Source organism: Rutidosis leptorrhynchoides, chromosome 4 (genome assembly GCF_046630445.1).
Source record: "Rutidosis leptorrhynchoides isolate AG116_Rl617_1_P2 chromosome 4, CSIRO_AGI_Rlap_v1, whole genome shotgun sequence".
Lineage (NCBI taxonomy): Eukaryota > Viridiplantae > Streptophyta > Magnoliopsida > Asterales > Asteraceae > Rutidosis > Rutidosis leptorrhynchoides.
In genome coordinates this window covers 410,109,037-410,181,125 of record NC_092336.1, presented here as the reverse complement: position 1 = coordinate 410,181,125, position 72,089 = coordinate 410,109,037, and the positions used below count along the sequence as shown (strand labels likewise).

At 34.1% G+C, this 72,089-nt stretch overlaps 1 non-coding gene across 1 annotated transcript; it reads right to left on the bottom strand.

Moving 5' to 3' along the window:
- Positions 1-35,417: 35,417 nt before the first annotated feature.
- LOC139845757 (small nucleolar RNA R71) lies at positions 35,418-35,524 on the bottom strand. The gene has a single exon (XR_011758515.1). It is a non-coding gene; the product is annotated as a small nucleolar RNA R71 (small nucleolar RNA).
- Between the last annotated feature and the right edge of the window lie 36,565 nt (positions 35,525-72,089).

Here is a 72,089-nt window from a genome sequence, read left to right as displayed (position 1 = left end):
TTCAGCATGCCAACGTAATAATTTTAGATCTTTCTCATTTGCAAATAATCTCTTTAATCTTGGTATGATAGGCAAGTACCACAATAATTTTGCAGGAGGTCCATTTTCCGACACATCACTATCAACATTATCAGTTGGTTTTCCACATTTATACCTAGATGTACCACATACCTTATATTGATGAAGGTCTTTGTCTTCATTCCTGTATAACATACAATCATTTGGACAAGCATGTATTCTCCGTATTTCCAATCCCATTGAGCACATTAATTTCTTTGCTTGGTATGTTGAAACCGGCAACTCATTACCTTCTAGTAGCATTTTATTCAACAACTCTAATAGGCTAGTGAAACTTGTGTCGCTCCAACCATTGTTTGATTTTAAGTTAACCAGTTTTATCACGGCAGAAATGTGACACCCCGTACAAAATTAACGTGTACAGATCATCAACAACAGGATCATTACAAGGTCAAACACTATATGCTGTTTGAAAACCAGTTTTGCATTCATGAAAAGATAACGTTTTACAAAAGATCACGTGCTTCCTATGAATTGAAGCATTAACATAAGTATGTGACTCAAAGGTCGTTACAAAACCATTGTTTGAAAATAACGTAAGTTACGAATGAAAAGTAAAAGTTCCATGATTGAGACATCTCTAAGTAATGCAGCGGAAGTCTAACACAGCAATTCTGTAACACCAAGATAGCAAGTCTAACAGCAGAAGCAACAACGTCTAAGCACCTGAGAAATACATGCTTAAAAAGTCAACACGAATGTTGGTGAGCTATAGTTTGGTTGTAATCAGTAATGTAATGTAGGGCACGAGATTTCATTGCTTCAACCAGCAGTTTAAATCAGTAATTTAAATCAGTATGATAAAGTATATGTTCAACCATGGGCACTTGGTAACTAACTTAACGTAAATAACACCCCCTAAAAGTACACTTGGCGAGTGCGTAAGTTTACGAAGTATTAAACACCCATTAAATGCTAGCGCTACTAGCCCATGTGGGGATGTCAAACCCTATGGATCCATATCTAATATTCGCGTTCACCGGTTCAAAGACCAATGACTAAACGTTACCGAGCTAAGGGGAAAGTTTATGCTGTTGTATAACCCAAACATATATAAAGTTTAAGTACTCGTGCCTAGTATGTAAAATGTAAAACGCGCATGTATTCTCAGTTCCCAAAATAGTTAAAGTAAAAAGGGATGCTATAACTCACAGTGAAAAGTAGTTAAGTTGATTCGGGATAAGTAAGCAAGTAGTTTGTCCGAAAGGTCCTCAACCTAAGTCAAAAGTTACTAAGTTAGTAAATCGTTCCCAAAGGTTTAAAAGTATGTAAATTAGGTCTTAAGTATCATCATCATTCATCATAAGTCAAAAAGGGTAAAGTAAGTTTCATTCAAGAATAGAGACCGAAGCAAAGGCTGAATTTGATCAGCTGTTACGACCTCTATGTAAATTGAAAAGATACTTAATCAGTGGCAATGGCTCCATATGTGAGTCCCATAGTTTCTGACCAAAATTCAGAACCAAACTCGTCTTCGTTTGACCGTGGCGACGATTTAAGTGCGAGTAGGTCAGAAATTTCAACACAACGTTAAAAGGGTGTAGTGACTTTCGGAAGGCTATAAATCCTAAACCGTAAATTGGATTAAGATGAGTCTTAAACGAAAAGTCATCTACTTGAACCCAACTATCTGGAAATTAACTTTTCCAGTAGCCCAGGTTACTGATAAGTTCCAGAAAACAGAAGGTAATGTGTTTCGGTGGGTTCTTGGTGCTTGATGCTCATCACGGTTCTCATCCTTGATGCTTGTAGCTTCAAGTGTACAACTCGTTGATGCTTTTGCATCATCTTAACCAAGGTTTGACCATCATAATACTAGTGTATGTCTAAGATAAGTAGCACAACTCATTTAAGGGTTGTAAGTAGGTTGATGAACCAAAGTTACATCAAGATCTTAGATCCGACACATACATGAGTTCTAATAATAATATTAAGCTATGAACTTGAATGTAAACTAAGAAAACAGGGTCTTAAGTTGTAGAACTTTAGATCTTAAATAGATCTTAAAGATCCTAGACTAGAAAGTCAAGATCTAGTGTTTTTAAGTTATATCCTAAGTTATAGAACTTGGATCTTCACTTTAATAAAACCATAAGTTATGAAACTTAGATTTTTATCTTGTAAAATGTATATAAGCTCATAAGCTCTTGTTTTAAACAAATTTGGAAGACCATAAGTTATAGAAACTTAGATCCAACATAAGTTAATGAAGTTATAACTAGAAAGTTAAACTTCCATGTTCTTGAACTTACAATGTTTCAAGAATAATGAGATCAAGTTTAACTAATAATACTTGACCAACAATACATTAAAAATCATGAATTGTAATATATACAAACGAAAGAAATAAACTAGATCTACAAGTAATAAGTTCATGTTTGTTCATACTTAAGAAGATTCAAGTTAAAGATTGGATCTTTAAGAAAGTAAACCTTAAGTTTACAAAACATGAACACAAGTATGATTATAAAGCTTATGAACTTTAGATCTATATAATATTTCAAGTGTAGAACCATAAACTAACAAGTTTAGATTCTTGTTCTTGACTTCTCATCCATCAAAGGATGGAAGTAACAAGGTTTCATGAAGATCAAGCTAGGTAACTTGATCTTTAACAACAACAAATAACAAGTAACAAATAAAATGATGATGAACTTGATGATTTTTAAAGGAAAAAGAAGAAAGAAAAGTAATGTTAGGAAAAAGAAGAAAGAAAAGTAATGTTTCTTACTTATAAAGTAGAGAGAAAAGATGAGAGAAAAGAGTAGTGCAAGTATATGTGTGTGGAAAATGAAATGATACTTGCAAAAAGTAACAAAATTGAAAAAAAAAGAACTCCTCCCCATGCTTGAAAGCCTACGGTTTTAGGGGTTTAAAGAGGGAAGTCAAAAGCCAACTTTCAAGTATTGGGAGATGGTGTAAGCTTAAAATGGATTAAAGTTAAATGTATGGGAAAAAGGTCTTGCATGCTTGAAACATTTTTGTTTCCAACTTAGCTTAATTAATCTAGTTTAGTCTTAATGAATTACTAGCATAAAAGTGGGCTCCTAATAGTCCATTAAGAAAAGTAGGGTGGGCTTCCAAGTCCAAAAATAATAAGGGCCCAAGTAAGTAAGCAACAAATTAATAAAAGCCCAAGTAATTAACTACTTACATTAGTTAATTAAAAATAATTAATAATAATTAATCATGAACGTAAATAATATTCTAAATATTATTCGTGAAAAGCGTGTGTCACAAAGACAAGTCGGGCCATGGAAAGTCAATTACGGTGTTAAGTCCATTAAGGTAACTAGTAAGCATTAGTAAACACTAAGCTTAATTAGATAAGCCCTCAAGCCAAGTAAATGTTATAATAAATAACAATCAAGTTTACGCAGTCATAATATTCAAATTACGACAAAAGTTTAACGTGTACCAAGTACGTATCTCGTTTAAAACGATACGTAACACCAACGGTAGTAAAAGCATTTGGGGATCAAGTTAAGTGATTACACACTAATAGCACGTTGTAAGATATTAACGAGAGTAATTAATCATGATTAAAGATCCCAGAGCATAAGTTAGCTCAGTACGCACAAATACGCCATTTCGTGAAAGCACAAAGCACAAAAGCAAGTCGAAAAATTCGGGTTGTTACATTACCCTCCTGTTAAAGAAAATTTCGTCCCGAAATTTTTAGGAGTGACCAACAATATTACCGTGTTTGAATAAGAAGGAGCGTATCAAAGTTCTGTGAGTCTCGTGGGCTCAGAAGTGAGTTATTTACCTTGAAAGGTACTTCGGCGTATGAAAGTAAGAATAGGTATATGCCATTAATTAAGTCTCTCAACAAATTGGTTTCGTTTCTGATTAACATGAGTATGCCATCTGAATATATATCCACAAAAGGAAAGATGGTGTTTTTAGCCTTACAGGCATCTTCAGTAAGCTGGATGCGTGAAATGAATCATGAATGTTTCTAAACTCAACTAAAACATAGAGCGCTTACGTTGCAATACAAAGCTGACAGGTAGATTGGAAAACATGGTGATCACAACCGTGCGATTTGATGTCTGGATAGTGTTAGCCACGGATTTTACTAACCCCTTGATTTCGGAAGGAGGCCATGGGCATGAAGAACCCGATATTTAAGAACGTTTCATTGAATAAATGAATTGAAATTTTAGCCGAAAGTGACCAATCGGACTTGCAAGCCATAGTTATTTATAGTATCTTCAAGACGGTCTGAACGAAAAATGAAGGGTATCACCCAGTTTACCATACTGCAGGTGAACTTATCCTCGGATGAAATGAAAGCACAGTTCTGTAATGTAACTTCATCCTTTCAGTTACATGTTGAAGTTAGGGTTAACGTTAACTAGAGCAACATATAGTTGCAACTAACGAAGGAAGGAATGTGTAGAGTAACCACATCAGTGTTATAGACGTTTTAAGCAGTCCCTTCCAAGATTCATAGGTTCTCAAGGTATCCTATATTGCATTTCCGAAAGAAAGTCGCACGAAAGGTGTGATCTTTGAACGAGGGTGAACTCTTCAAGCGGTTCGTTCTGAATTTATCCGTGTACTTAAGGGGATGTGCGGATGAGAAGATACGTGAACTCCTAGGTCATAAAGAACGGTTTACTCCAAGTGAAAAGAACTTCCAAAAAATTGATTTCTTGTACCTCAACCTACTGTTTCATAGAGATGATGTTTACGAGGGTGTTGCGATTAGCTGTGTAACATTGAGAGTAGAAACTCACCTAGTGCCTTTCCTACAATGGGGTAACCACTGAGTGTACTCAGAAAACTGATTTATCGGTCTGCGTTTTTGCCATGTCTAAGCTTAAAAGGAACATTTTATGGGTGCGAAGATTTTCTAACAAATTTTATAAAACTGCCATCCAAAGTGGCTCAAGAGTTTTTAACAAAGATCTTAATGGTAAGCCTCATCCCCAACGGAGGGCGAGAAGAAGTGTGATCCATACATAGTGTAGTATAATACGAAAACCTTTAATAAAATCAACCAAGGAAGTTTTGAAAAACCTTTAAACGTTTGATGCGACAACATAAATGGAACGAAGTTCCTGGTAAGTTTAGAAGTAGGTACAACGTGTACCATTTTGCACAAAACTATTTGACTTAAGTTAAATAACTTGATAAAGGAGCGATTTTTAACTAATTTGAAGATATAACTTAGTATGTACTAACCAAAATAAGTAAAGGTAATTTTATTAACTTAATTATATACATACATATATGATTTTATAAATCGCATAAGTGATGGAAAAATTTTTATTACTTTCATTTGTCCGTAAATCCCGTGAGGACCGCACGAATAATTAACGTGTAAAAATCATCGTGTAAAAATTTTGATAAACGTAGCTTTCGTATTCCAGAGGTTGCGATTTGAAAAAGATTGAGTGGAAAATCTTTAAATCATCTGGTTGTCACTAGGTAATGAAAACTAATGAATTAAATGTAGTTTTGATAATTATTAGGACATAAGTCTTTGGGCAAAAAATGTTCACGTGCGAAGCCGTTGCTAAAAAGTGAGGTATGAAGGGTAGAGCATGAGGACGAGAAGTTAATCGCTTCTTAACTTTGCAAAATGCCAAACAGGTTATGACTAATATCAAAGTCGGAATACTGATGGTGCTAATATCACTAAAAGAGAATCTCTTGAAATAATTCAGGCCTTAGAGTTATGTAAGAAAGAGAATCATTCCAACAGGTGCGAAAAATAAGATCCTTGAGGGTAACGCATTAATTTTGAATGGTTTAAGTGTTAGTGGACGCCCGAAGGCTATGCATTACGTGGTAGTAAGTGCCTTCATCACATACACACACACACACATTTGAATTTCTCAATTTCGACGATTGTAAAGTGTTGACGATGACTTGGATACGAATAGCAACGAAAAATTTTATATAACAAGCAACGAAACTTTTATAGAAATCGTTTAAAGTGACAATGTAAGAAAAGAAATGAAGTTCTTAGTAAACTAGAGTTATGTACAACATGTACTATTCTAAGTAAAAATATCTTTTGAATAAAAGAATTGATTTGTAAAAGTGAAAGTAAAATTTCACATGTATTTGTCAAAAATAAGTAATCATTTACTTTATTTTATATAACATATGTGGTTTCAAAATTTGCACGAATGGCAAACAAAATAAATTTTACCTTTATAAAACCTCGAGAGGATCGCACAGTAAAATAGTGTGTGAAAAATTTTGGCAAACAATTTTTTTTTTTTCATATTTCTGAGGTCACAATTTGGAAAAATATTGATGAGGGTTGAGTAAAAGATCTTTGAAAATTTTCGGGTGATATTTGAGCAAAAATGTCACGAGGTAATGAAAACTGTTGAATTCAAATGTGGTTGATGACTATTAGTAGTGCATAAGTTCTTCGACCAAAAAATGCTTAAGTGTGGAGCTGCTGCTTATAAGTGAGGTATGAATGGGAGAGTATGAGGATGAGAATTAACCACCCTTTGATTTTTGGAAAATTTTGAACTGGTATTACCAATATCGAAGTAAGAAGGATGATGGTGTAATTATCGTCAAACAATAAATCTCTCGGAATAAGTTAGGATTTAGAGTCGCGTAAGAATGAGTATCAAATAAGATTCTTGGGTAGTCTTTAATATAGAATTTGAATCACTGAAGTGACGGGATACAATTTCCTTTATGTATTGTTGTGCAAGTTTGTCCATTGTATCGGTTTCTCTTGTGGGTAGAAAGTGAGCAGATTTGGTGAAGCGGTCAACAATAACCCAGGTGGATTTTAGCTTACCATTCTCGCGAGGTATACGAAAAATTTTCTCACTATAAATATCCTTCGCTTTCATCCTTGAAAGTCAGTCCGTTCCAACTATTTCATCAAAGGTTCCCAACCTGATGAGTATTAGGTTAATCCTAAAGTCCATTCCAACTACTACATTAAAACTTCCAAGTTTTGTCGACATGAGGTTATCTCCAAATGACCCACCTATTAATTGTAAGGTACTACCTTAAATCATTCCTCTATCTCTGCCAGTTTACCATTAGCTTATCCTATAGAATACTAAACTCTCATGGTTGTTAATGGCTTATTAGTCATAACACTAAGATTCTTAGATATAAGGTTTCTATCGCTCCAGTATTAAACAACCTTGAGACAATAAAACGTTGTGATGAAATGTACCCTAACTAAAATCAGGATCCATGCGAGTTTCCATAAGTGAGATAACGATTGCTCTACCGCAAGTCAGTACAAAGTTTTTCCTATTTGAGAACTTTTTCCTTAAATGTCAGGGTATCGATATCTATAACAAATTTTCAGGTTATCAATTCTGCAATCAAGGCCCTTCTTGTATGGTATCTGGGCTACGTGATTATTCCTTCCCTACCTTTAACAGACTATAATGCATATGCTCAAGTGATCCCTGCCAAAATTTTCCCCTGGATCACCTCATATTCCTCATGTAGTAACATTGGAACTTCTGCATGATTTACTTCAATATAATCACGCTGGCCTGGCATCATTATACTGTACTAAATCGTATGTTCATTCCAATATCACTTCATATGGTCAATGTAATGTGATCACTTCAAGTTCTACTCAATTTCATCTAACGGTGCTTTATCTATGCTATCTCAAAACAGAATCTACATAATTAATCTCACGGTTTCTTGGTGTGGGTGCGTAAGTTCCATAGGTCATGCATCAATGCCTAAATGTCCCGAAATTTTCTTCAAAATGTTTGGGTTCAGGTAATGTCGTTAGGTTCCCTTCTAGAAGTTCAATCTGGGTCTCGCGTCGAGTTGTACGTGTAGCAAGTAGTAATATGATATGTTTTGGGGCGACTCCCAAGTCTTTGGGTATGGCTGAGCATTAGTGGAAGACACTATGACCTTGTGAAAGGAGATGCCTTCCCGACCTCTCCAATGTCTAAGAGTGTTAGGGACCTAAGTCCAGAAGTGTCGTTAGATCGTCAAGTAGTGGTGAAGAATGAAAGAGGTAAGGGACGGTCATGAAAACGTACAGAATACGGGTCAACTTGCGGAAACTGAACAACCTTCTAATGTTCATACGTTGTACGTGGCTAATTAGGGTGAGCTCGGGGTGCGGTTACACCGACATGTCCTCACATATCTCCTCCTTAGAGGATCAACTTTAGCGGGCGTGTAATCCGAGGGGTACTCCTCCTAGATTGCGTGAAGTAATGTTTCGATCTCTAGAACAGTGGAACAGTTGTAATAGGTGGATTACTATACTAGTCCTTAGGGTTAGACGAGTGGGAAAGTAGTTCAGAAAAACATCTGAACTGGGAAGGATACGTTCTCGAAGTCGGTATAGCGAATAGTAGACATGCAGCAAGCACGCAGTCAGGCATAGTAACTACAGCAGCCTAGATCGTCTACATCAGTACGTAGCATGACAATAGTGATAGTATCATACCGAGGTAACATGCTAAAAGCAGACAGTAGCATGCAGTAGTGAAAACAAGTAGCAGTATATGACATGTAGCAGTAAAAGTAAGCAGTAGCATGCAGCAAGTTCGTATAACAGTAAAAGTAAGCAGTAGCATGCAGTAAGTTCCGCAGAAACAAGTAAACAAGCACGTTGTAGTTTAGTCCTATTAGTGAATCCTACTCGGTCCGGTCTAGACTCACTAATGCAACCTAATTCCCTACAACCAATGCTCTGATACCAAATGTGACGCCCCGTACAAAATTAACGTGTACAGATCATCAACAACAGGATCATTACAAGGTCAAACAATATATGCTATTTGAAAACCAGTTTTGCATTCATGAAAAGATAATGTTTTACAAAAGATCACGTGCTTCCTATGAATTGAATCATTAACATAAGTATGTGACCCAAAGGTCGTTACAAAACCATTGTTTGAAAATAACGTAAGTTACGAATGCAAAGTAAAAGTTCCATGATTGAGACATCTCTAAGTAATGCAGCGGAAATCTAACACAGCAAGTCTGTAACACCAAGACAGCAAGTCTAACAGCAGAAGCAACAACGTCTAAGCACCTGAGAAATACGTGCTTAAAAAGTCAACACGAATGTTGGTGAGCTATATGTGACGACCCAGAAATTTCCGACCAAATTTAAACTTAATCTTTGTATGATTTTGACACGATAAGAAAATTCTGTTAGGTTGAGTCTCAAAATTTTGAACTGTTCGTATATACAATTAGCCTTCGACTATTCCCGACGGTTCACGATCAGCTATTTGTAAATAGATACATATATATATATATATATATATATATATATATATATATATATATATATATATATATATATATATATATATATATATATATATATATATATATATATATATATATATATATATATATTTAAATATATATATAATTTAAAATAATAATAAAAAATAATAATAATAATAATGTACGACTTAATTGTTAGAAATTTATATGAAAAATATTATGAGTAATAATAAAATTGATTATTAAAATAAAATATATATATAAAGTATATCGAATATATATATATATATATATATATATATATATATATATATATATTTAGTTTTGAATTCATTTAGTAAATGATATAGCACTATGTGGAAAACTCTCGGCTTATAATTTCAAAATGGTGGCTGTATAACTGTTTCTTCCTTTCATTTCACATGTGAAATTGGTAATAATATATTATAATATTATATATTATATAATTTTGTTTCTACTACTTTATGAAATAAACAAAACAACTTTTAACTAAATTACTACAACTATTTAAGTTAATAAATATTACTAATCCCTTTGAATTTAATTACATTAGTAATTCACTTTGAATGTTAATACGCGATTTACATATATTATCTTTACCCTCTTGTTCGACAACAAAGGTAAGGGGCAATTAACTTGCCAAATGAAATGGGTAAAAGCTTAGTTATGACAATGATCTTTCTCAATCATTAACTTGTCATCATTCTTGCTATTCAATCATCTTTATTATACTGTTCTTAATTGATGAATTATAGATATGTATAGACAAGTTGGCAGCTACATTTGTTATATTATTCCTAAATAATGACATCTAAATTCTAAACATATATATATGTCGTCAAATTGGATCATAATGCACTACACAAACCAATCACCTTTAACTATATTTAATTGAGCTTTTTATTTTCTACTACCTATTTCTAATTGGTTCTAATACCCACCAATTTGTCTGCACTATCTACTTATTTCCATTATACTGTTTTCCTTTTTGATTTCAATTATCCACTACAACTTATATTTACATATAATATGCATATACTTAATTAGTTAGATAACAAACACTATCATACCACCTTCATTGTCTTCCCATCCCTCTCTCTAATTTCACTGATTATGTGACAATCCCCATCACCATAATCAAACGCCAACTTCCTGTCAAGAACAAACCCACAACATCTCCTTGATTTGATATTCATTGAACCATTAGTATCTACTATTGCTCCCTTCTGTTTTTCGGTGATTTGATCGAACTATACCATCAAACATAACTCGCTTGATACCCATTCCTGTCTGTTTTTGTTTCATTCGAAATTCACCAAGACACCTCCACCACTAGACACCACCTTCGTTTACTATCACCACCATTTACATCGCCACCACCACTTCATTACCATCCTCGCACCACCATCTCCACGAACACCAATCAACCACCGTGAGCACCAAACATCACCCTCGTTCACCATCATCAAAAACCCACGTCAAACCTCTGACTGAATCTACTGCGTAATCTTTTCTGTTTTGATTATAACCAACACCACCACACACTTATGAATTCCTACTATTTATTCTTGTTTTTAATTAGGACAAAACACCACAACCATCAACCAAATGTGCTACTAGTCTAAGGCTACTCATGTTTTCCATTCGTCGAACAACAAAACCAAACAAACCACTTAAAATTCTGCTGCCGAGTCTGTATAATTTCCTGTTTGAACAGCCACAAAACAGATTTATGGTAAGTCACAATAGGGGTAATAATATAGTAAAGACGATAATATTGTTTTAAATAACTAAAGTGTACTTTTCCTTATCATGGCCGACAACTTTAAATAGACAAAACCCACTTGAAGATTCTTTTGAGCTGTATCATTTTTTTTATTGGAAATTTTTTTTTTGTCAGGTAATAAGAAAATAGAAGTCGAATATGTTAGACTGATTTGTTTATGGGCCGTATAAGTGGTTATATAAATGGACTTTCGGTTGGGCCAATATAAGAATGGGTCAGACTATTAGTGTTGGATATAATACATGTTAATACCCATTAACTTATTAACTGCTACATTTATTGTTAATATTTCTGCTTAACGCGAAGAAGATGAAATAGGAAGGTAATTACTTGATTGAGGTTGAGGATGATAAATAAGTGTTAGCGAATAAAGTTAATGTTAATTGATGATGAACATTCAAGATGATACGAAAATGATGAACAAGTGGTAAGGACGATGATAAACACGATAATGATAGATGAGGATTAGAAAATGATTAGATGATTTTGTTAATGAGAACTATGAATATTATGATAATCACGAGATGATTTGGTAACAGTTCATAAATGAATGAATCATGATGAGTTGTTGATGTTAATAAGAGCATGATGATAATGATGATAACTTCATGATTTTATGGTGATGATGATGATGCTTACAGTAGCGGGTATGATGATGATAATGAAGAGATGTTAGATGATGATAAGAGTCGATTAATTTAGAGGAAGAAGAAGGAAAAATGTAAACGGGTTATATAGATTTAAGTTAGGCATAATATCAGAAAAACATGAGTAGAGCAATGGTTTAGGGTATTGTCTATTAAGCGAGAGTTCTTGGGTTCAAGCCCGGGCTAAGACAGTTTGTATTTTTGGAGCTTTTCTTCAAAGGTAGTATTACTAATACTTATTATTATTATTATTATTATTATTATTATTATTATTATTATTATTATTATTATTATTATTATTATTATTATTATTATTATTATTATTATTATTATTATTATTATTATACTATCAATATTATAACTATTATTATCATTAATATTATTTTTATTATTAACATTAATTATTATCAAGTATGATTATTAAGCATTATTAATATTAAGGGTTATTATCAAAATTATAATTTTTATTGTAAAAACAATACAAACTTTTTATTTTAGTATCATTATTGTTAAAATTATCATTTTTACTAAAACTATATTTTTATTAAAAATAACATTTTTTAATAAAACTATTTTTATTATTATTATTTTGAATTGACCATATTGATATCATTATTATTAACATTATAAAGAGATTACAACTTTTTAGTTACGAGTATTAATATTATTTTACCAACTAACAATTAGTACATAACACTAAATTTAAAACATATAACATATAAGTTATTAAAATAACAAGTATATCACTAATAATATAAATTCGTTCGATTACCATATTATGTGTTAATATATATATAAATGATATAGGTTCGTGAATCTGAGGCCAACCCTACACTTGTTAAATGTCGTCATATGTATTTTTACTACAAAATACAGTATGGTGAGTTTCATTTGCCTTTTTACCCTTTATATTTTTGGGCTGAGAATACATGCGCAATATTTATAAATGTGTTACAAAATAGACACAAGTACGTGAAACTACATTCTATGGTTGAATTATCAAAATCGAATATGCCCCTTTTTATTAAGTCTGGTAATCTAAGAATTAGGGAACAGACACCCTAATTGACGTGAATCCTAAAGATAGATCTATCGGGCCCAACAAGCCCCATCCAAAGTACCGGATGCTTTAGTACTTCGAAATTTATATCATGTCCGAAGGAGGATCCCGGAATGATGGGGATATTCTTATATGCATATTGTGAATGTCGGTTACCAGGTGTTCAATCCATATGAATGATATTTTTGTCTCTATGCATGGGACGTATGTTTATGAGAAATGTAAATATGAAATCTTGTGGTCTATCAAAATGATGAATTTTATTGTTTTATGATAAACTTATGAACTCACCAACCTTTTGGTTGACACTTTAAAGCATGTTTATTCTCAGGTTTGAAAGAAGTCTTCCGCTGTGCGTTTGCTCATTTTAAAGATATTACATGGAGTCGTTCATGGCATATAGAGGTCTATTCATCGCAATGGTACCAAATGTTATTGTATTCGTTCAGGAAGATTTTGGACGGGGTATGACACTATACTTTGGTTGTAATTAGTAATGTAATGTAGGCCACGAGATTTTAGTGCTTCAACCAACAGTTTAAATTAGTAATTCAAATCAGTATGATAAATTATATGTTCAAACGTGGGCACTTGGTAACTAACTTAACGTAAATAACACCCCCTAAAAGTACACTTGGCGAGTGCGTAAGTTTACGAAGTATTAAACACCCGTTAAATACTATTGCTACTAGCCCGAGTGGGGATGTCAAACCCTATGGATCCATATCTAAGATTCGTGTTCACCGGTTCAAAGACCAATGACTAAACGTTACCGAGCTAAGGGGAAAGTTTATGCCGTTGTATAACCCACACATATATAAAGTTTAAGTACTCGTGCCTAGTATGTAAAACGTAAAATGCGCATGTATTCTCAGTTCCCAAAATAGTTAAAGTAAAAAAGGGATGCTATAACTCACAGTGAAAAGTAGTTAAGTTGATTCAGGATAAGTAAGCAAGTAGTTTGTCCGAAAGGTCCTCAACCTAAGTCAAAAGTTACTAAGTCAGTAAATCGTTCCCAAAGGTTTAAAAGTATGTAAATTAGGTCTTAAGTATCATCATCATTCATCATAAGTCAAAAAGGGTAAAGTAGGTTTCATTTAAGAATAGAGACCGAAGCAAAGGCTGAATTTGATCAGCTGCTAGGACCTCTACGTAAATCGAAAAGATGTGTAATTAGTGGCTATGGCTCCACATGTGAGTCCCATAGTTTCTGACCAAAATTCAAACCAAACTCGTCTTCGTTTGACCGTGGCGACGGTTTAAGTGCGAGTAGGTCAGAAATTTCAGCACAACGTTAAAAGGGTGTAGTGACTTTCGGAAGGCTATAAATCCTAAACTGTAAATCGGATTAAGACGAGTCTTAAATGAAAAGTCATCTAATCGAACCTAAATATCTGGAAATTAACTTTTCCAGTAGCCCAGGTTAGTGATCAGTTCCATAAAACAGTAGGTAAAGTGTTCCGGTGGGTTCTTGGTGCTTGATGCTCATCACGGTTCTCATCCTTGATGCTTGTAGCTTCAAGTGTACAACTCGTTGATGTTTTTGCATCATCTTAACCAAGGTTTGACCATCATAACACTAGTGTATATCTAAGATAAGTAGCACAACTTATTTAAGGGTTGTAAGTAGGTTGATGAACTAAAGTTACATCAAGATCTTAGATTCGACACATACAAGAGTTCTAATAATAATATTAAGCTATGAACTTGAAAGTAAACTAAATAAACAAGGTCTTAAGTTGTAGAACTTTAGATCTTAACTAGATCTTAAAGATCCTAGACTAGAAAGTCTAGATCTAGTGTTCTTAAGTTAGATCCTAAGTTATAGAACTTGGATCTTAACTTTAATAAAACCATAAGTTATGAAACTTAGATTTTTATCTTGTAAAATGTATATAAGCTCATAAGCTGTTGTTTTAAACAAATTTGGAAGACCATAAGTTATAGAAACTTAGATCCAACATAAGTTAATGAAGTTATAACTAGAAAGTTAAACTTCCATGTTCTTGAACTTACAATATTTCAAGAATAATGAGATCAAGTTTAACTAGTAATACTTGACCAACAATACTTAAAAATCACGAATTGTAATATATACAAAAGAAAGAAATAAACTAGATCTACAAGTAATAAGTTCATGTTTGTTCATACTTAAGAAGATTCAAGCTAAAGCTTGGATCTTTAAGAAAGTAAACCTTAAGTTTACAAAACATGAACACAAGTATGATTATAAAGCTTATGAACTTCAGATCTATATAATATTTCAAGTGTAGAACCATAAACTAACAAGTTTAGATTCTTTTTCTTAACTTCTCATCCATCAAAGGATGGAAGTAACAAGATTTCATGAAGATACAACAACAAACAACAAGTAACAAATAAAATGATGATGAACTTGATGATTTTTAAAGGAAAAAGAAGAAAGAAAAGTAATGTTTCTTACTTACAAAGTAGAGAGAAAATAGTAGTGCAAGTATGTGTGTGTGGAAAATGAAATGATACTTGCAAATAAGTAACAAAATTGAAAAAAAAGGACTCACTCCCATGCTTGAAAGCCTACGGTTTTGGGGGTTTAAAGAGGGAAGTCAAAAGCCAACTTTCAACTATTGGGAGATGGTGTAAGCTTAAAATGGATTAAAGTTAAATGTATGGGAAAGAGGTCTTGCATGCTTGAAACATTTTTGTCTCCAACTTAGCTTAATTAATCTAGTTTAGTCTTAATGAATTACTAGCATAAAAGTGGGCTCCTAATAGTCCATTAAGAAAAGTAGGGTGGGCTTCCAAGTCCAAAAATAATAAGGGTCTAAGTAAGTAAGCAACAAATTAATAAAAGCCCAAGTAATTAACTACTTACATTAGTTAATTAAAAATGATTAATAATAATTAATCATGAACGTAAATAATATTATAAATATTATTCGTGAAAAGCGTGTTTCACAAAGACATGTCGGGCCATGGAAAGTCAATTACGGTGTTAAGTCCATTAAGGTAACTAGTAAGCATTAGTAAACACTAAGCTTAATTAAATAAGCCCTCAAGCCAAGTAATTGTTATAATAAATAAGAATAAAGTTTACGCAGTCATAATATTCAAATTACGACAAAATTTTAACGTGTACCAAGTACGTATCTCGTTTAAAACGATAAGTGACACCAACGGTCGTAAAAGCATTCGGGGATCAAGTTAAGTGATTACACACTTAATAGCATGTTGTAAGACATTAACGAGAGTAATTAATCATGATTAAAGATCCCAGAGCATAAGTTAGCTCAGTACGCACAAATACGCAGTTTCGTGAAAGCACAAAGCACAAAAGCAAGTCGAAAAAGTCGGGTCGTTACAAAGTTTTGTAAAATTCATACAACCGGTATATAAAGGTTTTTCAGCATCAACAAATAGTTGTTGTAATCTATCATGATACTTATCAGCAACATTATCCTCCATATCCAAATCGTCAAACATGTCATCAAAATTAACATTATTGTCACTATTGTATGAATCTTCTTCATTATCAGTATCGTTATCCGAAACAGACGGGTTAAGGTCAGCTAATGACTCACCATGAAAATACCAACATGTGTACCCTCTCATAAATCCGTGTGCAATTAAATGATTTTTGATATCGGTTGAATCAACATACCACCGTGCATTTTTGCATTTCTTACAAGGACAACTAATTGTGGTGTTTCCTTTTTCTAGTTGATCAGTCTCAGCAACTGTAATAAATTCATCAACATTATCCATAAACTCAGAGGTAGCGCGACCTATCTCGTACATCCAAGTATTCCGATCCATCTACAAGCAACATTGAAAAAGTTAATACATTATTAAAATAATAAAGAATGTAAAAAGTTGGAAAAGGGACTAGAACCCACAACCTCCTCTCTACCAAGCATCATCCTAACCATCTAAGCAATTGTGTTAACCTGAAAACTTTACATTTATTTTCTAAAAAAACTTCACGTATGGCCTACTGTTAAAAAAAACCCCAAATCAAAATCAATTGAGTTATCGATCATAATCACATTACCTCATTATCATTTTTGTGTTCTAAAAAAAACCGCGAAGTAACCCAAATCGCTTGAATCTGTAAACCCTAATTGTTCGATACTCAATTCAATTCCTGTTCTATTTTAGATTCGGTCTCTGCACGATTCTACTTTGCTACCATGGCTTACACAAAGCATCTTATTTCAAGAGAGTTTATTTCTAAGGTTAGTTCCTATCAGTAATTATAATTAATAATTAATTTTGTATATTTGATAATCTAAATTTATTCCTTTTTTTTTGTTCAGACTTTGAAATGGGCTTGGTTATGAGTTCGGTCAATTTCCTTGTTATTGTATATTGCGTATGTGTGATATGTTTGATGTATTATTCATAACACAATAATAAGACTGCATGTGTTTGAAATGATATTAAGGTCTATAAGCCTGTGCTTGCTGTACTATGATCTTAATTTATATATGCATGTGCTTAGATGTGTATCTTTTCTATTGCATTTGATGTGTATCTTTTCTATTGTATTTTGTGTACAGATGCAACAAAAAAATAAAAAAAGAAGTGTAAACAAACTGAAAAAGAAGTCAGCTGTTGTTTAGTTGAAGATTGAATTTGAAGAGTTTGGCCAAGCTATTGGAAAAAACCAAGCTATTTTTTTGAGCAACATTGGCGTTTTAACTAGGAGCATTTGTGATTTCCTTGTAAAGGATTGGAAGCATGTGTCTCCTGATCAGAAACAAACTTTATGGAGCAAAATAAAGGTATTTAAAATCTAAGATTTTATTTAATTACTTTTTATTTATATATGTTACAACATTCAACACTTACATTAGTTTAAGTTATACAGGAACTTCATAATATTGAAGACGATTTTGCACGAAAAACAACACTGCAAAAATGCAACACATCGTTTACGAGATTCAAGCGCAAGTTAAGAACGTATATGGATGAAGGCAAGCTTCCTTATATGGAAGTAAAAGATTACGATTTCATAACTCCAGAAAAATAGAAATTGTTTTTGTGAAATCGAAGATACGCCTGCTAGACGAGTAAGTGCTATTCATTTGATTTGTATCAGGTTTGGAGGTACATTGTGATATTGTAACGCTTTGAAAAAGGCATTTAATTGCATTAAAACTGTGTAGGAACTAAGAGAAAAAGGAAGGCAAAATGCTTTCAAAAAAGGAAAAGAAAAGTATGCTCGAGTTGGTCGTTCGGGATATCGTGGGAAAAAAGCACAATGGGATACAGAAGCAAATGATCCTCATAAACGTACACCATACCACAATATCAAAGATCCTGCTGCGAGGTATTACGTGCTGGTTAGGATGAAGCAGGATGACAAAGGGAAGACGGCAGTATGCCCAGAAACATTTGCGCCGCTTATAGAGAAAATTGTAATATATTTATATTTGAATTGTTAGACTAACCAACTCATAATTTTTCTATAGTTGATTACTGATAATGCTAAAAACGAACATATATTTCATAGCATTATCCCTCAAGAAAGATAAGATTTTAGTTGCAACTGTTCTATATACAAGTGATATTCGTTTAAATAATAAAAGGTGAAGACAAAAGACAGATTCGACGAATTGAAGACGCAAACGACCAAAAAGCTCAAAAGTACAAAGTACAATCAAAATGGTTCAAATTATTGATAAGAAACGTCTCAATATTACAAGAGTACAAAATGCGAAACGCAAAGTACAAGATATTAAATTATACGCAAGGACGTTCGAAAATCCAGAACCGGGACCAAAGTCAACTCTCAACGCTCGACGCAACGGACTAAAAATTACGAGTCAACTATGCACATAAATATAATATAATATTTAAATAATTATTAAAATTATTTATATATTATATATATATTATTATAAACCGTCGGCAAAGAAAGAAACAAAGACATGTGAACTCATACAGCTGGCCATGCGATCGCATGGCCAGGAAGAAGGAAAAGCATGCGATCGCATGGCCCTGAAAAGTTGGCCACATGCCTATAAATTCACAGTTTGGTGAACACAATACACATCTTTTTCCTTTCATCTATCAACGTATATATATTTATATTTATATTATAATTTTAATTTTAATTTTAAATTCTAATAATAAGGGTATGTTAGCGAATGTTGTAAGGGTGTAAGTCGAAATTCTGTCCGTGTAACGCTACGCTATTTTTAATCACTGTAAGTTATGGTTAATGTTATTTTTAATTTAATGTCTCGTAAGTAAGTTAGTATTATGCTTATTTAATGCCGAAATAATCGTGATGTTGGGCTAAATATTAAAATTAGGTAATTGGGCTTTGTACCATAATTGGGGTTTGGATAAAAGAACGACACTTGTGGAAATTAGACTATGGGCTATTAATGGGCTTTATATTAACTAAATGATACCTCGTTGATTTAATATATAGACTTATAATTTGACGTATTTATGTATAACCACATACGCTTAACTGGGCACGGTGGGCGGGATATCTATAAATACCAATAATTGTTCATTTTACCGGACACGGAACTGGATTAATAGTTAATAGACTTGTTGAAATAGGGGTGGATTACATTCAAGGGTAATTGGTGTAATTGTTAACAAAGTAGTAAAACCTTGGACTACACGCAGTCGATAACCTGGTATATTCATTAAACAAAGTATTAAGACCTTGTTACAATTCGAATCCCCAATTAGTTGGAATATTTAACTTCGGGAATAAGAATAATTTGACGAAGACTTTCGCACTTTATGATTATGACTGATGGACTATTATGGATAAATCCGTATGGACATATCGAATAATTCAGGACAAATGACAATTAACCCTTGGGAATAAATTAAAAATCAACACGTCAAACATCATGATTATGGAAATTTAAATAAGCATAATTTATATATTTCATATTTAATTGCACTTTTAATTATCACACTTTTATTTATTGTCATTTTATTTAATTGCACTTTTATTTATCGTACTCTTTAATTATCGCAATTTTATTTTATCGCACTTTTATTTATCGCAATTTCATTAACGTTATTTACTTTACATTTTAAATTAAGTCTTTTATATATTTAATATTTTACATTAGATTTTAACTGCGACTAAAGTTTTAAAAATCGACAAACCGGTCATTAAACGGTAAAAACCCCCTTTTATAATAATAATACTACTCTTATATATTTTTGTATTTTTACAATTATAAGTTAAAAATATAGCGTTAAGCTTGTTTAAAAGATCCCTGTAGAACGAACCGGACTTAAAAAAAACTACACTACTGTACGATTAGGTACACTGCCTATAAGTGTTGTAGCAAGGTTTAGGTATATCCATTCTATAAATAAATAAATATCTTGTGTAAAATTGTATCATATTTAATAGTATTTCCTTGTAAAAATTAATACTATTTCATAGCACACCTCGCACACATCAAGTATTTTTGGCGCCGCTGCCGGGGACACTAAAACGCCGGAAGCGAAACGCTATATATAAGGGAAAAAAAGATTTTTATTAATTTTTAGTTTACTTTTATAAAAATACGCGTTTATAAAAATACGTTTTAAGTATACGAAAATATAAAAAGAAAAGAAAAACAAAATATTTATATATTTTTAATAGTTTGTTATATATATATAAAATTATAAAGTTTCTTTATTTTTATTTTAGTTTTTAAAATTAAATTTTTATTTAAGTTATATAAATATTATATATATATATTTAAAACTGAAAACTGAAAAAAAATATATAAAAACCACGAGGCCCGGTACTGTAGCAGCCCAACTCTGGCCCGAAACCCTAGCTCATGCGATCGCATGAGCCCGAAAGCAAAACTTCATGCGATCGCATGATCGTACCTGACACGCCACAGTTTGACCTAATCCAGCATTAATTACGGAGTATATTATTATTATTATTATTTAATTAAACCCTAATTAGGTTTTTATTTATTTATTATTTAGCTTAGTTTTATTAATTACTTTGTATTTTTAGTTTATTTAGTTTTATTAATATATATAAATTAATAGTTTTATAAAGTAAATAATATAAAAATAATATTTTTATAAAATTGTACTTTTTACAACTTTAAGTTTTATTTTTATATTTTGTATCTTTTTATTTATTTTAGCGTAATTTTTGTATTTTTCGCTCGTAATTAGTTTTAAGATATAGTTTTTGCCATAGTTATTTTTTATTTCTAGATTTCTAGGCTTTGGGGGAAAAATCCCTTAAGTGCTTTTTCTTTAGACTAAGATTTAGGTGCTTTAGAATTTTGCGACGCCGTTTTTATATTTTAGTACCTTTCTAAGTTATTGCCATTTGGGATATAGTTTTTTTTAAGCTTTAATATTTTTAGACGCAAATTTTAATTCTTAAATTTTAGTTCCTTTTTAAGTATCGACGCGCTACTTTCTTATTTTTATTTTTCGACACCTACTATTTTTTTTTCGACCTTTTATTTTTCAACGTTTTTCGATGCGCTCTTTTTCTTTCTTATTTTTCGCCACTCTAGTTTATAGGACATAGATTTTTTTTTCTATTTCTTATCTATAATTTCTTTAAATTTCAACGAAAAATTATTTTAAGTGGTTAAATTGATAGACATCCAAATTTTCTGCTTCGTAGTAATAGTTGGATTTGTTAGTGGCTGAGTTGTGAGCTTCCGATTTAAAGGGTTCTGGCTCCCTGCTACATCTATTGGCTATTCGAAACGTGGGCAAAAACAGAAAAGTCTATTAATTTGATAACTTATATAATTTTTATTTTTATAACTAATAGGATATTCAGTGAATGCAACGAGCAAAACGTTCACCACCTTTTGTACGTTCACCACCTATAACTAGATCAAGACATCTAGCAAATATTGTCGCCATTGATTTTTCTTTAGAATCGTCATCCAGTCGACCAAGTACTCCAATTCAAATTTCCGATAATCCATTTTTTGAACCCGACCTCACAATTGAGAATCCGGAGAATATTCAGGGACCATTCATAGATCCTGAACCATTAATCTTTCCTCCGGAACCACCAATCATTCAAACAGAGATTGTCGAGGAACCAACCATTAAATCAGAATCCTATAGTGATTCAGATTCAACAAATTCAATCATGGAAAATCTGGAACCTCTAAGTATGGAAGACCGAATGCGAGCTAAACGCACTGGCCAAGGTCATGCAATTACTCAACCAGAAATTAATGCGCCAGATTATGAAATCAAAGGACAAATCCTACACATGGTATGTAGTGACCCGAACTTTTCCATGTTTATATATATTAATTGAGATTGATATTTACATGATTAAATGTTTCCAACATGTTAAGCAATCAAACTTGTTAAGACTTGATTAATTGAAATATGTTTCATATAGACAATTGACCACCCAAGTTGACCGGTGATTCACGAACGTTAAAACTTGTAAAAACTATATGATGACATATATATGGATATATATATATAGTTAACATCATACTATGATAATTAAACATATCATTAAGTATATTAACAATGAACTACATATGTAAAAACAAGACTATTAACTTAATGATTTTTAAACGAGACATATATGTAACGATTATCGTTGTAAAGACATTTAATGTATATATATCATATTAAGAGATATTCATACATGATAATATCATGATAATATAATAATTTAAAATCTCATTTGATATTATAAACATTGGGTTAACAACATTTAACAAGATCGTTAACCTAAAGGTTTCAAAACAACACTTACATGTAACGACTAACGATGACTTAACGACTCAGTTAAAATGTATATACATGTAGTGTTTTAATATGTATTTATACACTTTTGAAAGACTTCAATACACTTATAAAAAAACTTCTACTTAACAAAAATGCTTACAATTACATCCTCGTTCAGTTTCATCAACAATTCTACTCGTATGCACCCGTATTCGTACTCGTACAATACACAGGTTTTAGATGTATGTACTATTGGTATATACACTCCAATGATCAGCTCTTAGCAGCCCATGTGAGTCACCTAACACATGTGGGAACCATCATTTGGCAACTAGCATGAAATATCTCATAAAATTACAAAAATATGAGTAATCATTCATGACTTATTTACATGAAAACAAAATTACATATCCTTTATATCTAATCCATACACCAACGACCAAAAACACCTAAAAACACTTTCATTCTTCAATTTTCTTCATCTAATTGATCTCTCTCAAGTTCTATCTTCAAGTTCTAAGTGTTCTTCATATATTCTACAAGTTCTAGTTACATAAAATCAAGAATACTTTCAAGTTTGCTAGCTCACTTCCAATCTTGTAAGGTGATCATCCAACCTCAAGAAATCTTTGTTTTTTACAGTAGGTTATCATTCTAATACAAGGTAATAATCATATTCAAACTTTGGTTCAATTTCTAAAACTATAACAATCTTATTTCACGTGATGATCTTACTTGAACTTGTTTTCGTGTCATGATTCTGCTTCAAGAACTTCGAGCCATCCAAGGATCCGTTGAAGCTAGATCCATTTTTCTATTTTCCAGTAGGTTTATCCAAGGAACTTAAGGTAGTAATGATGTTCATAACATCATTCGATTCATACATATAAAGCTATCTTATTCGAAGGTTTAAACTTGTAATCACTAGAACATAGTTTAGTTAATTCTAAACTTGTTCGCAAACAAAAGTTAATCCTTCTAACTTGACTTTTAAAATCAACTAAACACATGTTCTATATCTATATGATATGCTAACTTAATGATTTAAAACCTGAAAACACAAAAAACACCGTAAAACCGGATTTACGCCATCGTAGTAACACCGCGGGCTGTTTTGGGTTAGTTAATTAAAAACTATGATCAACTTTGATTTAAAAGTTGTTATTCTGAGAAAATGATTTTTATTATGAACATGAAACTATATCCAAAAAATTATGGTTAAACTCAAAGTGGAAGTATGTTTGCTAAAATGGTCATGTAGACGTCGTTCTTTCGACTGAAATGACTACCTTTACAAAAATGACTTGTAACTTATTTTTCTTACTATAAACTTATACGTTTTCTGTTTAGATTAATAAAATAGAGTTCAATATGAAACCATAGCAATTTGATTCACTCAAAACGGATTTAAAATGAAGAAGTTATGGGTAAAACAAGATTGGATAATTTTTCTCATTTTAGCTACGTGAAAATTGATAACAAATCTATTCCAACCATAACTTAATCAACTTGTATTGTATATTATGTAATCTTGAGATACCATAGACACGTATACAATGTTTCGACCTATCATGTCGACACATCTATATATATTTCGGAACAACCATAGACACTCTATATGTGAATGTTGGAGTTAGCTATACAGGGTTGAGGTTGATTCCAAAATATATATAGTTTGAGTTGTGATCAATACTGAGATACGTATACACTGGGTCGTGGATTGATTCAAGATAATATTTATCGATTTATTTCTGTACATCTAACTGTGGACAACTAGTTGTAGGTTACTAACGAGGACAGCTGACTTAATAAACTTAAAACATCAAAATATATTAAAAGTGTTGTAAATATATTTTGAACATACTTTGACATATATGTATATATTGTTATAGATTCGTGAATCAACCAGTGGCCAAGTCTTACTTCCCGACGAAGTAAAAATCTGTGAAAGTGAGTTATAGTCCCACTTTTAAAATCTAATATTTTTGAGATGAGAATACATGCAGGTTTTATAAATGATTTACAAAATAGACACAAGTACGTGAAACTACATTCTATGGTTGAATTATCGAAATCGAATATGCCCCTTTTTATTAAGTCTGGTAATCTAAGAATTAGGGAACAGACACCCTAATTGACGCGAATCCTAAAGATAGATCTATTGGGCCTAACAAACCCCATCCAAAGTACCGGATGCTTTAGTACTTCGAAATTTATATCATATCCGAAGGGTGTCCCGGAATGATGGGGATATTCTTATATATGCATCTTGTTAATGTCGGTTACCAGGTGTTCACCATATGAATGAATTTTATCTCTATGTATGGGATGTGTATTGAAATATGAAATCTTGTGGTCTATTATTATGATTTGATATATATAGGTTAAACCTATAACTCACCAACATTTTTGTTGACGTTTTAAGCATGTTTATTCTCAGGTGATTATTAAGAGCTTCCACTATCGCATACTTAAATAAGGACGAGATTTGGAGTCCATGCTTGTATGATATTGTGTAAAAACTGCATTCAAGAAACTTATTTTGTTGTAACATATTTGTATTGTAAACCATTATGTAATGGTCGTGTGTAAACAGGATATTTTAGATTATCATTATTTGATAATCTACGTAAAGCTTTTTAAACCTTTATTGATGAAATAAAGGTTATGGTTTGTTTTAAAATGAATGCAGTCTTTGAAAAACGTCTCATATAGAGGTCAAAACCTCGCAACAAAATCAATTAATATGGAACGTTTTTAATCAATAAGAACGGGACATTTCAGTTGGTATCCGAGCGTTGGTCTTAGAGAACCAGAATTTTGCATTAGTGTGTCTTATCGAGTTTGTTAGGATGCATTAGTGAGTCTGGACTTCGACCGTGTTTACTTGAAAAATGATTGCTTAACAAATTTTGTTGGAAAGTATATATTTTTAACATGTGAATATTATGTGATATATTAATCTCTTAACGCGTTTGATATTATGTGATAGATGTCTACCTCTAGAAAAAGTCCCATTGACTCACCTAATAATAATGAAGAGTCAAATGTAAATTGGAATGATTCGTGGACTGATTCACAAGTTCCCGAAGAGGAACCGGAAGAAGAGTCGGAACCGGAAGAAGAATCGGAACCGGAAGAAGAATCGGAACCGGATGAAGAAATAGAACCGGTGGGGGAAATAATAAAACGGTTAAGTAAAAGAAAATCCTCAACCAACCAACCAAGGTTAATTATGGTCAATGGTGTTTCCGCCAAGGAAGCAAAATATTGGGAGGATTACCAATTCTCCGATGAATCGGATTCCGACGAGAATTCCGATGATGTTATAGAAATTACCCCAACTGAATTTAAAAAGGCAAAAGAAAATAATAAGAGAAAGGGCATAAAAATAGAGAAATCTAATTCCAACCCCGATGAACTTTATATGTATCGTCAACCCCCGAAGTCCTTAAGTTGTAACAATGACCCGGGAACCTCTAAACCACCAGGTTTTTCTAAACCAATGTGGAAAACGACGGCTCGTATTAGGGGAACATCATGTATCCCTAGAAACTTGGCAAAACGAACCAAAACCGAAGAAGAAGAAACAAGCGAGTCGGAATAAGATAGTTGTATTCGTGTGGTGTAATATATGTAATATAGTGTGCTTATGCTTTATGATATATGTAAAAATTGCTTGTATTAATAAGTATTTTTTTTATGAATCTAACTCTTGTCTATTTTACAGTATAAAAACACAAAATGGATAGACAACCCAATATTTTAAGAGACCTACCCGGAGACATGATTGATGAAATCTTGTCTAGAGTCGGTCAGAATTCTTCAGCACAACTATTTAAGGCGAGATCAGTTTGTAAGACATTCGAAGAACGTTCCAAGAATGTCTTGGTTTATAAGAGACTTTCGTTCGAAAGATGGGGGATATCACATTGGGAAATCCATAAGTTACGATGTGTTTACTTTGACGCATATATTGCGGGGAACCCAAATGCTATTTTACGCAATGGGTTAAGAAATTATTTTGACTCAATATATCCGAATATTGGACTTCGTGATTTATAAAAAGCGGCTAACATGCAACATAAAGAAGCATGTTATGCTTACGGATTAGTAATGTTCGCTTCTCACCAAAGTGAGAACAAGAACATCGGGCTACAACTATTAAACAAAACGTTCCCACAAGTGACGGAGTCGGTAATTGGGGTAAGAAATGAGGTTTTTAGATTGTTACGGGACTGTTGGACATTACGTAACCCTCGTCCCTTTGACGACGTTACAACACACTGTCTTATCAACGGCCATAACGGTTATGTTCCACAAGACCAAGGATGGGAAGTAATCCTAGTAAAACCAGAATGCATGACTTGTTTCTGGACGTATGAATTACGTGTCTTTATGGCCTTTGCTGAACGACTTGTGTACCAGCTAGAATTATCTTCACAACCATCTTGTATCAAATTTATTGTGTGCTATATTTCATGCTATATGTAAAATAAGCGGTATTGTAAGTTTGTAAAATATTGTGTAAAAGTTTGAACGCGAAATATTATTATAATTAGTTTTTCATATAGAATTGTAGTAGTTGAATTGTATATTAGCTACTAAGTATGAACTAAACGGGTAGGTACTACCCGAATTTAAACTTATAAAACGCTAATATGAAGAAAAAGCTTTTATAAATGAGTTCATATTATGCTACGAAATACTATTAACTACTCTTAATATTCTGTATGATTAACTTGTTCCATTTGACTATTTTGAAGGAAATGACACCGAATACTCGACACACCGTGAATATGAATGAAGAGGAATTCCGTACTTTTCTAGCTTCAAACATAGCCGCAGTACAGGCTGCGCTACATACCAACAATAACCTTGGATCTAGCAGTACAGGAAATCGTGTAGGATGCACCTACAAAGAATTCACTGCCTGCAAACCTTTAGAATTTGATGGAACCGAAGGACCGATCGGATTAAAACGGTGGACCGAGAAGGTCGAATCGGTGTTTGCCATAAGTAAGTGTACTGAAGAGGACAAATTGAAGGACGCTACGCATACCTTCACAGGTTCTGCGTTAACATGGTGGAATACCTATCTAGAGCAAGTGGGACAAGATGATGCGTACGCACTACCATGGTCAGCATTCAAGCACTTGATGAATGAGAAGTACCGTCCCAGAACCGAGGTCAATAAGCTCAAGACAGAACTTAGAGGGTTACGAACCCAAGGATTTGATATTACCACGTACGAAAGACGATTCACAGAATTGTGCCTATTGTGTCCGGGAGCATTCGAAGATGAGGAAGAGAAGATCGACGCGTTTGTGAAAGGATTACCGGAAAGAATCCAAGAAGATATAAGTTCACACGAGCCCGCCTCCATACAACAGGCATGTAGAATGGCTCACAAACTAGTGAACCAGATTGAAGAAAGAATTAAAGAACAGACTGCTGAAGAGGCCAATGTGAAGCAAGTCAAAAGAAAGTGGGAGGAAAACGGTGATAAGAATCACCAATACAACAACAACAGCAATTACAACAATAATCGCAACAATTATCCCAACAATCGCAACATCAATCGCAACTACAACAAACAGCCCAACAACAATAACAACAACAACAACAACAGCAACTACAACAATCATCCCAACAACAATAATAACCGCAACAACAACAACAATCAGAAGCAGCTACGCCAAAGGTGTGAAAAGTATCACTCGAGGTTCTGCACCAAATTTTGCAACAAGTGTAAAAGAAATGGTCATAGCGCGGTGAAGTGTGAGGTCTACGGACCAGGGGTTAATAGAACGAAAGGAACAAATGGTGTCGGAATGAGTAATGGCGGAGCAAATAGTGTCGGAGCAAGTTATGCCAATGTAGTTTGTTATAAATGTGGAAAATTGGGCCACATTATTAGAAATTGCCCGAACCAGGAGAACACGAATGGACAAGGCCGCGGAAGAGTTTTCAATATTAATGCGGCAGAGGCACAGGAAGACCCAGAGCTTGTTACGGGTACGTTTCTTATTGACAATAAATCTGCTTATGTTTTATTTGATTCGGGTGCGGATAGAAGCTATATGAGTAGAGATTTTTGTGCTAAATTAAGTTGTCCATTGACGCCTTTGGATAGTAAATTTTTACTCGAATTAGCAAATGGTAAATTAATTTCAGCAGATAATATATGTCAGAATCGAGAAATTAAACTGGTTAGCGAAACATTTAAGATTGATTTGATACCAGTAGAGTTAGGGAGTTTTGATGTGATAATCGGTATGGACTGGTTGAAAGAAGTGAAAGCAGAGATCGTTTGTTACAAAAATGCAATTCGCATTATACGAGAAAGAGGAAAACCCTTAATGGTGTACGGAGAAAAGGGCAACACGAAGCTACATCTTATCAGTAATTTGAAGGCACAAAAACTAATAAGAAAGGGTTGCTATGCTATTCTAGCACACATCGAGAAAGTACAAACTGAAGAAAAGAGCATCAATGATGTTCCCATTGCAAAAGAATTTCTCGATGTATTTCCGAAAGAATTACCGGGATTACCCCCACATCGATCCGTTGAATTTTAAATAGATCTTGTACCAGGAGCTGTACCAATAGCTCGTGCTCCTTACAGACTCGCACCCAGCGAGATAAAAGAACTGCAAAGCCAATTACAAGAACTTTTAGAGCGTGGTTTCATTCGACCAAGCACATCACCGTGGGGAGCTCCTGTTTTGTTTGTCAAGAAGAAAGATGGTACATTCAGGTTGTGTATCGACTACCGAGAGTTGAACAAACTTACCATCAAGAACCGCTACCCACTACCGAGAATCGACGACTTATTTGATCAACTACAAGGCTCGTCTGTTTATTCAAAGATTGACTTACGTTCCGGGTATCATCAAATGCGGGTGAAAGAAGATGATATTCCAAAGACTGCTTTCAGAACACGTTACAGTCATTACGAGTTTATGATCATGCCATTTGGTTTAACTAATGCACCAGCTATGTTCATGGACCTTATGAACCGAGTGTGTGGACCATACCTTGACAAGTTTGTCATTGTTTTCATTGATAACATACTTATTTACTTAAAGAATGACCAAGAACACGGTGAACATTTGAGAAAGGTGTTAGAAGTATTGAGGAAGGAAGAATTGTACGCTAAGTTTTCAAAGTGTGCATTTTGGTTGGAAGAAGTTCAATTCCTCGGTCATATAGTGAACAAAGAAGGTATTAAGGTGGATCCGGCAAAGATAGAAACTGTTGAAAAGTGGGAAACCCCGAAAACTCCGAAACACATACGCCAGTTTTTAGGACTAGCTGGTTACTACAGAAGGTTCATCCAAGACTTTTCCAGAATAGCAAAACCCTTGACTGCATTAACGCATAAAGGTAAGAAATTTTAATGGAATGATGAACAAGAGAAAGCGTTTCAGTTATTGAAGAAAAAGCTAACTACGGCACCTATATTGTCATTGCCTAAAGGGAATGATGATTTTGTGATTTATTGTGACGCATCAAAGCAAGGTCTCGGTTGTGTATTAATGCAACGAACGAAGGTGATTGCTTATGCGTCTAGACAATTGAAGATTCACGAACAAAATTATACGACGCATGATTTGGAATTAGGCGCGGTTGTTTTTGCATTAAAGACTTGGAGGCACTACTTATATGGGGTCAAAAGTATTATATATACCGACCACAAAAGTCTTCAACACATATTTAATCAGAAACAACTGAATATGAGGCAGCGTAGGTGGATTGAATTATTGAATGATTACGACTTTGAGATTCGTTACCACCCGGGGAAGGCAAATGTGGTAGCCGATGCCTTGAGCAGGAAGGATAGAGAACCCATTCGAGTAAAATCTATGAATATAATGATTCATAATAACCTTACTACTCAAATAAAGGAGGCGCAACAAGGAGATTTAAAAGAGGGAAATTTAAAGGATGAAATACCCAAAGGATCGGAGAAGCATCTTAATATTCGGGAAGACGGAACCCGGTATAGGGCTGAAAGGATTTGGGTACTAAAATTTGGAGATATGAGAGAAATGGTACTTAGAGAAGCTCATAAAACCAGATACTCAATACATCCTGGAACGGGGAAGATGTACAAGGATCTCAAGAAACATTTTTGGTGGCCGGGTATGAAAGCCGATGTTGCTAAATACGTAGGAGAATGTTTGACGTGTTCTAAGGTCAAAGCTGAGCATCAAAAACCATCAGGTCTACTTCAACAACCCGAAATCCCGGAATGGAAATGGGAAAATATTACCATGGATTTCATCACTAAATTGCCAAGGACTGCAAGTGGTTTGGATACTATTTGGGTAATAGTTGATCGTCTCACCAAATTAGCACACTTCCTGCCAATAAGAGAAGATGACAAGATGGAGAAGTTAGCACGACTGTATTTGAAGGAAGTCGTCTCCAGACATGTAATACCAATCTCTATTATCTCTGATAGGGATGGCAGATTTATTTCAAGATTCTGGCAGACATTACAGCAAGCATTAGGAACTCGTCTAGACATGAGTACTGCCTATCATCCACAAACTGATGGGCAGAGCGAAAGGACGATACAAACGCTTGAAGATATGCTACGAGCATGTGTTATTGATTTCAGAAACAGTTGGGATCGACATCTACCGTTAGCAGAATTTTCCTACAACAACAGCTACCATTCAAGCATTGAGATGGCGCCGTTTGAAGCACTTTATGGTAGAAAGTGCAGGTCTCCGATTTGTTAGAGTGAAGTGGGGGATAGACAGATTACTGGTCCGGAGATTATACAAGAAACTACCGAGAAGATCATCCAAATTCAACAACGGTTGAAAACCGCCCAAAGTATATAAAAGAGCTACGCTGACATTAAAAGAATAGATATAGAATTTGAAATTGGAGAGATGGTCATGCTTAAAGTTGCACCTTGGAAAGGCGTTGTTCGATTTGGTAAACGAGGGAAATTAAATCCAAGGTATATTGGACCATTCAAGATTATTGATCGTGTCGGACCAGTAGCTTACCGACTTGAGTTACCTCAACAACTCACGACTGCACATAACACTTTTCACGTCTTGAATTTGAAGAAATGTTTTACTAAAGAAGATCTCACTATTCCGTTAGATGAAATCCAAATCAACGAAAAACTTCAATTCATCGAAGAACCCGTCGAAATAATGGATCGCGAGGTTAAAAGACTTAAGCAAAACAAGATACCAATTGTTAAGGTTCAATGGAATGCTCGTAGAGGACCCGAGTTCACCTGGGAGCATGAAGATCAGATGAAGAAGAAATACCCGCATCTATTTCCAGAAAATTCGTCAACACCTTCAACAGCTTAAAATTTCGGGACGAAATTTATTTAACGGGTAGGTACTGTAGTGACCCGAACTTTTCCATGTTTATATATATTAATTGAGATTGAAATTTACATGATTAAATGTTTCCAACATGTTAAGCAATCAAACTTGTTAAGACTTGATTAATTGAAATATGTTTCATATAGACAATTGACCACCCAAGTTGACCGGTGATTCACGAACGTTAAAACTTGTAAAACCTATATGATGACATATATATGGATATATATATAGTTAACATCATACTATGATAATTAAACATATCATTAAGTATATTAACAATGAACTACATATGTAAAAACAAGACTACTAACTTAATGATTTTTAAACGAGACATATATGTAACGATTATCATTGTAAAGACATTTAATGTATATATATATATATCATATTAAGAGATATTCATACATGATAATATTATGATAATATAATAATTTAAAATCTCATTTGATATTATAAACATTGGGTTAACAACATTTAACAAGATTGTTAACCTAAAGGTTTCAAAACAACACTTACATGTAACGACTAACGATGACTTAACGACTCAGTTAAAATGTATATACATGTAGTGTTTTAATATGTATTTATACACTTTTGAAAGACTTCAATACACTTATCAAAATACTTCTACTTAACAAAAATGCTTACAATTACATCCTCGTTCAGTTTCATCAACAATTCTACTCGTATGCACCCGTATTCGTACTCGTACAATACACAACTTTTAGATGTATGTAATATTGGTATATATACTCCAATGATCAGCTCTTAGCAGCCCATGTGAGTCACCTAACACATGTGGGAACCATCATTTGACAACTAGCATGAAATATCTCATAAAATTACAAAAATATGAGTAATCATTCATGACTTATTTACATGAAAACAAAATTACATATCCTTTATATCTAATCCATACACCAACGACCAAAAACACCTACAAACACTTTAATTCTTCAATTTTCTTCATCTAATTGATCTCTCTCAAGTTCTATCTTCAAGTTCTAAGTGTTCTTCATATATTCTACAAGTTCTAGTTACATAAAATCAAGAATACTTTCAAGTTTTCTAGCTCACTTCCAATCTTGTAAGGTGATCATCCAACCTCAAGAAATCTTTGTTTCTTACAGTAGGTTATCATTCTAATACAAGGTAATAATCATATTCAAACTTTGGTTCAATTTCTATAACTATGACAATCTTATTTCAAGTGATGATCTTACTTGAACTTGTTTTCGTGTCATGATTCTGCTTCAAGAACTTCGAGCCATCCAAGGATCCGTTGAAGCTAGATCCATTTTTCTCTTTTCCAGTAGGTTTATCCAAAGAACTTAAGGTAGTAATGATGTTCATAACATCATTCGATTCATACATATAAAGCTATCTTATTCGAAGGTTTAAACTTGTAATCACTAGAACATAGTTTAGTTAATTCTAAACTTGTTCGCAAACAAAAGTTAATCCTTCTAACTTGACTTTTAAAATCAACTAAATACATGTTCTATATCTATATGATATGCTAACTTAATGATTTAAAACCTGGAAACACGAAAAACACCGTAAAACCGAATTTACGCCGTCGTAGTAACACCGCGGGCTGTTTTGGGTTAGTTAATTAAAAACTATGATCAACTTTGATTTAAAAGTTTTTATTCTGAGAAAATGATTTTTATTATGAACATGAAACTATATCCAAAAATTATGGTTAAACTCAAAGTGGAAGTATGTTTTCTAAAATGGTCATGTAGACGTCGTTCTTTCGACTGAAATGACTACCTTTACAAAAATGACTTGTAACTTATTTTTCTGACTATAAACTTATATGTTTTCTGTTTAGATTCATAAAATAGAGTTCAATATGAAACCATAGCAATTTTATTCACTCAAAACGGATTTAAAATGAAGAAGTTATGGGTAAAACAAGATTGGATAATTTTTCTCATTTTAGCTACGTGAAAATTGGTAACAAATCTATTCCAACCATAACTTAATCAACTTGTATTGTATATTATGTAATCTTGAGATACCATAGACACGTATACAATGTTTCGACCTATCATGTCGACACATCTATATATATTTCGGAACAACCATAGACACTCTATATGTGAATGTTGGAGTTAGCTATACAGGGTTGAGGTTGATTCCAAAATATATATAGTTTGAGTTGTGATCAATACTGAGATACGTATACACTGGGTCGTGGATTGATTCAAGATAATATTTATCGATTTATTTCTGTACATCTAACTGTGGACAACTAGTTGTAGGTTACTAACGAGGACAACTGACTTAATAAACTTAAAACATCAAAATATATTAAAAGTGTTGTAAATATATTTTGAACATACTTTGACATATATGTATATATTGTTATAGGTTCGTGAATCAACCAGTGGCCAAGTCTTACTTCCCGACGAAGTAAAAATCTGTGAAAGTGAGTTATAGTCCCACTTTTAAAATCTAATATTTTTGGGATGAGAATACATGCAGGTTTTATAAATGATTTACAAAATAGAAACAAGTACGTGAAACTACATTCTATGGTTGAATTATCGAAATCGAATATGCCCCTTTTTATTAAGTCTGGTAATCTAAGAATTAGGGAACAGACACCCTAATTGACGCGAATCCTAAAGATAGATCTATTGGGCATAACAAACCCCATCCAAAGTACCGGATGCTTTAGTACTTCGAAATTTATATCATATTCGAAGGGTGTCTCGGAATGATGGGGATATTCTTATATATGCATCTTGTTAATGTCGGTTACCAGGTGTTCACCATATGAATGAATTTTATCTCTATGTATGGGATGTGTATTGAAATATGAAATCTTGTGGTCTATTATTATGATTTGATATATATAGGTTAAACCTATAACTCACCAACATTTTTGTTGACGTTTTAAGCATGTTTATTCTCAGGTGATTATTAAGAGCTTCCGCTATCGCATACTTAAATAAGGACGAGATTTGGAGTCCATGCTTGTATGATATTGTGTAAAAACTGCATTCAAGAAACTTATTTTGTTGTAACATATTTGTATTGTAAACCATTATGTAATGGTCGTGTGTAAACAGGATATTTTAGATTATAATTATTTGATAATCTACGTAAAGCTTTTTAAACCTTTATTGATGAAATAAAGGTTATGGTTTGTTTTAAAATGAATGCAGTCTTTGAAAAACGTCTCATATAGAGGTCAAAACCTCGCAACGAAATCAATTAATATGGAACGTTTTTAATCAATAAGAACGGGACATTTCATGGTAACTAATCAATTCCAATTTAGTGGTGCGCCGAAGTAAGATCCAAATGAACATCTTCGAACCTTTAATAGGATCTGCACTCTATTTAAAATCCGAGAAGTGGAGGATGAACAGATATATCTCATGTTATTTCCCTGGACTTTAAAGGGAGAAGCCAAAGATTGGTTGGAATCGTTACCTGAAGGGGCGATTGATACATGGGACGTTTTAGTTGAAAAATTTCTTAAACAATTCTTCCCGGCATCTAAAGCCGTGAGACTTCAAGGAGAAATTGTTACGTTCACACAAAAAACAAATGAAACTCTATATGAAGCGTGGACCAGATTTGAAAAGTTATTAAGAGGATGTCCGCAACATGGTTTAGACACCTGTCAAATAGTACAAATATTCTACCAAGGATGCGACATCACTACAAGAAAAGACATCGATATAGCAGCTGATGGTTCTATTATGAAGAAAACAGCAACTGACGCTTACAAAATTATTGATAACACTGCTTCCCACTCACATGAGTGGCACCAAGAAAAATATATCGTTAGATCATCTAAAGCAGCTAGAGCCGATTCTAGCCATGACTTCGATTCCATTTCTGCAAAGATAGATGCTGTCGAGAGACGAATGGAAAAGATGACTAAAGATATTCATTCAATACGAATTAGTTGTGAGCAGTGTGGAGGACCACATTTAATAAAATATTGTCTCAGTATTGAACTAACAATGGAACAAAGAGAGAATGTTTCATACATAAACCAAAGGCCTGGAAATAATTATCAGAATAATTATCAACCGCCAAGACCAATCTACAATCAAAATCAGAATTCTAACCGAAATGTTCCATACAACAACCAACAAGGTCCTAGTAATCAACAAGTATCGAACAATACTTACAATCATCAAAGACCTATATTTCAAAACAAACCACCACAAACCGATGATAAAAAGCCAAATTTAGAAGATATGATGTCGAAGTTAGTTGAATCTCAAACTCAATTTTTCACATCTCAGAAACAAACCAATGAACAAAATGCTCAAGAATTTAGAAATCAACAAGCTTCGATTCAAAATTTGGAACAAGAAGTAAGCAACCTAGCAAGGTTAATAGGTGAAAGAAAACCGGGAAGTCTACCTAGTGATACAAATGCTAACCCCCGGAATGAAACAGCTAAAGTCATTACCACAAGAAGTGGTATTACACTTAAACCACCTGAAATACCTGTAATTTCTGATGAAGCTATTCCTACTCCACAAGAACCACAACCTGAGCAAAATAAGGAAACAGAACCGGTAGTTGAAAAGGTTAATGAAGATAACACAGTTAAGGCTAAACCTTATGTTAAACCATACCAACCACCACTTCCTTACCCGAGTAAAATGAGAAAAGAGAGACTTGAAGCCGAGCAATCCAAATTCTTAGATATGTTTAAACAGATAAATGTCAATCTTCCTTTCATTGATGTGATTTTAGGAATGCCTAGATATGCTAAATTCTTGAAAGATCTAATCACTAATAGAAAGAAAATGGAAGAACTCTCGGCTGTTACTATGAATGCTAATTGTTCTGCAGTGTTGTTGAATAAGATACCAGAAAAATTATCAGATCCAGGAAGTTTCACAATTCCATGTTTTCTGGGTAGTCTTAGTTCAATAGAAGCATTGGCAGACTTAGGTGCTAGTATAAATCTAATGCCGTATTCACTATACGCTAAACTAGACCTTGGAGAATTGAAACCAACACGAATAAGTATACAACTAGCAGATAGATCAGTAAAATATCCTAGAGGGATAATGGAGAACATGCTAGTTAAAGTTGGTACTTTAGTATTTCCAGTAGATTTTGTTATTCTGGACATGGAAGAAGATTCTCGAGTTCCTCTCATATTAGGAAGACCATTCTTAAACACGGCCAAAGCAATAATAGACATGTTCGGAAAGAAACTGACCCTAAGTATAGAGGACGAGAGTGTTACCTTTTCTGTTGATAAAGCAATTCAACAACCGCAATCTGCAGATGATACATGTTATTATATTCAAATTATAGATTCACATGCAGAATTGTTAGAAGCATTTCCAGAATTACAAGGAACAGGAGAATGTTCTTTAGGAGAAGAAACTGAACCAATTGATAAAACTGAAATGTTAGCTACACTTATGGCTAATGGATATGAACCAACAACAGAAGAAATTCAAATGCTAAAAGAAGAAGACAGATATCGATACAGATCATCGATAGAAGAACCACCGACATTGAAGTTAAAGCCACTTCCAAACCATTTGGAATACGCTTATTTACATGGTGAATCTGAATTACCTGTAATAATATCGTCCTCTCTTACTGAAAAGAAAAATCTCAACTCATTTCTGTGCTAAAAGCTCATAAACCAGCTATTGCATGGAAAATTCATGATATTAAAGGAATAAGTCCTTCGTATTGCACACATAAAATCCTTATGGAAGAAGGTCATAAAACGTATGTGCAACGCCAACGAAGACTAAATCTGAATATGCAAGATGTTGTTAAGAAAGAAATTATTAAACTGCTTGATGCAGGTTTAATTTATCCAATCTCTGATAGTCCATGGGTAAGCCCAGTTCAATGCGTGCCTAAGAAGGGTGGCATGACTGTTATCACAAATGAGAAAAATGAGCTTATTCTTACTAGGACTGTAACAGGATGGCGTGTTTGTATTGATTATAGAAAATTAAATGACGCCACCAGAAAAGATCACTTTCCCTTACCTTTCATTGATCAAATGTTGGAAAGATTAGCCTAAAATAGTTACTATTGTTTCCTTGATGGTTTTTCCGGATATTTTCAAATCCCAATAGCACCTGAGGACCAAGAGAAAACCACGTTCACGTGCCCTTATGGTACTTTTGCTTACAAATGCATGCCATTTGGACTTTGCAATGCCCCTTCAACCTTTCAAAGGTGCATGATGGCAATTTTTCACGACATGATAGAAGAATGCATGGAAGTTTTCATGAATAACTTTTCAGTCTTCAGTGATACATTTGAATCATGTCTAGTTAATCTTGAACAAATGCTTATTAGATGCGAACAATCAAATCTAGTACTTAATTGGGAGAAATGCCATTTCATGGTTAAAGAAGGCATCGTTCTTGGTCATAAAATTTCAAAGGAAGGAATTGAAGTGGATAGAGCTAAAGTAGATGCAATTGCTAAACTTCCACATTCAACCAATGTTAGAGGAGTTAGGAGTTTTCTAGGGCATGCTGGTTTTTACCGACGTTTCATAAAAGATTTTTCTAAAATTGCCACTCCTATGAATAAACTCCTTGACAAAGATGCTCCATTCATCTTTTCAGATGAATGTATCAAATCTTTTAATATTCTTAAAGAGAAACTCACTAATGCGCCGATCATGATAACACCAAATTGGAATCTACCGTTTGAACTAATGTGCGATGCAAGTGATTTTGCAATGGGAGCAGTTTTAGGACAAAGGATTGAAAAACGATTTCAACCTATTTATTACGCTAGTAAGACGTTACAAGGAGCACAAACGAATTATACAACTACTAAAAAAGAACTCCTTGCTATTGTCTTTGCTTTTGACAAATTTCGTTCATATCTCGTTCTAGCAAAAATGGTGGTCTATACTGACCATTCTGCTCTTAGATACCTATTTTCGAAACAAGATGCCAAACAAAGATTAATCCGTTGGATCTTACTCTTACAAGAGTTCGATATTGAAATCCGAGATAAAAAGGGAGCAGAAAATCTCGCCGCTGATCATCTTTCTCGTCTTGAAAATCCCGAATTAGAAGTTCTAAATGAATCGGCCATACAAGACAACTTTCCTGATTAATATCTATTGAAGATAGATTATAATGAAATTCCATGGTTTGCAGACTATGCAAACTACTTAGTATGTGGATTCCTTGAAAAAGGATTATCGTACCAAAAACGAAAGAAATTCTTCAGTGATATAAAACACTATTTCTGGGAAGATCCACATTTGTTTAAAAGTTGTCCCGATGGAATAATACGCCGATGTGTATTCGGAGATGAAGCTAGTAAAATATTAAACCAATGTCACACAGGACCAACAGGAGGGCATTATGGGCCTCAACTCACAGCAAGAAAAGTTTACGATGCTGGATTCTATTGGCCTACAATTTTCAAAGACGCACACCTTCTTTGCAAATCCTGTGATGTTTGTCAAAGGGCCGGAAAAATAAGTCAACGTGATGAAATGCCACAAAATGTCATTCAAGTATGTGAAGTATTTGAAATTTGGGGTATTGACTTTATGGGTCCATTTCCAAAATCTCATAATAATCTCTACATTCTCGTTGCCATTGATTATGTATCTAAATGGGCGGAAGCAAAAGCTCTCCCAACTAACGATGCACGAGTTGTAGTCAACTTTTTAAAACGTCTTTTTGCTAGGTTCGGAACACCGAAAGCTTTAATAAGTGATCTGGGTACTCATTTTTGTAACAATCAACTTGAGAAAGTTCTTAAAAGATATGGAGTAACTCATAAAATCTCCACGGCATATCATCCACGGACAAGTGGACAAGTTGAAAATACCAACCGAGCTTTAAAACGTATTCTAGAGAAAACCGTAGGATCAAATCCGAAGGAATGGTCCATAAAATTGGAGGATGCACTCTGGGCTTTTAGAACAGCCTACAAAACTCCAATTGGAACCACACCTTTTAGACTCGTTTACGGAAAATCATGTCATCTTCCAGTAGAATTTAACACAAAGCATTTTGGGCTTTGAAGACATGTAATCTGGATTTACATGAAGCCGGACGTCTACGATTAAGTCAACTAAACGAACTAGAAGAATTGAGACATGAAGCATACGAAAATTCGTTAATCTATAAGGAAAGAACGAAGAAATGGCATGATAAAAGAATCAGAAGTTCAAAAGAATTTAAAAAAGGAGATAGAGTTCTTCTTTTCAATTCACGATTCAAGCTATTTCCTGGAAAATTGAAATCAAGATGGTCTGGACTATTTATAGTTAAAAGAGTTTTCCCGTACGGAACAGTAGAATTAATAAATTCAAATAGGATTGAATTTAAAGTTAATGGTCACAGAGTTAAACATTACATACATGATCCGATGGAAGTTGACAACAAAGTTAATCACAATTTCAACACCACATCTAACTAAGTGTGGGGAGAATCAAGTCTTTTAAGGATAATATGTATTTCTGTTAGAGTTAGATATTATGTTTTCGAGTAGTTCTTGAGAATGGAATCCGAATGGTCTTTCCCTAGCTGACCCTAAAGAACTAGTCTTCTCCCCCCATTATGATTTTTTATTTTTTATAGGTTTTACAAGATGAAGACTTCCTGTGAACTAAACCATGGTCTAATGCTACACGCTTTAATCACTAAACGAAATAATGACACCCTTCCAAGTGAATTGGTATCATTAATCAGAGGTAAATTGGACGGAGTAAGAAAAAAATCCAGGAACGAAAATAATAAGTTACCTTTGGGAAAAGGAAAATCAAAATCCGCAGCGAAAAGAAGAGCACGACACCTTGAAAGATGTCACAAATGCGGAAAATGGTCACACAAAGGTAAATGTTCAATTAATCAAACATATTCAAACACCGAATTTGTTACTTTATGCAGAGAAGGACCGTTCATATGTTTCGAAGAAAAATCGTCGAATGCTCGAGTTTATGCCTATGCAGCTATGGAAAACCAATTAGTCCGACTATCTTATGAGTGGGCTAAAGCAGGTCACTAAGAATTCTATTTCACAGGTAAGTATGTACAGTTTTTATTTTTATTTTTATTATTTTTAACCTTTTAATAATAAACGCTAAATTGTTCGCTATAAAGTATTAAATTGATACTCAATAAAATTAGGTTTTGCGACCGAAATTATTGATATCATATAAAAATTTATTACATCACTGCGAAATTTACCGTTTATTCTTAAGGTATAAATATCTTTAATCAATCAACCCAAAATATTTCAGAAATTCGTCAGGAGTAAAACTAGGTAATATAGCCGAAATTACTTTACCGAAAAGAGGGGCGTATATTTTTGATAATATTTAATTGATTAAAGGGGATAAAAGACCAAAAAGATTTTTAATTTTTAATTTTTTCTTTATTTTTAAAATTAATGTATTAATATTAAATTAATAATGTAAAACTTTTAAAATCAATATATTTAAGTTTGTAAATATTTGAAAAAATTAATATTTTTAATATAAGTTTGTATGTATAAAAACAAAAATATAATATTAGTTTGGTGTGAATTTTTAATTTTAATATGAATTTTTAATTTTATGCATTTTAAATTTAAGTTTGGTGTGAATTTAAAAACAAAAATTTACTTTATTTCACTAAGTTAAAAATTGATTTTTAAAATTCGTCGTGAGTTGAAAACTAGGTCGTTGAACCGAAATTGCTCTACCCAAGGGAGGGACGAGAACTTTTATTATCATTATTTTTAATCTTATTGAATTAAAGTATGCCAAAAACATTTAAAAAACCCAAAAATCTTTACTTTTAAAACCGCGCTATGAATTGACAAATTTTAAAATTTTGTCAAGGGACGGACTAGGACAACGATCCGAAACGCCCTCATCCTAAAAAGAAACAAAATTTTAATTTTTATTTAATTATATGTTTTAATAAGTATAAGGTTTTTTTTTTAAATAAAAAAAGGGGAATAAGTACTGTACCCGGACCCCATGCGATCGCATGGGGTTTGCACTGCAACTCCATGCGATCGCATGGAGCTAGATTCCAGGCCAGGAACAAAAGTCCCAGCGAGCTGTTTCTGCACTCCACTTCACACACACATATACACACGAACACACACTCAAATCCTCACCAAAAATCACCATTTTTCGCCCAAATTTCACCGTAATTCGTCAAATTTCTTGTTCTAATCATGCCTAGGTTCGGATTCTTCAACAAAAAGGTAAAAATTACACCCCTAAACTCTAAAATTTCCTAGTTTTTGTGATATTTACCAATATTATACCTAATTTAATTTTGTTAATTTTTAGTGTAATTAGAGTTAAATTGTTAGTATATTATGCATGTATAACCAAGATTGATGCTATTTAACATGATTTGAAGCTAAAAACTTCAAAAATTTTAGGAATCTAGGGTTTGTGTTCTTGAGCAATTTGGGGCTTTTTGATATAAACAGGTTATGGCCGATTTTTGTCATGAATTATTGCTAAATTAAGTAGTGTAACATGTTTAGGTAGTTAAATGATCCAAACTTCGATCCTAAACATGATTTTTGAGAGTTAAAATGGACTTTTTAGTTACAAAATTCATGAACTTGATTAATTTGATATAATTGCCATTTGAGACTTGTTTAATTGTTAGTAATGACTGTTTTAACATGTTATTTGAGTTAAATTCTTATGAACTTTGTGTACAATTTCATATATACTTATTTGAAAAAGTGTAGAATTGCAAAAATTGTGAAAATATGTATAAGTTTAATTTTGATTGAACATGTTAATTTAATTGTTTCAAGTTATCATTTTGCCAACACTAATGCATATTTGGATGCACAAATTTTGTGTTCAATGTGTTTTGTAGAGATTTACAGATACTGATGGTGCTTCATCATCATCTAGACAACCACAACCAGAACCTGAACCAGAAATGCAATATGAACCTGAACAAGAACCACAACAGGAACCATAACAATAGACTAACCACCACGTACCTTATTATGATCCACTACAATTTGTTGATGCCTTCACAGTATTTCCAATGCATCCACCAGTAGAATACCCAACGATTCCTGAACACACGTTGCATCCTAATCTGAGATTCGATAGAAGCTTGAGGGATTACCCATCATATCAAAGTAACAAATTCAAACTGCTACCGAAAAATGTAGAGGTGACAAGATTAATCGATTACCATCCTTTGGAAAGGGTCCAACTAGCTAACCGAGTTAGACTCCATCTGATCCAAAGGTATGGCAGTTCTTCTTTTCCCGATTGGGAACGTCTATTCACCATTCGTAGACCTATATATAAGGAATGGTGTGTTGAGCTGATGAGTACTATAGCGTTAAATGTAGATGTAGATAGATTAGATGATAGAAGTTTTCTTAGGTTTATACTTGGCCGTAGGATGTACAGGATGTCCATGCTGGACATGGCCAGGGCATTACAGATTTACACTCCTAGTGAATTGCTACTACCCGATTGTATGAATTTGATTTATCGTGGTGAAAGGGTAGATAGGAATTTTGACGCGAACACCGTCTGGAGGCGTATGTCAAACTATAATGTTTTTACACTGGGAGGAAAACACTCCTACTTACATATTAACAAAGCCGAACTTCGTATAATTAATAGATTTCTAGCTAACTCGATTACACTGAGAGGTCATAACAAGGAGAAAATGACCTTACATGATTTATTTTACCTAAAGTGTATTCGAGACCCGAGAAGCTTTGTTAATATCCCCTACTGTGTTGGTTTTTATTTATCTAAGATGGTTGAAGGAATACAGGAAGGGGGGATAATTGGAGGAGGTATTTTTGTTACTCTCATTGGAGAGTATTTAGGTGTAGATAAGGACCAAGGGGGTCCACTTTTGGAATGTAGGGAATAGGTTGAGCCTTTAGGATTGAGGGTTTATGCGGGTGCTAAGGTATTGAAGAGTAGACGCAACCAGGCAATACCCTATGAAGGTAGTCATCCACAGGTAGAGAGAGGATCAGATGAGGAAATGGAGGAAGCGGATGACATTAGGGATGTCATTCGGGAGGCTATGACTGATGTCTACCAGCATATAGATGAGGTAGATATGACAAACGTGGAGATATTTCGTCGGATGGAGCAGTGGCAAGCCCGGAATGATTACGAGCATTCCAGGCAATGACAGCATGATAGATGGGACTATCATCAGAGTCAGATTATGAGCCGGCTGTCACCTCAGGATCACTACGTTCCGACCCGACCCGCTTACTATCCTCCACACCAGCCCAAGATGAGACCATCATATACTCTCTACGACCCTAACCAGGCCTATCCGTACACCTATCACCAACCATGGAACCCGGATGATGACATGAACTAGAACCCCTATCCAGATTGACCTAGTTCTTGTTGGTAATTTTTATGATTTTTTATCTTTTTATTATTTCTGTTTATTTATGTTTAAACACATTATATTTTAATACTTTTATTGTAATGTTTAATATTTTTATTATGTTGTACTAATATTTCATATTTGATTTGCAAGTGAGATTTTAAGTCCCATTTCAAATTACCATGCTTGTTTATATTTGTATGTATGTATATTGTCAACTGTACAAAACAGGGTAAAACAGCGCATTTTCAAAGAGTGGTATTAAGTTCAGCAAAAGCTACTAATTTTGATGACAAAACGAAAAACAAATGTGATGTAACAACAAGACGGAATGAACAAATGATGTGCACCATTTATCATTCAGCAAACAAACGCCAATATGTTTGGAAACTTTGGTAAAATTTAATCATTTTTCTACGCTAATCACCCTCAATAATTTAAATTGTTACTGATTTCTTGCAAATGAGGGCATTGCAAGATCTTAAGTGTGGGAAGGGGTTAAATTATTTCGGATTTTTAAAAAAAAAATTAACTTATACACTTGGTTACCATTAAAAATACTAGTAAAGAAGTAGTTGTATTAGAATCTAGTGCTCTCTGATAATAAAGAACAGCCCTAGTCTTATATACTGACTACCCAATTCTAGTAAAAATTTTCAAAATTTTCAATTAAATGAATTCAAAATCATGTTTATACATATTTATGAACGATAAAACTAGGTGTTAACACCGAAATTATTGTTACCTCGGAAAAGACATAAATTGAGAAACAACCCAAAATGTTAGAATTAATTTAAAATGGAATAGAGGACAATAAAAAAGGCAAAGAAAATAAAAGCCAAGTGTGGGAAAAATTTACCCAGTTATTTTGAACATATGTCACATATTTTTGTACAAATAACTGAAGATACTTTTGCTTTGGACTAAACTAATCAGTTTTACCCGATTTAATATATTTGAAAGAAAGATGGAGCTACACGATGAATCAATTCCATCATTAAAAGGAAGTAAAGTCTTCCGAAAAAGAAACGCACTTCTTGATTTAGGTCATGAAGTTGTCGTCCAGACCAGCTGTAGGTTGACGAAAAATCTAGAAAAGTCATCTCTAAAATCAGCAGGAAATCCACGGACCTCAGCATCAAACAGGGTCGCCAAGTGGTCAGACTTATCCTAACCATGAGAGGATCTGTCTCATAAAATGGGGAGGGCACCGTGCAAATCAGCTTGATAAGACTAATGAATCAGATCCCCAGAAAGGATAATCTCCTTAAAAGATCAAAAATCAGCTTTTAAGACTGATATTACTCAATCCTAGAGATTGACTTTAAAGATTGATAATTACAAACTCATGGAATGTGATGATATCTAAACTCGAGCTTGAACGAGAAAATATTTTGATCAAAATTACAAACCAATTTTTTTCTAAAAACCCATTTTCAATGCGTTCAGTACCATTGAACGTATTCACCTGGAATTCATTAGGTCACCTGAACCAAATCGGGTGTCAACCGTAAGAATGGTGATTGCATAGCATGGTCGAAGACAGGACCCTTTGCCAGACCTAAAAATTATAAGGGTGAGCTTTACTATTGCTCCTACCAAGGATAGTAATTGCATCTGACACGTTATAGACCATAATTAAAAGCATGTCAGGGGACATTGCCTTAACAGTTGCTTGTTCAACGCTTTCCTTTACAACTGGACGGTAGTTTACAGAAAGGTAATATACGGAACAAGTAAACTGGACGTGTTGCTTTCCCAATACAAGGTTAGCAGGTGGGTGACACAAAACCGTAAGTTTTGAGCTAAAATTTTCAAATCTGAAACCCACCAAACCCACAAAAACAATTTGCAAACACCGGTGAAGGGTTATTCCGGAAAACTTATCTAGGGTAAAAGCTAGATTTAATTTTCAAAAGATCAAATGTTTTTCATAAAGATCCAATTTCCTTAATGGATCTAAATTTTTATAGTCATGTGGGACTGTAAACCACATCGTTACAACCATTGTTTATACCGCCGTAAAGAATTCACTAATGTACAAAGTGTGAAGAATAAAGAAGTGATTCTAGTATTTTTATTTCAAGTGTGGGAATATCTGATAATGTTAAAAACGAACATATGTTTCATAGCCTTATCCCTCAAGAAAGACAAGATTTTAGTTGCAACTGTTCTATATACAAGTGATATTCGTTTAAATAATAAAAGGTGAAGACAAAAGACAGATTCGATGAATTGAAGACGCAAACGACCAAAAAGCTCAAAAGTACAATGTACAATCAAAATGGTTCAAATTATTGATAAGAAACGTCTCAAAATTACAAGAGTACAAAATGCAAAACGCAAAGTACAAGATATTAAATTATACGCAAGGACGTTCGAAAATCCGGAACCAGGACCAAAGTCAACTCTCAACGCTCAACGCAACGGACTAAAAATTACGAGTCAACTATGCACATAAATATAATATAATATTTAAATAATTATTAAAATTATTAATATATTATATATATTATTATAAACCGTCGGCAAAGAAAGAAACAAAGACATGTGAACTCATACAGCTGGCCATGCGATCGCATGGCCAGGAAGAAGGAAAAGCATGCGATCGCATGGCCCTAAAAAGTAGGCCACATGCCTATAAATTCGCAGTTTGGTGAACACAATACACATCCTTTTCCTTTCATCTATCAACGTATATATATTTATATTTATATTATAAATTTAATTTTAATTTTAAATTCTAATAATAAGGGTATGTTAGCGAATGTTGTAAGGGTGTAAGTCGAAATTCTGTCCGTGTAACGCTACGCTATTTTTAATCACTGTAAGTTATGGTTAATGTTATTTTTAATTTAATGTCTCGTAGCTAAGTTAGTATTATACTTATTTAATGCCGAAATAATCGTGATGTTGGGCTAAATATTAAAATTGGGTAATTGGGCTTTGTACCATAATTGAGGTTTGGATAAAAGAACGACACTTATGGAAATTAGACTATGGGCTATTAATGGACTTTATATTAACTAAATGATACCTTGTTGATTTAATATATAGACTTATAATTTGATGTATTTATGTATAACCACATACGCTTGACTGGACACGGTGGGCGGGATATCTATAAATACTAATAATTGTTCATTTTACCGGACACGGAACTGGATTAATAGTTAATAGACTTGTTGAAACAGGGGTGGATTACATTCAAGGGTAATTGGTGTAATTGTTAACAAAGTAGTAAAACCTTGGACTACACGCAGTCGATAACCTGGTGTATTCATTAAACAAAGTATTAAGACCTTGTTACAATTCGAATCCCCAATTAGTTGGAATATTTAACTTCGAGAATAAGAATAATTTGACGAAGACTTTCGCACTTTATGATTATGACTGATGGACTATTATGGACAAATCCGTATGGACATATCGAATAATCCAGGACAAAGGACAATTAACCCATGGGAATAAACTAAAAATCAACACGTTAAATATCATGATTATGGAAGTTTAAATAAGCATAATTTATATATTTCATATTTAATTGCACTTTTAATTATCACACTTTTATTTATTGTCATTTTATTTAATTGCACTTTTATTTATCGTACTCTTTAATTATCACAATTTTATTTTATCGCACTTTTATTTATCGCAATTTCATTATCGTTATTTACTTTACGTTTTAAATTAAGTCTTTTATATATTTAATATTTTACATTAGGTTTTAACTGCGACTAAAGTTTTAAAAATTGACAAACCGGTCATTAAACGGTAAAAACCCCCTTTATAATAATAATACTACTTATATATATTTTTGTATTTTTACAATTATAAGTTAAAAATATAGCGTTAAGCTTGTTTAAAAGATCCCTGTGGAACGAAACGGACTTACTAAAAACTACACTACTGTACGATTAGGTACACTGCCTATAAGTGTTGTAGTAAGGTTTAGGTATATCCATTCTATAAATAAATAAATATCTTGTGTAAAATTGTATCGTATTTAATAGTATTTCCTTGTAAAAATTAATACTATTTCATAGCACACCTCGCACACATCAATTACTTGTGTTTATTTTTCCAGGTTAGGACAGATAAAAGAAGGCGGGGATGCCTTGTTAACTCATGTGGGGAAGGAACACGGTGGTCGAAAAAGGGGTTTAAGTAGCACAATAGGATACAGCAAAATAACAAAGAAACAGAAATCAGACGATAAAGGAATGAGGGTAACTGATTTAACTGATGTTATTTTTCTTACAATATTTAAATGCTTACTTACTACATTTTATATTTCATGTTTTCTAATGAGAAGTCTCAGGAAAACCAAAAGCATGATGATGAAGAGGATGTTGTTGATGAAGATAATGATGATGATAAAGAGAATGATGATGATGAAGAAGATGTAGATGATGAAGAGAAAGATGATGATGAAGAGGATGTTGATGAGAAGTCTGATGATGAAGATGATGTTGATGATGAAGTGGAAGGTGCTATTGAGAAGTCTTAGGAAAAGGAAACGGATGTTCAACATCAGAAATTCACTAAAAAATTAGTGAAACAATCGAAACACATAAAGGTAACTGATTTAACTAAATGTTGTTTTTTTCTAGACTTTTAAATTACTTACTACATTTAGTTATTCATGTCTGTTAATCAACAGGATGTTGAAAAAGAAAAGCCTGATGAAAATTTAAATGTTCATGACAACATCAATGAAAAAGAAGATGCAGTGATTGAAGAAGATGCAGAGTTTGTTTCATATGATGATGTACAAATGGTGATGAACGAAGACGAAGAAGAAAATGTGGATAAAGAAGAAGATTATGTCGTTCAAGAAATAAAAGATGGAGTGTTTAAAAAGGTTAATGAAGCAGAAAAAGATGCAGAGTTTTCTGACGATGTTGATGAAGAAATGTTGATGGAATACGACAAAAAAGAACACCTTGATGAAGATGTTAATGAAGAAGTTAATATAGAGCAAGATCCATTGATTAGACCTATTGATTCAGAGCTAACAAATTTCAGAATGAAACTCAGTCCTCCACCAAGAAGAAGGAAGTCTGAAAGAATCTTATTACAGAAGCTTTCAAAAAATGTTTTCGTCAAAGATGGCACAGGTATGAGTGAGAACAATCCAATCAAATTGTAATTTGTGATGATTATTATTGATGCTACTATAACTATGTTTGTTAATGTATATTTGTGATTCTACCTTTTATTAGAGCTAATGAATATTTGTGATGCTCCTTTTGTATGAAGTTTTGATATGGTAATATAACTGTCTTTGTTTATGGTAATTTGTCAATGCAACTGTACTTAGGGTTATGATTAGGGTAATGATTGTACTTTGGGTTATGATTGCCACTAAAGGTGGTTATAAGGTCAACATTGCTTATCATATTGGTTATTGGGTCTGATTTGACATGTATACTACCTCATGGGTTTTTTCCTAAATTGGAGTGAGCGTTGGGTTGTTATTACTTCACCAAACATAGGTTGGTTTCTGAATTAGGCATATATATATAATAGATTAGGTTTATATGTTTGGTTTTCTTTTGGTTGCAATAGTGTGCAGAAGATAAATAATCAGGTTATCCAGGTTTTGTTATCCAGGTTTTGAGTTGTTATTACTTCACCAAACATAGCGTTGAGTTGTTATCCAGGTTTTGTTTAAGCTGACCCGGTTCGTTCTGTTACTACTATCAGGTTGTGTTTGCCTATTGTTACTATATAGTATAACTTTCTTTCATTGCATAATAAGGGTTTATATGTTATAGGTTATATATAGTGTGTTTATGTGATGTTAATAAAGTTTATATGTTGTTAATATAGTGTTGTATGATGTTTAGAATCGTGTTGTGTAATTGCGTCAATCATGGCATGTTAAAACAGTGAGATGGTTGTGTGTCGTTTGTTTGTCAAGTTCTGCTCCATGTCTGCACTACATGTCTACAATCGTGTTGGGTAATCGTGTGAATCATGGTGTGTTATATAGTCAAATTGTTGTGCTATAGATCCAATCAAACATGTGTTATAAACCTGATTTATAAACCTGATTCAAAACATGTGTGAATCATGTGATATTATTAATGTTCATGTAAACCAGATTTATACAAACTTTCATAACAAACGACTTAAGATATAAAGAAAAAGAAATATTGAATTACCTCTGATGATTTTGAAGTCTCCATTATCTTTGAATCATGCGACGAAGCTAAACAAGCAAACAAGAGCAAGCCGGAAAAAAAAACTAAAAAACGTGTGTTTTTATATTTCTGAAAAGATTTTTTATATTTTTAATTATTTATAACTTCAATAATAATCTAATTTATTTGAGGTATATAAAATTTTATAATATTATAATTATATTATATATACTTATCAAAATCCATTCCTAGTTATCAAATTATTTCCTAACTCTTCTGTAACTAACTAACTTCCTATTAATTAGACGTGTTTGTTTATTAACCCGTTCAATATGGAACCCTAAATATATAACCCGTTACATTGTTTGTTTAATTAGACGTGATCGGTAATTTCGGTAGACTAATATTAATAGAACTTTAAGGGTTAGGTTGATTAAACGGAGATCGTTAACATATATATCCCGTTAACTTATTTAGACGTGTCACAGTTAAAGGCGTTAGTTAAAAACTAATTAGACGTGTGTTTTGAAACTTATTAGACGTGTTAAGCATTTAGACATGTTTCCAGCAAATCTAATAAGACATGTCTACCAATTAGACGTGTTCTTGTTTCATTCAGACGTGTTCCTGGTATACATAATTAGACGTGTTGTTAATTAGACATGTTATTTGGAATATTTGTTAGACGTGTTGTCAATTAGATGTGTTCCTGGTAAAATTAATTAGACGAGGTTACCAATTAGAGGCGTTAAACTTATTTAGACGTGTTGAAGATATCTAATTAGACGTGTTGCGAATTTTAATTAGACGTGTTCCGTGTTTTTTTTTTGTAGAAATCTAAATTAGACGTATTCCGTGTGATAAATTAGACGTGTTATTTAGTGAACACGTGTAAATGACGGGCTCTAAATGAGTCCTTGAAATGTCCCGTTCATATTTATTATAAACGTTCCATAATAATTGATTTCATTGCGAGGTTTTGACCTCTATATGAGACATTTTTCAAAGACTGCATTCGATTTTAGAACAAACCATAACCTTTAAAATATTACGACGATTATCAAATAATGATAATCTAAAATATAGCATTTTTCATACGAGCATTACATAATGATTTACAATAATATTACACATCAACATAAGTCTTCGAATGCAGTTTTTAAACAATATTATACAAGCATGGACTCTAAATCTTGTCCTTAATTTAGTATGCAACAGCGGAAGCTCTTAATAATCACCTGAGAATAAACATGCTTAAAAAGTCAACAAAATTGTTGGTGAGTTATAGGTTTAACCTACATATTATCAAATCATAATAATAGACCACAAGATTTTATTTTTATAACACATCTCATATCAGGCATTTCGCAAACTGCATAGAGATAAAAATCATTCATATGTTGAACACCTGGTAACCGACCTTAACAAGATGCATATAGAATATCCCCATCATTCCGAGACTCTCATCGGATATGATAAATCGAAGTACTAAAGCATCCGTAACTCGGATGAGGCTTGTTGGGACAAATAGATCTATCTTTAGGATTCGCGTCAATTAGGGGCCATTTCCCTAATTCTTAGGATACCAAGCTAAAAAGGGGCATATTCGGCTCGATAATTCAATATAGAAAGTAGTTTTGATTACTTGTGTCTATTTTGTAAAACATTTATAAACTGCATGTATTCTCATCCCAAAATAATAGATTTTAAAAGTGGGACTATAACTCACTTTCACATATTTTTACTTCGTCGGGAAGTAAGACTTGGCCACTGGTCGATTCACGAACCTAAAATAAATATGTACATTTTGATGTTTTAAGTTAATTAAATCAGCATTTTGATGTTTTAAGTTTATTAAATCAGCTGTCCTCGTTAGTAACCTACAACTAGTTGTCCAAAGTTAGATGTACAGAAATAAATTGATATATATATATATTATCTTGAATCAATCCACGACCCAGTATATACACGTCTCAGGCTAGATCACAACTCAAAGTATATATATTTTTGGAATCAACCTCAACCCTGTATAGCTAACTCCAACATTACTGCAGATAGAGTGTCTAAGGTTGTTCCAAATAATATATATACATGGGTCGATATGATATGTCAAAACATTTGCATACGTGTAATACTATATGAGTTAGCTAGGATATGATTAATATAGATTTGTTACCAATTTTCACGTAGCTACAACAAGAAAAAATATCCAATCTTGTTTTACCCATAACTTCTTCATTTTAAATCCGTTTTGAGTGAATCAAATTGATATGGTTTTATATTGAACTCTATTTTATGAATCTAAATAGAAAAAGTATAGGTTTATAGTCAGAAATATAAGTTACAAATCATTTTTGTAAGAGGTAGTCATTTCAGTCGAAATAACGACGTCTAGATGACCATTTTGGAAAACATACTTCCACTTTGAGTTTAACCATGATTTTTGGATATAGTTTCATGTTCATAAGAAAAATCATTTTCCAATAAGAACAACTTTTAAATCAAACTTTATCATAGTTTCTAATTAACTAACCCAAAACAGCCCGCGGTGTTACTACGACGGCGTATATCCGGTTTTACAGTGTTTTTTGTGTTTTCCGGTTTTAAATCATTAAGTTAGCATATCATATAAATATAGAACATATGTTTAGTTGATTTTAAAAGTCAAGTTAGAAGGATTAACTTTTGTTTGCGAACAAGTTTAGAATTAACTAAACTATATTCTAGTGATTTCAAGTTTAAACCTTCGAATAAGGTAGTTTTATATATATGAATCGAATGATGTTATGAACATCATTACTTCCTTAAGTTTAGTAGGTAAACCTACAGGAAGTAACAAGAAATGATCTAGCTTCAAAGGATCTTGGATGGCTTGAAAGTTCTTGAAGTAGAATCATGACACGAAAACAAGTTCAAGTAAGATTATCATTCGAATTAAGATAGTTATATTTATAGGAATTGAATCAAAGTTTGTATATGAGTATTACCTTGATTTAGAATGATTTCTTACTGTAAACAACAAGGATTACTTGAGGTAGGATGATCACTTTACAAGATTGGAAGTGAGCTAGTAAACTTGGAAGTATTCTTGATTTTATGAAACTAGAACTTGTAGAATTTATGAAGAACACTTAGAACTTGAAGATAGAACTTGAGAGAGATCAATTAGATGAAGAAAATTGAAGAATGAAAGTGTTTGTAGGTGTTTTTGGTCGTTGGTATATGGATTAGATATAAAGGATATGTAATTTTGTTTTCATGTAAATAAGTCATGATTGATTACTAATATTTTTGTAATTTTATGAGATATTTCATGCTAGTTGCCAAATGATGGTTCCCACATGTGTTAGGTGACTCACATGGGCTGCTAAGAGCTGATCATTGGAGTGTATATACCAATAGTACATACATCTAAAAGCTGTGTATTGTACGAGTACGAATACGGGTGCATACGAGAAGAATTGTTGATGAAACTGAACGAGGATGTAATTGTAAGCATTTTTGTTAAGTAGAAGTATTTTGATAAGTGTCTTGATATCTTTCAAAAGTGTATGAATATATATTAAAACACTACATGTATATACATTTTAACTGAGTCGTTAAATCATCGTTGGTCGTTACATGTAAATGTTGTTTTGAAACCTTTAGGTTAACGATCTTGTTAAATGTTGTTAACCCATTGTTTATCATATCTAAAGAGATGTTAAATTATTACATTATCATGATATTGTGAGTTATTAATATATCTTAGTATGATATATATACAGTTAAATGTTGTTACAACGATAATAGTTACATATATGTCTCGTTTCGAAATCATTAAGTTAGTAGTATTGTTTTTACATATGTAGTTCATTGTTAATACACTTAATGAAATGTTTACTTATCATTTATCATGATTAAAAATAGTGTATCAATATCTTAATATGATTCATATGTATTTAGTAAGACGTTGTTATAACGATAATCGTTATATATATCGTTTCGAGTTTCTTAATTCAATAAACTCAATTTTATGTATATAACTCATTGTTAAAATACCTAATGAGATAATTACTTATTATAATATCATGTTAACTATATATATAATCATATATATGTCATCATATTGTTTTTACAAGTTTTAACGTTCGTGAATCACCGGTCAACTTGGGTGTTCAATTGTCTATATGAAACCTATCTCAATTAATCAAGTCTTAAGAAGTTTGATTACTTAATATGTTGGAAACACTTAATCATGTAAATAACAATTTCATTTAATATATATATAAACATAGAAAAGTTCGGGTCACTACAGTACCGTTAAATAAATTTCGTCCCGAAATTTTAAGCTGTTGAAGGTGTTGACGAATCTTCTGGAAATAGGTACGGGTATTTCAGCTTCATTTGATCTTCACCCTCCCAGGTGAACTCGGGTCCCCTACGAGCATTCCATCGAACCTTGACAATCGGTATCTTATTTTGCTTGAGCCTTTTAACCTCACGATCCATTATCTCGACGGGTTCTTCAATGAATTGTAGTTTTTCATTGATTTTAATTTCGTCTAAAGGAATAGTGAGATCTTCTTTAGCTAAGCACTTCTTCAAATTCGAGACGTGAAAGTTATTATGTACATTGGCGAGTTGTTGAGGTAATTCAAGTCGGTAGGCTACTGGTCCGACACGATCTAAAATCTTGAATGGTCCAATGTATCTTGGATTTAGTTTCCCCCGTTTACCAAATCGAACAACGCCTTTCCAAGGCGAAACCTTAAGCATGACCATCTCCCCAATTTCAAATTCTATAACTTTCCTTTCAAGGTCCGCGTAGCTCTTTTGCCGACTCTGAGCAGTTTTCAACCGTTGTTGAATTTGGATGATTTTCTCTGTAGTTTCTTGGATTATCTCCGGACCCGTAATCTGTCTATCCCCCAATTCATTCCAACAAATTGAAAATCTGCACTTTCTACCATAAAGTGCTTCGAACGGTGCCATTTTGATACTTGAGTGGTAACTGTTGTTGTAGAAAAATTCTGCCAATGGTAGATGTCGATCCCAACCATTTCCAAAATGAATAACACATGCTCGTAGCATTCTTCAAGAGTCTGTATCGTCTTTTCGCTCTTCCCATCGGTTTGTGGATGATAGGCAGTACTCATGTCTAGACGAGTTCCCAATGCTTGTTGTAATGTCTGCCAAAACCTTGAAACAAATATGCCATGTCTATCAGAGGTAATAGAGATTGGTATTCCATGTCTAGAGACAACTTCCTTCAAGTATAATCTCGCCAACTTCTCCATTTTATCATCTTCTCTCATTGGCAGAAAGTGTGCTGACTTGGTGAGACGATAGACTATTACCCAAATAGTATTATAACCACTTACAGTCCTTGGCAATTTAGTAATAAAATTCATGGTAATGTTTTCCTATTTCCATTCCGGGATTTCGGGTTGTTGAAGTATACCTGATGGTTTTTGATGTTCAGCTTTGACCTTAGAACACGTCAAACATTCTCCTACGTATCTAGCAATATCGGCTTTCATACCCAACCACCAAAAGTGTTTCTTGAGATCTTTGTACATCTTCCCCGCTCCGGGATATATTGAATATCTGGTTTTATGTGCTTCCTTAAGTACCTTTTCTCTCACATCTAAAAACTTTGGTACCCAAATTCTTTCAGCACTATACCGGGTTCTGTCTTCTCAAATATTAAGATGTTTCTCTGATCCTTTGGGTATTTCATTCTTCAACTTTCCTTCTTTTACAACTCCCTGCTGCTCCTCCTTTATTTGAGTAGTAAGGTTAGTACGAATAATTATATTCATAGCTTTTACCCGCATTGGTTCTCTGTCCTTTCTACTCAAAGCGTCGGCTACCACATTTGCCTTCCCGGGTGGTAACGAATCTCGAAATCGTAATCATTCAATAACTCAATCCACCTATGCTGCCTCATGTTCAGTTGTTTCTGATTAAATATATGTTGGAGACTTTTGTGGTCAGTATATATGATACTTTTGACCCCATATAAGTAGTGCCTCCAAGTCTTTAATGCAAAAACAACAGCGCCCATTTCCAAATCGTGAGTCGTATAATTTTGCTCATGAATCTTCAATTGTCTGGATGCATAAGCAATTACCTTCATTCGTTGGATTAATACACAACCAAGACCTTGCTTTGAGGCATCACAATATATCACAAAATCATCATTCCCTTCAGGCAATGACAATATAGGTGCCGTAGTTAACTTTTTCTTCAACAATTGAAACGCTTTTTCTTGTTCATCCTTCCATTCAAATTTTCTCCCTTTATGCGTTAATACAGTCAAGGGTTTTGCTATTTTGGAAAAATGTTGGATGAACCTTCTGTAGTAACCAGCCAGTCCTAAAAATTGGCGTATATGCTTCGGAGTTTCGGGGTTTACCACTTTTCAATGGTTTCAACCTTTGCCGGATCCACTTGAATACCTTCTTTGTTCACTATGTGACCGAGGAATTGAATTTCTTCCAACCAAAATGCACACTTTGAAAACTTAGCGTACAGTTTTTCTTTCCTCAACAACTCTAGCACTTTTCTCAAATGTTCTTCGTGCTCTTGATCATTCTTTGAGTAAATAAGTATGTCATCGATAAAAACAATGACAAACTTGTCAAGGTATGGTCCACACACTCGGTTTATGAGGTCCATGAACACAGTTGGTGCATTAGTCAACCCAAATGGCATAACCATAAACTCGTAATGACTGTAACGTGTCCTAAAAGCAGTCTTTGGAATATCATCCTCCTTCTCCCGCATTTGATGATACCCAGAACGTAAATCAATCTTTAAATAAACCGACGAGCCTTGTAGTTGATCAAATAAGTCATCGATTCTCGGTAGTGGGTAGCGGTTCTTGATGGTAAGTTTGTTTAACTCTCGGTAGTCGATACACAACCTAAATGTACCATCCTTCTTCTTGACAAACAAAACAGGAGCTCCCCACGGTGATGTGCTTGGTCGAATGAAACCACGCTCTAAAAGTTTCTGTAATTGGCTTTGGAGTTCTTTCATTTCAATGGGTGCGAGTCTGTATGGAGTACGAGCTATTGGTGCAGCTCCTGGTATGAGATCTATTTGAAACAACCTTTTCTTATTAGTTTTTGCGCCTTCAAATTACTAATAAGATTTAGCTTCGCGTTGCTCTTTTCTCCGTACACCATTATAGGTTTTCCTTTTTCTCGTACAATGCGAATTGCATTTTTGTAACATACAATTTCCGCTCTATTCTTTTTCAACCAGTCCATGCCGATTATCACATCAAAACTCCCTAACTCTACTAGTATCAAATCGATCTTAAACGTTTCGCTAACCAGTTTAATTTCTAGATTTCGACATATTTTATCTGCCGAAATTAATTTACCGTTTGCTAATTCGAGTAAAAATTTATTATTCATAGGGGTCAATGGACCACTTAATTTAGCACAAAAATCTCTACTCATATAACTTCTATCCGCACCCGAATCAAATAAAACATAAGCAGGTTTTTCATCAATAAAAAACGTACCCGTAACAAGATCTGGGTCTTCCTGTGCTTCTTCCGCATTAATGTTAAAAACTCTCCCACGGCTTTGCCCATTATTATTTCCCTGGTTTGGACACGCAGTTTTGTAGTGGCCCTTCTTCCCGCATCCATAACAAATAATGTGGGCATTACTTGTTCCTTTACCCGATGGAACATAAATTTCACACTTCGTTGTATCATGACCCTTTCTATTCCATTTAGTACATGTTGCTGGACAAAAAGTAGTTGGATGGTACCCTTCACACCTTAGACACGGAATTTTTTGATTTTGATTACCAGTGTTGTTATTGAGATTGTTGTTGGGATTTTTGTTGTTGCGGTTGGTATTGTTGTTGGGATGATTGTTGTAGTTGTTGTTGTTGGAATGGTTTTTGTTGCGTTTGTTGTTGCGAAAAATGGTGCGATTGTGGTTGTGATTGTGGTGTTGATTGTTGAAATTGTGACTCTTGTCACTGGGTTCTTCCCACTTTCTCTTAACTTGTTTCATTTTGGCCTCCTCGGCCGTCTGCTCTTTAATCCTTCCCACTATCTGGTTTATAAGTTTGTGAGCCATTCGGCTTGCTTTTTGCATTGAAGTGGGCACGCTTGCACTCACATCCTCTTGAATTCTCTCTGGTAACCCCTTTACAAACGCATCGATCTGCTCTTCTTCATCCTCGAACACTCTTGGGCACAATAAACACAACTCGGTGAATCGTCGTTCGTATGTGGTGATATCGAATCCCTTCGTTCGTAATTCTTTAAGCTCCGTCTTGAGCTTATTGACTTCATTTCTGGGACGGTACTACTCGTTCATCAAGTGTTTGAATGCTGACCACGGTAGTGCATAAGCAGCATCATGTCCCACTTGTTCGAGATAGGTATTCCACCATGTTAATGCAGTACCTGTGAAGGGATGCGTGGCGTACTTTACCTTATCTTCCTCAGCACATTTGCTTATAGCGAACACAGATTTGACCTTTTCAGTCCATCGTTTCAGTCCGACTGGTCCTTCAGTTCCATCGAATTCCAGAGGTTTACAGGCAGTGAAATCCTTGTAGGAGCATCCTACACAGTTTCCTGTAGAGTTAACTCCACTGCTAGACCCTGAGTTATTGTTGTTTTGCATTGCAGCCTGTACTGCGGCTATATTTGCTGCAAGGAAAGCACGAAAGTCTTCCTCACTCATGTTCAATTTCTGATGAGTAGTCGGTGCCATTTCCTTCAAAAATAGCCAAAAGAATTAAGTTAATCATATAGAATATTAAGAGTAGCCAATAGTATTCCGTAGCATAATATGAACTCATTTATAAAAGGTTTTTCTTCATATTAGCGTTTTATAAGTTTTAATTCGGGTATTACCTACCCTTTAAGTTCATACTTAGTAGCTAACATGCAATTTAACTACTACAATTCTATATGAAAAACTGATTATAATAATATTTCACATTCAAACCTTTATACAATATTTTACAAACTTACAATACCGCTATAATACATATATGATGAAATATAGCACATAATAACTTTGATACAAAACAGTTGCGAAGATAATTCTAGTTAATACGCAAGTCGTTCAACACAGGAAATAAAGACACGTAATTCGTACATCCAGAAACAAGTCATGCATTCTGGTTTTATTAAGACTACTTCCCATCCTTGGTCTTATGGAACATAACCGTTGTGACCGTTGACAAGATAACATGTTTTAATGGCGTCAAAGGGACGAGGGTTTTGTAATGTCCCACAGCCCCGCAATAATCTAATAACCTTGTTTCTCACCCCAACTACTGAATCCGTCACTTGTGGGAAGGTTTTATTTAAAAGTTGTAATCCGATGTTCTTTTTCTCACTTTGGTGAGAAGCGAACATCACTAACCCATAAGCATAACATGCTTCTTTATGTTGTATGTTAGAAGCTCTTTCTAATTCATGAAATCCTATGTTAGAATATGTTGAGTCAAAATAGGTTCTTAACCCGTAGCGAAAAATTGAGTTTGGGTTCCCTGCATTTAACTCTTTAAAGAAAACACGGCGTAACTTACAGTCTCCCCAATGTGATATACCGCACTTATCAAAGGAAAGCCTTTTATAAACTAAGGCATTTCTGGAAAGTCTTTCAAATGTTTGACAAGTTAATTTCGCCATAACTAAATGTGCTGATGAATTCTGACCGACTCTAGACAAGATTTCCTCAATCATATCCTCTGGTAGGTCTTCTAAAATATTCGGTTGTCTACCCTTAACGTCCATTTTGTTTTTATACTGTAAAATAGACAAGGATTAGATTCATAAAAGATAATTAACAAAAAATACAAGCAATTTTTACATGGAACATAAAAGTACAAGAACACTACAATACATATAATACACAACATGATTACAACCCTCTAATTTGAATCACTGGTTTCTTCTTCTTCGGACTTGGTTCGTTTTCATAATTTTCTAGGGATATATGGTGTTCCTCTAATACGAGCCGTCATTTTCCACAATGGTTTAGAAAAACCTGGTGGTTTAGAGGTTCCCGGGTTATTGTTACAATTTAGGAAATACGGACGTTGCCGATACATATAAAATTCATCGGGGTTGGAATCAGGTTTCTCTATTTTTATACCTTTTCCCTTATTATTTTCGATTGCTATATTAAATTGGGTTGAGGTAATTTCTATAACATCATCGGAATCCTCATCGGGATCCGATTCATCAGAAAATTGGTAATCTTCCAAATATTTTGCTTCCTCGGCGGAAACACCATTGACCATTTTTAACTTTGGTCCGTTGGTTGAGGATTTTCTTTTATTTAATCGATTTACTGTAGGTATCAATATTTCTTCCTCCGGAACCTCTTCTTCTTCTTCCGGTTCCTCCTCTTCCGATTCCTCCTCTTCTGGTTCCTCTTCTTCCGGTTCCTCTTCTTCCGGTTCCTCCTCTTCCGGTTACTCTTCGGGAATTTGTGAATCTTCCCAAAGTATATTCGACTCTTCATTATTATTAGGTGAGTCGATGGGATTTGTACTAGTGGTAGACATCTATCACTCAATATCAAACATATTAAGAAGTTAATATATCACATAATAATTACATGTTAATAATATATAGTTTCCAACAAAAGTGTTAAGCAATCGTTTTTAAAGAAAACACGGTCGAAGTCCAGACTCACTAATGTATCCTAACAAACTCGATAAGACACACTAATGCAAATTTCTGGTTCTCTAAGACCAACGCTCGGATACCAACTGAAATGTTCCGTTCATATTTATTATAAACGTTCCATATTAATTGATTTTGTTGCGAGGTTTTGACCTCTATATGAGACGTTTTTCAAAGACTGCATTCGATTTTAGAACAAACCATAACCTTTAAACTATTACGACGATTATCAAATAATGATAATCTAAAATATAGCTTTTTTCACACGAGCATTACATAATGGTTTACAATAATATTACACATCAACGTAAGTCTTCGAATGCAGTTTTTAAACAATATTATACAAGCATGGACTCCAAATCTTGTCCTTAGTTTAGTATGCAACAGCGAAAGCTCTTAATAATCACCCGAGAATAAATATGCTTAAAATGTCAACAAAATTGTTGGTGAGTTATTTAACCTACATATTATCAAATCATAATAATAGACCACAAGATTTCATTTTTATAACACATCTCATTTCAGGCATTTCGCAAACTGCATAGAGATAAAAATCATTCATATGTTGAACAACTGGTAACCGACCTTAACAAGATGCATATAGAATATCCCCATCATTCCGGGACTCTCATCGGATATGATAAATCGAAGTACTAAAGCATCCGTAACTCGGATGAGGCTTGTTGGGCCAAATAGATCTATCTTTAGGATTCACGTGAATTAGGGGCCATTTCCCTAATTCTTAGGCTACTAATCTAAAAAGGGGCATATTCGGTTCGATAATCCAACATAGAAAGTAGTTTTGATTACTTGTGTCTATTTTGTAAAACATTTATAAACTGCATGTATTCTCATCCCAAAATAATAGATTTTAAAAGTGGGACTATAACTCATTTTCACAGATTTTTACTTCGTCGGGAAGTAAGACTTAGCCACTGGTCGATTCACGAACCTAAAATAAATATGTACATATATATCAAAGTATGTTCAAAATATAATTACAACTTTTTTAATACATTTTGATGTTTTAAGTTTATTAAATCAGCTGTCCTCGTTAGTAACCTACAACTAGTTGTCCAAAGTTAGATGTACAGAAATAAATTGATATATATATATATATTATCTTGAATCAATCCACGACCCAGTATATACACGTCTCAGGCTAGATCACAACTCAAAGTATATATATTTTTGGAATCAACCTCAACCCTGTATAGCTAACTCCAACATTACTGCATATAGAGTGTCTAAGGTTGTTCCAAATAATATATATACATGGGTCGATATGATATGTCAAAACATTTGCATACGTGTCTATGGTATCCCAAGATTACATAATATATTAGAATACATGTAATACAATATGAGTTAGCTAGGATATGATTAATATAGATTTGTTACCAATTTTCACGTAGCTACAACAAGAAAAATTATCCAATCTTGTTTTACCCATAACTTCTTCGTTTTAAATCCGTTTTGAGTGAATCAAATTGCTATGGTTTCATATTGAACTATATTTTAAGAATCTAAATAGAAAAGTATAGGTTTATAGACGTAAATATAAGTTACAAGTCATTTTTGTAAGAGGTAGTCATTTCAGTCGAAAGAACGACGTCTAGATGACCATTTTGGAAAACATACTTCCACTTTGAGTTTAACCATGATTTTTGGATATAGTTTCATGTTCATAAGAAAAATAATTTCCCAAAAGAACAACTTTTAAATCAAAGTTTATCATAGTTTTTAATTAACTAACCCAAAACAGCCCACAGTGTTACTACGACGGCGTATATCCGGTTTTACGGTGTTTTTTGTGTTTTCCGGTTTTAAATCATTAAGTTAGAATATCATATAGATATAGAACATGTATTTAGTTGATTTTAAAAGTCAAGTTAGAAGGATTAACTTTTGTTTGCGAACAAGTTTAGAATTAACTAAATTATATTCTAGTGATTTCAAGTTTAAACCTTCGAATAAGGTAGTTTTATATATATGAATCAAATGATGTTATGAACATCATTACTACCTCAAGTTTAGTAGGTAAACCTACTGGAAGTGACAAGAAATGATCTAGCTTTAAAGGATCTTGGATGGCTTGAAAGTTCTTGAAGTAGAATCATGACACGAAAACAAGTTCAAGTAAGATTATCACTCGAATTAAGATAGTTATAGTTATAGGAATTGAATCAAAGTTTGTATATGAGTATTACCTTGATTTAGAATGATTTCTTAATGTAAAAAACAAGGATTTCTTGAGGTTGGATGATCACTTTACAAGATTGGAAGTGAGCTAGTAAACTTGGAAGTATTCTTGATTTTATGAAACTAGAACTTGTAGAATTTATGAAGAACACTTAGAACTTGAAGATAGAACTTGAGAGAGATCAATTAGATGAAGAAAATTGAAGAATGAAAGTGTTTGTAGGTATTTTTGGTCATTGGTAAATGGATTAGATATAAAGGATGTGTAATTTTGTTTTCATGTAAATAAGTCATGAATGATTACTAATATTTTTGTAATTTTATGAGATATTTCATGCTAGTTATCAAATGATGGTTCCCACATGTGTTAGGTGACTCACATGGGCTGCTAAGAGCTAATCATTGGAGTGTATATATCAATAGTACATACATCTAAAAGCTGTGTATTGTACGAGTACGAATACGGGTGCATACGAGTAGAATTGTTGATGAAACTGAATGAGGATGTAATTGTAAGCATTTTTGTTAAGTAGAAGTATTTTGATAAGTGTCTTGAAGTCTTTCAAAAGTGTATGAATACATATTAAAATACTACATGTATATACATTTTAACTGAGTCGTTAAATCATCGTTAGTCGTTACATGTAAATGTTGTTTTGAAACCTTTAGGTTAACGATCTTGTTAAATGTTGTTAACACATTGTTTATCATATCTAAAGAGATGTTAAATTATTACATTATCATGATATTATGATATATTAATATATCTTAGTATGATATTGTAGCGACCCGACCAAATCATGTTTGACGGCGCCGTCTACGTAGGTCCCATTACATGGTCATAAGTCTTTAAGATAACGTTTGACCGAAAAACATGTCGCATTCATTTCATAAGTATGGATGTTTCAAGGTTTACAAAGTAGTTCGACAACTAGTTACATAACAAAGTTTAAAGTACAATGAAACATATGCGACACAATTTGAAAGTAGTCAAAAGACGCTCCACGTATGCAAGTATACTCGACATCCAATGCAAGTATCAAAATGAGTGGAAGCATGTATCATTAAGCATTCAAGGACCTGAGAAAACATAAAAGAATCTGTCAACGAAAACGTTGGTGAAATCATAGTTGTATGCATAAAGTATATTTGTATCACAAGGTTTAGTATAAATCGTTTATCAAGCGTATACATCTCAAAAGATGTGTTTGTATCACGAGCACCCAATTATCAAACTTAACTGAATCTTACCTCTGCATAATAGTGTTAGAACCTACACTATACATTGAAAGTACGTTTCATTCATCTGAATGAGGGTTCGTCAAACCCGCATGGCCACACAACATAATTTCTCGCTTACACTCTACAAGTGTAACTAATGATAATTGGACTTGAGGATTTTCGTTCTAACTCGTATGTATCTTTGCTTTCGTATAGTATTCAAAGTATCAAAGTATGAAAAGTATATATATACATGTGAAAAGTATATATAAGTATGTAATGTATATGTTTTCTCATGCCACGATTTTAAAAGTTTAAAAGTATTTGAGAAGTGGGGCTATGATCTCACCTTGAGTGTAGGAAAGTAAATTTACTCTAACAAGTAACGTGTGCAAGAACAATGCTAGTCTCGACCTATACAATTAGGTTGTATCAATAACGATAGTCACGATTGGTCAAAGATGTTCAATTAGTCCTATGGCTCAATACGACTCGATTATGTAGCATGTGAATCAAATTGTCAAGTTTCATGCAAGATACAAGTATAGAAACAAGTTAGAAAGATTGCATAATCATTTGGTTAAGTTTGACAAAAAGTCAAACTTTGGTCGGTCAATGTCAATGAAAAAGTCAACACGTTCGGGTCAGGTCCCGAACTATTTTTCTGAGGTTTTTAATCATATATGAGCATATTAGAACAAGTTACATGTGAATCGGAGGTGCGTAGCATAGCAAACATTTTTTGAAAATTGACAAAGTTGGACATCCCACTTTGACGCGCCGCGCGGGTATATGGCGCGCCGCGCCATTACCTGTGTAGAGAATTCTGGCAGTTTTTAAGTTTTATGCACGAACCTAACTTCAAACAATCACCATTTATGACCCGCAAACAACCAAAGCATGTATCTTATATCATCATAAAGGAATTTTGATAAGGAAACAACTAAACACATTTCATCAATCACATTTACTTTTACAACAACAAAAATCACATTCAAAGCTCCTCATTAAATGCATTCAAGTTCATAAATGAAATTCGATGATTCGGCAACAAATTTACATGAATGATATGCCGTTTCGAAGGTGATCAAGCATACAATACAACCTAACACTTACAAATAACATTTCATGTCATTCAAAGCATTTAATGTTCATATTCAATTCTATCAAACCCTAACCAACAACATCAAAATCACTAATTATGTTTATGAAGTTTTCTAAAACAACCTACACATCAAATTGAAACTATTGATGTTAGGAACACATTTAATACATGCATTTATAACATTTTAACATCATTCAACAACCAAATCACCAAATCAAAGACACCAAAGTTTATGTTCATGTTAGTTACTTCAAATAACAAAATCGAACATATAAATCATATATTCATGTTAGACTTGAGCCATAGACACTAATTAACAACTTTATAACTTAAAAACATCAAGAACACAAAATCTAGTGATTTTAGAAAGTTACCCAAATGAAATGAAATAGGTATGGAATCGAAGAGGAAGTTGCAAAGATTCCAAATATGTAATTTGTTTTGTGAAACACTTGCTAGATCTTGGATGGATGATGAGTTCTTTGTTTGAAGATTTGAGAGAATACTTGAAAGTATTAAATGAAAAGGAAAAATGAAATGGATAGAATGAATGGATGAGAAAGGGTGTTGACCCTTTGACCTAGTCAAAGGGTTGGCACTTTGGCAAGCTTGGTCCCTCTAGTTTCATTCGGGTGCGTGAATTACATAAACGGGATAATTTAAAACGCGTATCAACGGGAGATGTTATAATTACATAACGGAATTTAAAATAGTATGACGGAAAGGTAAACGGAAAAAGGCGGGATGTTACATTACCTACTCCTTAAAAGAAATTTCGTCCCGAAATTTAAGCAGGCGTAGTAATCGTTGTTTCCTCCTCGGGATCTTGCATTTTCGAAACCGGGAACAAGTGAGGGTATTTCTTTTGCATTTGGTCTTGCCTTTCCCAAGTAAACTCGGGTCCCCTTTTGGCGTTCCAATGGACTTTAACAATTAGAATTCGACTTTGTTTCAATGTCTTGACGGAGGTGTCCACAATTTCAACCAGTTCCTCCACAAAATGAAGTTTGTCATCAATAGTAAGTTCCTCGAGAGGGATGACGATATCGGGTTCGGCAAGACACTTTTTCAAGTTAGATACATGGAAGGTAGGATGAAAGGAGTTCAATTGAGGCGGAAGATCTAAACGATAAGCAACGGTTCCATTACGCTCCAAGATTTCGAAAGGACCAATATACCGCGGATTTAATTTCCCACGTTTTCCAAAACGAATTACACCTTTCCAAGGCGCGACTTTTAACATTACTCGGTCACCGACTAGAAATTCGAGGTCGTTGCGTCTTTTGTCGGTATAGCACTTTTGACGACTCTGGGCCGTTCGAAGCCTATCTCGGATTTGTACGATCTTCTCGGTGGTTTCGTGGATGAGTTCGGGTCCGGTAATTTGTACGTCGCCTACCTCGGCCCAACAAAGAGGTGAACGACATTTTCGGTCATATAGCGCTTCAAAAGGTGCGGCTATAATACTCGCGAGATAACTATTGTTGTAAGAGAACTCGGCGAGAGGTAAGTGCTTGTCCTAAGCTTTTCCAAAATCAACCACGCAATCTCATAACATGTCCTCCAAGGTTTAAATTGTGCGTTCACTTTATCCATCGATTTGGGGATGATATGCGGTGCTCATGTCTAAACGCGTTCCCAACGCTTCTTGTAATGTACGCCAAAATCTAGAAACGAAACGACCATCTCGGTCGGAGATAATCGATAAAGGTACACCGTGTCGGGATACAATATCCTTAATGTAAAGTTGTGCAAGTTTCTCCATTTTGTAGGTCTCCTTCATGGCGAGAAAGTGTGCGGATTTGGTGAGACGGTCAACAATAACCCAAATGGTATCATAACCGCCCGTCGTTTTTGGTAGTTTGGTGATAAAATCCATCGTTATCCTTTCTCACTTCCATTGCAGGATTTCGGGTTGTTGAAGTAACCCGGACGGTCTTTGGTGTTCGGCTTTGACTTTGGAACATGTCAAACACTTGGAAACATAAGTAGCTACGTCCCTTTTGATGTTCGGCCACCAATATTGTTGTTTAAGGTCGTGGTACATCTTATTGGCACTGTGGTGAATCGAGTATCGTGACTTATGGGCTTCATCTAAAATAAGACTTCGTAGGTCACCATATCTAGGCACCCAAATCCTTCCGGCAAAATATCGAAGTCCGGTCTCCCTAACTTCGAATCGAGAGACGAGAATATTCAAGAGCTCGTGTGAAACGTTTTCATCTTTGAGAGCCTCATCTTGGGCTACCCGAATTTGGCTATTAAGGTTTGTGTGGATGGTAATGTTTAAAGCTCGTACACGAAGAGGCACCGCTCTTTCTTTTCGACTTAAGGCATTGGCTACTACATTTGCCTTTCCGGGATGGTAACGAAGCTCGCAATCGTAATCGTTTAAGGTTTCAATCCACCTTCGTTGTCTCATGTTTAGTTGCTTTTGATTGAAGATGTGTTGGAGACTTTTGTGATCGGTAAAGATAGTACTCTTGGTTCCATAAAGATAGTGTCTCCACATTTTAAGTGCAAAGACAACGGCTCCGAGTTCGAGATCATGTGTCGTGTAGTTTCGTTCATGAATTTTGAGTTGTCGAGAAGCATAAACAATGACATTCTTTCGTTGCATCAATACACACCCAAAACCATGTTTCGAGGCATCGCAATATACAACAAAATCGTCATTGCCTTCAGGAAGTGACAAGATAGGAGCGGTGGTTAGCTTTGTTTTCAATATTTGAAATGCGGATTCTTGTTCGGTCGCCCAAATGAATTTCTTTCCCTTGTGAGTTAACACGGTTAGAGGACGAGCAACCAAAGAGAAATCCTTAATGAATCTACGGTAGTATCCGGCGAGACCTAAAAATTGACAAATGTAAGTAGGAGTAGTAGGAGTCTCCCATTTACTAATGGCTTCGATTTTTGATGGATCGACTTTAATACCTTGATCACTTACAACATGACCAAGAAATTGAACTTCCTTCAACCAAAATTCACACTTGGAGAATTTGGCATAGAGTCGTTCTTGTCTCAATAGTTCAAGCACAAGTCGGAGATGTTGTTCGTGTTCTTCTTCGCTTTTAGAATAGACCAAGATGTCATCGATGAATACAATAACTAACTTATCGAGAGACGGTTTGCACACGCGGTTCATAAGATCCATGAACACCGCCGGTGCGTTAGTGAGACCAAATGGCATTATAAGAAATTCATAACTACCATAACGAGTCCGGAAAGTGGTTTTGGAGATATCTTCCCCCTTAACCCTTAATTGATGATAACCCGAGCGGAGATCGATTTTTGAATATACACAAGACCCTTGTAGTTGATCAAAGAGGTCATCGATGCGAGGAAGAGGATATCGGTTCTTAACCGTCAATTTGTTTAGTTCACGATAATCGATGCACATTCGTAGGGATCCGTCTTTCTTTTTAACAAAAAAATCGGAGCGCCCCAAGGTGAATGACTAGGTTGGATAAAACTATGATCAAGTAGTTCTTGGAGTTGACTTTGTAATTCTTGCATTTCGGATGGAGCGAGTCAATATAGTGCACGTGCTACGGGTGCGGCTCCCGAAATAAGATCGATTTGGAATTCAACCGATCGATGAGGTGGAAGACCCGGCAATTCGTCGGGAAATACATCGAAATAGTCACTAAGAATTGTCACATCATCGATGTGCTTCTCATCAGACTCGACTTTCTTAACGTGAGCAAGGATCGCAAAACAACCCTTACGGAGTAGTTTTCTAACTTTAATGCACGAAACGAGGTTAAGTTCGGTGCAACTCTTATCGCCATAAACAATCGAAGGTTCACCATTCTCGATAGGAATTAGGATTGCGTTAAGATCACAAAGAATGTGAGATTTCGTTTTGGCTAGCCAATTCATACCAATTATTACATCGAAGCTTCCTAGTTCCATGGGTATCAAGTCAATTTCAAACTCATTACCCAAAATGTTAAACGTACACCCCCGGTAATATGTGTCGGCACTCAATAGTTTCCCGTTGGCCACTTCAATGGTATAAGTGGTATCTAGTGGGAGTGGTAGAGTGCTAAAAGAATGAATCAAAATCTTGGATACAAAACATTTATCGGCACCCGAATCGAATAAACAAGTAACATAAGTGTTGTTGAGAAGAAACGTACCCGTGACTAATTCATTGTCATCTCGGGCTTCCTTGGTGTTGATGTTTAAAGCTCGAATGCGTGTGTTGGGGTTGGCTTTCTTCTTCGGGCATGCATTTCTATAGTGACCCGGTTGGCCACATTCATAGCAAACACCCGGTCTTGGTGCATTGGGCCCCTTTTGAGCAACGGGAGCGTTGTTTCGACATTCGTGGGCCAAATAGCCACTCTTTTGACACTTGATGCAATACGGCCTTCCACATTCACCCAAATGATGTTTATGGCACTTGTTGCAAAACGGTAAAGTTCCGGCATAACCTTTCTTACCGTCAGGAGTGAAAGGCTTCTTGGCGGGGTTGTTGTTGTAGTTGCTTGATTGAGAGGGTTCCCACTTTCTTTTGTTGCCGCCCGTTTTATCCTCGACCTTAGGAGCCGGAACTACTACTTCATCCACCGTTTCTATCAATTGGCGGGCCATGTTCAAAGCTGCTTGATGATTAGCGGGTTTGGAGGACATCACACCTTGTTTGATGCTCTTTGGAAGACCATCCATATAGAGTTCAACCCTTTGAGATTCGGGGTTCACGAGATTAGGACACATCAAGGATAGCTCGACGAAGCATTGGTTATAGGCCTTGAGATCGTTTCCGACCGCCTTCAAAGTTCTTAGCTCTTGTTCGAGATTTCGGGTTTCTTCACGAGGGAAGTATTCAACAATCATCTTCTCCCTTAAATAGGCCCAAGAGAGGGCATGAGCTTCATCGGTACCCACCGATTGAACATAGGTGTTCCACCACGTGAGGGCGATACCGGCGAAAGTGTGAGTGGAGTATTTGACCTTGTCTTGGTCCCGACAACCGCTTATGCTAAAGACGGCCTCTGTTTGTTCGAACCATCGAGTGAGAGTAACCGGTCCCCCGGTTCCATCATAAGTGTGAGGTTTGCACCCCATAAAAGCTTTGTAGGAGCACCCTTCGCTAGAGTTACCGGCCCCTTGGTTGTTGTTATCGTTGTTGTTGGAGGAGTGACCGGCCATTGCCACCTCTACGGCGGTGGCCACCATTCGTTGTAGTGCTTGTTCGGGAGTCTCATGGCATGGCACGTGACGAGGAGGCATTGTTCCTTCAAAGCACAAGAATACCGTTGATTAGTATTTTCAATAATACTAATCATGATATGGAATAAAGATAGAGAGAAAATTTTCCTTGACTCGCCTTAAATTCTTTATGCCATAATATCGGAACGTTCATATGAGTCACCGTAATATAATCCCGGAAATTATATTACCCTAATTCATATGTGCATTCGACATTATTTCACTAAGTCAAGGTGGCGTGTCAATTAAATTAGTCAACGTGAGATTAAGGTAGAATAAGGATAGATATGAGTAGGAGAGTTCGAGTATAAATGCACAAGTAGTCAAGTAATTCCTACGTCAAGTCTATATGCCGGTTGTAGTCTAGACTCACCAATGTACCCTATGACTCGGGGTCGACACCAATGAACTCTAAATCCCTACAACCAATGCTCTGATACCATCTGTAGCGACCCGACCAAATCATGTTTGACGGCGTCGTCTACGTAGATGCCATTACATGGTCATAAGTCTTTAAGATAACGTTTGATCGAAAAACATGTCGCATTCATTTCATAAGTATGGATGTTTCAAGGTTTACAAAGTAGTTCGACAACTAGTTACATAACAAAGTTTAAAGTACAATGAAACATATGCGACACAATTTGAAAGTAGTCAAAAGACGCTCCACGTATGTAAGTATACTCGACATCCAATGCAAGTATCAAAAAGAATGAGCGGAAGCATGTATCATTAAGCATTCAAGGACCTGAGAAAACATAAAAGAATCTGTCAACAAAAACGTTGGTGAAATCATAGTTGTATGCATAAAGTATATTTGTATCACAAGGTTTAGTATAAATCGTTTATCAAGCGTATACATCTCAAAAGATGTGTTTGTATCATGAGCACCCAATTATCAAACTTAACTGAATCTTACCTCTGCATAATAGTGTTAAAACCTACACTATACATCGAAAGTATGTTTCATTCATCTGAATGAGGGTTCGTCAAACCAGCATGGCCACACAACATAATTTCTCGCTTACACTCTACAAGTGTAACTAATGATAATTGGACTTTAGGATTTTCGTTCTAACTAGTATGTATCATTACTTTTGTATAGTATTCAAAGTATCAAAGTATGCAAAGTATATATATACATGTGAAAAGTATATATAAGTATGTAATGTATATGTTTTCTCATCCCACGATTTTAAAAGTATAAAAGTATTTGAGAAGTGGGGCTATGATCTCACCTTGAGTGTAGGAAAGTAAATTTACTCCAACAAGTAACGTGTGCAAGA